Source organism: Pelophylax lessonae, assembly GCF_965119305.1.
Source record: "Pelophylax lessonae genome assembly, chromosome: 8".
Taxonomy (NCBI): domain Eukaryota; kingdom Metazoa; phylum Chordata; class Amphibia; order Anura; family Ranidae; genus Pelophylax; species Pelophylax lessonae.
The window spans coordinates 235114626-235186714 of NC_138775.1; the positions used below are offsets into that span (position 1 = coordinate 235114626).

Consider the following 72089-nt stretch of genomic DNA (forward strand, 5'->3'; position numbering starts at 1 on the left):
CGGGAAGGGAAAATGGCTAATTGGGCCCAATTTGGACATTTTTACTTAGGGGTGTACTGACTTTTGTTTCCAGCGGTTTAGAGATTAATGGCTGCGTGTTGAGTTATTTTGAGGGGACAGCAATTTTACACTGTTATACAAGCTGTTCATCCACTACTTTACATTGTAGCAAAGTGTAATTTGTGTTGTCACATGAAAAGATATAATAAAATATTTACAAAAATGTGAGGGGTGTACTCACTTTTGTGAGATACTGTATCTGAATGAAACATTTAAACGCCACCATGGAAGAGCCCTTAATTATGTATACTTCTTAACATGCATTAACTATGCATCCCCACTGTCAAACATGGTGGTGGCAGCATCATGGTTTGGGCCTGCTTTTCTTCAGCAGGGACAGGGAAGATGGTTAACTACCTCAATACTGGGCACTTAAACCCCCTTCCTTCCCAGACCAATTTTCAGCTTTTAGCGCTGTTGCAATTTGAATGACAATTGCGCGGTCATGCAACACTGTACCTAAACCAAATTTGTGTCATTTTTTTCCCCACAAATAGAGCTTTCTTTTGGTGGTATTTGATCACCGTCAGGTTTTTTCTTTTTTGGTGCACAAATAAAAAAAGACTGAAAAGTTTGAAAAAAAAAAAAAGTTTTTTTGTTTAGGTTATAAAATTTTGTAAATAGATATGTTTTTTCCTGCACTGATGAGCACTGATGATGCCGCACTGACAGGCACTGATGAGGAGACACTGATGGGGTGGCACTGATGGGGTGGTACTGATATGCAGCACTGATGGGCACTGATAGGTAGCACTGATATGCAGCACTGATGGGCACTGATATGTGGCACTGATAGATAGCACTGATATGCAGCATTGGTGGGCACTGATAGGCAGCGCTGATGGGCACTGATAGGCAGCACTGATGGGCACTGATTGGTGGCACTGATGGGCACTGATAGGTGGCACTGTTGGGCGGCAATGATCGGCATTGATCGGCACTGATCGTCACTGATGGGGGGCACTGATCGTCACTGATGGGGGGCACTGATGGGCAGTAATGGGCACTGGTGGGCGGCACTGATAGATGGCAATAACGGCACTGGTGGGCAGCACTGATAGATGGCATTGGTGGGCAACACTGATAGGGAGGGCACTGGGGGGCTCTCTGAGCCCTGCTTGCCATCCCTGGTGGCCATGGTGGGCATCCCTGGTGGTCATGGGTGGGCATCCCTGGTGGCTTAGTGGCACCCCTCCCCCCCCCAAGGCAGTACTGGTAATCAATCATCTGATTACCAGCACAGACCCCCCCTGTGATCAGTGAGTAATTAGAAATACTCACTGATCACCCCCGCAGCAGCACCGATCCTCTTCTCTTCTCCTCACTGACAGGATCTGTCAGGAGGAGAAGAGATCGAAGCCGTTACAACGGCTCTATTTACATTACATGACGGCTGTGATTGGACACAGCCGTCATGTGATCAGGAGGGCCAATCACAGGGCCCTCCTGCCGAATGATGTTGCTCTGTGTCCGAGGGACACAGGCACATCAAGATCGCGCCGCTGCGCGTGCCCGCGGCGGGGCGATCTCTCTCCTTCTGAAGGACGTTCCGGAACGTCCATTCAGAAGGACGAGACTCCCACCCGGCCGTATATTTACAATGGCCCGGGTGGGAGGTGGTTAAAATCGATGGGAAGATGGATGGAGCCAAATACAGAACCATTCTGGAAGAAAACCTGGTGGAGTCTGCAAAAGACCTGAGACTGGGACGGAGATTTGTCTTCCAACAAGACAATGATCCAAAACATAAAGCAAAATCCACAATGGAATGGTCCACAAATAAACATATCCAGGCGTTAGAATGGCCAAGTCAAAGTCCAGACCTGAATCCAATCGAGAATCTGTGGAAAGAACTGAAAACTGCTGTTCACAAACGCTCTCCATCCAACCTCACTGAGCTTGAGCTGTTTTGCAAGGAGGAATGGGCAAAAATTTCAGTCTCTCGATGTGCAAAACTGATAGAAACATACCCCAAGCGACTTACAGCTGTAATCGCAGCAAAAGGTGGCGCTACAAAGTATTAACTTAAGGGGGCTGAATAATTTTGCATGCCCAATTTTTCAGTTTTTTATTTGTTAAAAAAGGTTGAAATATCCAATAAATTTCGTTCCACTTCATGATTGTGTCCCACTTGTTGTTGATTCTTCACAAAAAATTACAGTTTTATATCTTTATGTTTGAAACCTGAAATGTGGCAAAAGGCCGAAAAGTTCAAGGGGGCCGAATACTTTTGCAATGCACTGTATACCTACAGGTAAACCTATAATAAGGCTTACCTGTAGGTACTGTGAAAATCTCCTAAACTTGCACTGTTTAGGGGACAGTCACTGGCGCATGCACTCTGTGAAGGTCTGGCATACAGTGCTGGACTTTCAGAGCCTGTGCCATACATGGTCGCTCCTGTATGCATGCGTGGGAGTGACGTCATTGCGCCCCCGGCCACTCATATAGCAGGAGGCCGCAAACCCGAAAGGAAGACTGGAGGAAGATGGAAGCCCTGTCAACAGTAACAGCGTGGCACTGGAGGTCTTCATTTTAAGGTAAGTCCCTCATAATGTGCTAGTATGCAATGCATACTACCACATTATGACATTGCCTTGCAGGGATTTTTTTATTTTTTTTTTACCAACTGCGGTTTACTACACTTTAAAAAAAAAAACAAAACATAATAAATACACACCCAACGCTATCACAAAATAAAAGAATGATTATTAATAATTTATTATTATTATTTATATTATTATTTTTTTTTTGTTCAGGTTTGGGTGTTTATTATTACTAATAATAATAATGTATAAACAAGTAAAGCTGCGCTAAGTGATAAATGTGGTAAACACATATAAAAGGAGGATATCCCTAAAGGTATCCAAATAAAAATAAATGATACAAGGTGATATCAAATACTTATGTGCTTTTACAAATAAATAAAGTGACATCCAATAGTGACAAAAACATGAATCGCAGTGTCCAATGAATTTTGTAAATAAAGTCCAAGGATGAGTGTAACAGTGCTCAAAAGCAAGCCTCCACCGTTCAAAAATGCTAACATCGTGCTGGAATTGAATCACGCTAATGTGCTTACCAGAACGCCATAAATATAGGCATATAGGCTGTTTGAGATCAGCCAACCCACCGAGGCTTTTTCAAGTTTACAAAAGACACCTGGTCATCCTTCCTTTATGACCATTGTTGGACCGTGGAATGTCTGGATTTTCAGGGTCTATTATTTGGCTGATCTGAGCGGAACCTCCTCACCGGTCTAAGTGGAGCTGTCTGGGTCCTTGGTTGAGCTGGTTGATTCACCCTCCGAGCTCTATATGCCTATATTTATGGCGTTCTGATAAGCGCATTAGCGTCATTCACTTCCAGCACGGTGTTAGCATTATTGAACGGTGGAGGCTTGCTTTTATGCACTGTTACACTCATCCTTGGACTTTATTTACAAAATTCATTGGACACTGCGATTCAAGTTTTTGTCACTATTGGATGTCACTTTATTTATTTGTAAAAGCACATAAGTGTTTGATATCACCTTGTATCATTTATATTTATTTTTATTTGGATACCTTTAGGGATATCCTCCTTTTATATGTGTTTACCACATTTATCACTTAGCGCAGCTTTACTTGTTTATATATTTTTGGTGTGTCCCACTGCAGCTGCAGCTTTGTTTTATTTAACTCTTCACAGATTGAATCTTTTTGTGTTTTAGCGCGGTTATTTACTTTATTACAATAATAATAATAATGTATTTAATATTTTTTTAAGGTTAGGGGGTTAATCATTATTTATTTTTTACATATTATTAATTCATTTATTATTTATGATGATTTTTAGTGGTTTGTGTATTTATTTTACATTTATTTATTATTATATATTTTTCTTTGTATTACACTTCTTTATTTGAGCAGAAAATCATCCAAAAATGCGCAAATCTGCCCAATTTGAGCTACCAAAAAAAAGCTCCAGAAACTTTAAGCTACACAACGCCGAGGTGTGAATGAGGCCTTAACCCCTTAGCGCCAGCTGTACGCAAATATACAGCTTGGTCCTTAGCGTTGAAGGGCCGCATATTTACGTGAATTGCTGCCAATCTACCTGTGCCGGGAGCGCTCACGTGACGCGCTCCCAGAGCAGTACTGTGGACTAACCGACAGTTTTCAGCCCACGTGACTGCCAATCACCGCCCCTCCAACACAAACCTCTTGAAGGGCCCATAGGTTAAAGTGGAGTTCCACCCTAATTTTATACTTACCTCTATCTTCTCGCTCCGGGTCACCTGAAAAACAAATGGATAATCGCAATTTTTTTTTTTTTTTTACTTACCTTGTAGAGAAAATATACTTACCTTACTTCCTTCTTCCTCCCCTCGGCGGCCGCGGACCGTCGTCACTTCCTGGCTTTTGCAATGATTCCTGGGAGCTGAACGTCATCGCTCCCAGGAATCATTGCGCCTGCACCGGCCCCGAAGTCAGTTCCGGCTCGCGCGCGTCATTCCCTTCTAAACAGCTTCTGGGCATGACGCGCGCGCACCGGAAGTGACGGCGGGGCCGATGCAGTGCATCGTGGGACCGAAGAAGAAGGAAGAGGACGCCGAAGAGGATTGCGCTGGCTTCAAGCTGCCCATACCTGAGATGGCAGCACTGGACAATACTTTTTCAAGGTAAGTATTTCTCCTAAAAGGTAAGTGCAACCCGGGACAGATCAGAGGCTAGCCATTGTGGAATGCACTAGCCCTGACTGTCCCGGGGGTATTTTTTAAAAAAATGTGCACTGGGTGGAACTCCGCTTTAAGTACAGTGGCAGTCATGGGGCGTGTGCAGAGGACAACGCGTTTCAGAGTGATTTTTTACGCGTTCCGCAGTGAACAAGCTCTGAGGGTCCCCCAATACCATACTAATACAGCACAGTACACTCAGGGAACAATGCCATTTATTACAGAACGCTCTCTGTACCAGAATGGCCAGCTGAAAATCCTCAGAAATCCAACAAGTATTTTATAATGCAGGAGACCCCACTACACCGACCGGCCTTCCCCACCCAAGATGGCTCCCAGCTCCGCCCCCCTCGCCCGACGCGTGCCAGGGAGGGGGGAGGATCACTTCCGGGTGACCGAGGCAGGAGAGTGAAGGTATTTTGACATAGCACTTCCGGAGCGCTGTGTTCCGGCGGTGGCCCCGTCCCGGCCCGTCCGCGCCCCCGGAGGTAGGTGCCATTCTCTGTGGGGGAGGAGGGGATAATAGGTGTGGGGTAGGGCGCGGCTTGGCGGCGCACAGCCTTGTTCTCCCGGCAGTGGGTGGGGCCAACCAGATATCAGCCCGCCCACTGCCACCTTCACTAGCCCGAAAACATTTCCCCCCCCCTCCCTCCTCCGGGGTCACCTGAGATCAGAGTATGCGGAGCCCCGGGGGACATGGAGGGCGCTGTGCCCGGAGGGGGGAGCTTGTGATGTGCAGGAGACATGTAATGGCTGCACTGTTCTTCATTTCACTGGTGATCCTGCCAGCCACACACTTCCTGTCCTGGGGTGACAACACTCACTGCACAGTATGCATTGAAGAGCAGTGTTGTCACCGCAGGGAGCTCTGCTGATTTGGACTACAAACCCCTCCCTCCCCTCTTCATTTATAGTACATTAGGGGAGGCGGTAGTAATCTGATGGTGACAGCGCCACTCCTCTATAGACACTGAAAGGGACATTCACCCCATCTCCGTACATCAATGTCTGCTAATTCACACCATAACACAGCGCTGTATACAAATGGGGACAGGATGGACACTATATTACCAAAAGTATTGGGACGTCTATCTTTACACACACATCAACTTTAACGGCATCCCAGTAGGGATCAATATTGAGTTAGTCCACCCTTTGCAGCTATAACCGCTTCAACTCTTCTGGGAAGGCTGTCTACAAGGTTTAGGAGTGTCTATGGGAATGTTTAACTATTCTTCCAGAAGAGCATTTGTGAGGTGAGGCACTGATGTTGGATGAGCAGTCTCTTCTCTAATTCATCACAAAGGTGTTCTATCAGGTTAAGGTGCAGGTCAGTCAAGTTCCTCCACCCCAAACTCACTCATCCGTGTCTTTATGAACCTTGCTTTGTGCACTGGTCCAAATCATTTGGTGGAGGGGGATTATGGTGTGGGGTTGTTTTTCAGTGGTTGGGCTTGGCCTCTTAGTTCCATTTAAAGAAAAAATCTTAAGGCGTCAGCATAGCAAGACAATTTCATGCTCCCAACTTTGTGGGAACAGTTTGGGGATGGCCCCTTCCAGTTCCAACATGACTGCGCACCAATGCACAAAGCAAGGTCCATAAAGACATGGATGAACGAGTTTGGGGTGGAGGAACTTGACTGGCCTGCACAGAGTCCTGACCTCAACCCAATAGAACACCTTTGATTGGAAAAAAAAAAACACCTTTGGGATGAATTAGAGCACAGACTGCTCGTCTAACATCAGTGCCTGACCTCGCAAATACGCTCCTAGATGAATGGTCAAACATTCCCATAGACACACTCCTAAACCTTGTGGGCAGCCTTCATTGAAGCTGTTATAGCTGCAAAGGGTGGGCCAACTCAATGTTGAACTCTACTAGGATGCCATTAAAGTTCATATGCGTGTAAAGGTAGACGTCCCAATACTTTTGGTAATATAGAGTACATCCCGTCCCCATTTGAACACCTTTGTGATGAATTGCAGCGGAGGCTGTGAGCCAGTCCTTCTCTACCAACATCAGTGCCTGACCTCACAAATGCGCTTCTGGAAGAATGGTCAAACATTCCCATAGACACTCCTAAACCTTGTGGACAGCCTTCCCAGAAGAGTGGAAGCTGTTATAGCTGCAAAGGGTGGGCCAACTCAATATTCAACCCAATGGAGTAAGACTGGGATGCATCCAATTCGCATGACAGGAGAGTGTGCCCAGCTCTCAATGTTCACACAGATCCAGCTGGCTGTGGAGGAGATTTCACAGGAGGTCCTGTATGTCTTTGGCTTCATTTCCGGTCTGAGTTCAGGCCTGTTTCATCCCTGAAATGGAGAACAGGGTCGCAGTGGACCCCTGCTGTGAGCTAGAGCCCTGCACAGGACTGTTTTATTAAACCCGCACCCACTGAATGTATGACCAGAACCGCCCGCAACCGCAAAGTTTGTGTCTGCTCCCGCCCCCACCCGCAAAGTTTGTGTCTGCTCCCACCCGCAATGTTTGTGTACGCTGCCGCCCGCACCCGCAATGTTTGTGTTCCACTCCCGCCCGTACCCGCAATGTTTGTTTCCGCTCCCACCCGCACCCGCAATGTTTGTGTCTGCTCCCGCCTGCACCCCCAATGTTTGTGTCCACTCCCGCCCCCACCCGCAATGTTTGTGTCCGCTCCCGCCCGTACCCGCAATGTTTGTGCCCGCTCCCGCCCGCACCCGCAATGATTGTGTCCGCTCCCGCCCGCACCCCCAATGTTTGTGTCCGCTCCCGCCCGCACCCCCAATGTTTGTGTTCCACTCCCGCCCGCACCCGCAATGATTGTGTCCGCTCCCGCCCGCACCCCCAATGTTTGTGTTCCACTCCCGCCCGCACCCGCAATGTTTGTGTCCACTCCCGCCCGCACCCGCAATGTTTGTGTCCACTCCCGCCCGCACCCGCAATGTTTGTGTCTGCTCCCGCCCGCACCCCCAATGTTTGTGTCCACTCCCGCCCGCACCCGCAATGTTTGTGTCATAACATCAGTGGAACCATCACGTCCCTATTAAATATTTTAGCCCGCTGGATGTACCCTAATATTTATTGTAGCTTCTGTTACACACAGAACTTCTCTATTAATAATAGTTTAGCCCGCTGGATGTGTATACAGTACGCTTCAGCTACTTACAGAACGTCCCTGTGCTGTAATACTCTATGTACCGTGCTGAGCCAATCAGGGCAAGCTGTGTATTCTATTATTGCATACAAAGCCTGTTCGGATTGGCAAAGGTTGTATAAACCCGCCTCTCTGAGTCAGCCAATCCGAGCGAGCTTTGTATGCATTAATAGAATACACCGCTTGCCGTGATTGGCTCAGCACGGTACATAGAGTATTACAGCACGGGGACGTTCTGTAAGTAGCCAGAGTTTACTGTATACACCACATCCAGCGGGCTAACATTTTTAATAGGGATGTTCTGTAACTAGCTGAAGCTACAGTACCTGGCGTATAAGACAACTCCGATTTTTGGGGTATATTTTTTATTATAAAAAAAGTCATCTTATACGCCGGAAAATACGTTACACCAAATTGCACTGTTCCCTGCGGGTCTCCACAAATTTCTTTGACCTCCCGCAGCAGAGGTAAAATCGCCCGCTCCCGCAAGATTTGCATTGGGTCCCGTAGGAGTCCAAACCCAATGCAGCCCTCTACTGTGAGCCACATCTGTATTAGGCGTGAATCCAACCTAAAGGCAGGCGTCCCAATACTTTTGACAATATAGTGTGTGTTAACCCATGAGCATCTGTATCTTTAGTGGGGGGGGTTTCACTATCCCCCAACCTTAACGCTTGCAGCAGTCCTTGCCCCCCTCTAGAAAGCAGTCCTTGCCTCCCTCTAGTAGAAGGTGGAGCACAGTGGATTGCTTTTCAGAGGGAGGGAGGTTGACAGATAGCTGGGAGGTGATTTGTTGCCTCTTCACTGCCTGTTTTAATGCTCTAGAGTCAACCACTTGCATTACATGCACTATGGACCCATTTACTTGTAGGGGTCACATCAGGTGGTTTAATTTTAGCATGTGTACAGCTCAGAGCAGCTGCATGTTCCTCTTTAGGTGGGCAGCCAGGGGGCAGTAAAACCGTGTCTCAACCCCGTTTTTACACAACTCCCCCAGCCACCTGTGTGAACAAGGCCCAAGGGAGTGTTGTCAACCTGAGAAAGGAAAACATGTTACTGTTACCAGAGGGGGAAAGCGAGGGGCCAGTGGTTTTTGCAGAGAGACCCCCACACCTGCATGTGTAATGGGAGGAGGTGCAGCATTTGAAAAAGGAGGAGCACTGGTCTGTTTTTTTCAGGGGATTTGGAAAGGGATAGGGGGATTTTTGGAAATGTTGCTGAAGATAAATTTACACTTTAATGGAAGTTCTTTCTATAGAAATAAACAGGAGTTTTTTCAGCGCATGTGCAGAACTGAGGGGCTGGACAGAGAGCTTGCAGCGTTGACTTTGTTGCTCTTTGAGGACCAAGCAGCAAGTGTCTGGCAGGGGAGGGGATGGGTGATTATAAGAGTTTGGGGGGGATAGAATGAGGTAACAAAGCAAATTTGTCTGGGGTAAAAGAACTCCAATAAATGTGCCCTGCAAAAGAAAAGCTCTTAAAATTTCTTTCCCAGGGGCCTGCGTGTCCTACCTTCCCTCCGTTCCAGCACTGCAGTCTCTGTCAGTTTCTTTGGCATTTGACCCTTCGGCGTGTGTTGGATACCTGCGTTTCCCCATAAGCACTATTTTTCCTTGCTCCGTGTGTCACTCTACGTGCACTATGGTTGCATTCTCCGACCCCTACATTACTCAACGCACACTGTGGTTTCATCCTCTGACCCCTACATTACTCAACGCACACTGGTTTCATCCTCTGACCCCTACATCACTCAACATACACTGTGGTTCTATCCTCTGACCCCTACGTTACTCAACACACACTGTGGTTCCATCCTCCGACCACTACGTCACTCAGTGCACACCATGATTTTATCCTCTAACCCCTACGTTACTCAACACACACACTATAATTTCATCCTCTGACTCCTACCCCACTCAATGTGCACTACGGTTCCATCCTCTGACCCCTAAGTCACTCAGCGTTGACTATGGTGCCATCCTCTGACCCCTATGTCACTCAACGCGCACTACGGTTCCATCCTCTGACCCCTAAGTCACTCAGCGTTGACTATGGTGCCATCCTCCAACCCCCTACATCTCTTAACACACTATGGTTTCATCCTCCGACCCCCTACGTCACTCAACGCGCACTATGGTTTCATCCTCTGATTCCTACGGCACTCAAAGTGCACTATGGTTTCAGCCTCTGACTCCTATGGCACTCAACGCGCACTATGGTTCAATCCTCTGACTCAGCATGCACTATGGTTTAATCCTCAGACTCCTAGGTCACTCAGTGTGCACTACTGTTCCATCCTCTGACTGCTATACCACTCAACGTGCACTACTGTTCCATCCTCTGACTGCTATACCACTCAACGTGCACTACTGTTCCATCCTCTGACTGCTATGCCACTCAACAAGGACTATGGTTCCATCCTCTGACTGCTATGCCACTCAACACACACTATGGTTTCATCCTCTGACTCCTATGGCACTCAACGTGCACTATAGTTCAATCCTCTGACTCAGCATGCACTATGGTTTAATCCTCAGACTCCTACGTCACTCAATGTGCACTACTGTTCCATCCTCTGACTGCTATGCCACTCAACGTGCACTACTGTTCCATCCTCTGACTGCTATGCCACTCAACGTGCACTATGGTTCCATCCTCTGACCCCTACGTCCCTCAAATTACACTATGGTTCCATCCTCTGACCCTCCTACGTCACTCGATGCGCACCATGGTTCCATTTTCCGACCCCTTTGTCACTCAACGCACACTGTGGTTTCATCCTCTGACCCCTTCGTCACTCAACGCACACTGTGGTTTCATCCTCTGACCCCTACATCACTCAACGCACACTGCTATTCTAACCTCCGACCCCCTACATCTTTAAATACGCATTATCGTTTCATCTTCCGACCCCTACATCACTCAACACGCACTACTGTTCCATCCTCTGACTGCAATGCCACTCAACGCGCACCATGGTTCCATCCTCCGTCTGCTATGCCACACAACGCGCACTTTGGTTCCATCCTCTGACTGCTTTGCCACTCAATGCACTCTATGGTTCCATGCTTTAATCGGTGTCACTGCTGTGTCCTGTAGTCATGTAGAAGTTAGAGGGTGGAATCGTGGGAGGGGACACAGGCATTCAAGACACTAACAGAGTGCTGGAACACAGGTAAGCTAGGTCAGTGTAATTCAAGGAAGCAAACTATGAAAAGATGACAGGCGTTTGGCATTCCCTAACTTCTACAACAAGTAGAAGAGGCACAACAAGTGGTTGTAGAGGCACAAGGTGTTTAGAATGCACAAAGGTAAGAAAACCTTTTGTGTGTCGCACTCGGTTGTGTGACGCTGTACCCAAATAAAATTTATGTCTTTTTTTCCCACAAATAGAGCTTTCTTTTGGTGGTATTTGATCACCTCTGCGGTTTTTGTGCAAAAAAAAAAAAAAAAACAAAGAGCGACAATTTTGAAAAAAAGATAATCTTTTTTTACTTTCTGCTATAAAACATATCCAATACAAAAATGTAAAAACAAATCTAATTTCTTCAGCAATTTTGGTCAATATCTATTTTGCTACATTTTTTTGGTAAAAAAAAATCCCAATAAGCGTATATAGATTGGTTATCGCATCTACAAACTATGGGATATTTTTATGGCATTTTTTAATTATTTTTTTTTTTTACTAGTAATGGTGGCGATCAGTGATTTTTTAGCGGGACTTTGACATTACAGCGAACAAGCTGGACACCTGACACTTTTTTGGGGACCAGTGACATTATTACAGTGATCAGTGCTAAAAGTTTTGCCTGTTACTGTACTAATGACACTGGCAGGGAAGGGGTTAACATCAGGGGCGATCAAAGGGTTTCCCTTGGGGGTGCTTGCTAACTGTGTGGGGGATGGTCTGACTGGATGAAAACAGAGACCGGTGTTCCTGTTTGACAGGAACACAAGATCTCTATCTTCTCCCCTGACAGAACGGCGATCTGCCTTGTTTACATAAGCAGACTGCTGTTCTGTCTGCTTTAGGGATGATCAGCGGGTCCCAACAGACATCGGGCCCGCTGATTGGCTCCGGCTGTGTCCAATCACCATGGAAGCAGGTTGCCAGCGCCGCACGCCCTAGACCAGGAAGAGGAAGCGACGCACAGGTACGTCGATTCACACAGCCGTCCGCCCTGCCGCAGTGAATGTGCGGTGGGTGGTCTGGAAGCGGTTAAAAAAAAAAACAAGACTTTAATATAGTTTAAAGCTGAACTCCAGGTTTTTAAAAATAATATCCTTGCAGTGAGCCCCCTCGGTAAGTAGGGGGTAGAGAAATAAGCTGAAATACTTATTCTTCAACCCAGCTGGCTTTTTTCACCCTGCGTGACTAGTTCCCTGAGGTCAGCAGTCTCACTCCATTGTTACGTAGTATAATACAGGACAGCGAGGGCCTGCAACCAAAGCAGAGCAAAGAGGAGAGTGCTGGAGTGAGAAAAGTTAAGTATTACAGCAGAGGAATGCAACCTTAACCACTTGCCTTCTGTGCACTTAAACCCCCTTCCCATCCAGACCAATTTTTAGCTTTCAGTGCTCTCACACTTTGAATGACAATTGTGCGGTCATGCTACACTGTACCCATATGAAATTTTTATCATTTTTTCACACAAATAGAGCTTTCTTTTGGTGGTATTTAATCATCTCTGGGTTTTTTATTTTTTTACAAAAAAAAAGAAAAAAGACAGAAAATGTTGAAAAAAAAAAAGTTCTTATTTTCTGCGAGTAAATTTTGAAAATAAATAAATTTTTCTCCTTCACTGATGTGCGCTGATGAGGCGGCACTGATGGACACTGATAGGCTGCACTGATGGGCACTGATGAGGTGGCACTTATGGGCACTGATGAGGTGGCACTGATGAGGAGGTACTAATATGCCGCACTGATGAGCACTGATAGGCGGCACTGCTGGGCACTGAGAGGTGGCACTGCTGGGCACTGAGAGGCGGCACTGACGGGCGGCACTGATGGGCACTGACAAGCAGCACTGACGGGCGGCACTGATGGGCACTGGCGGTCGGCACTGATTGACACTGACGGGTGGCACTGATGGGTGGCACTGATGAGCACTGATGGGCAGCACCATCAGTGCCCACACTCAGTGCCCATAGTGCTGCCAGTCAGTGCTCATCAGTGCCTAGATGAGCAGGCACTGATGGGCACTGACTGGCAGCACTATGGGCACTGATTGTGGGTACTGATGGGGGGCACTGATGGCGGGCACTGTGGGCATTGATGGTGGGCAGTTAGTGTGTTTAGTGTACCTTTGTTGTAATCAGGGGCACTGGTGATCAGTGCCCTGATTACATTTTTCTTTGTCCCCGACGGCTGATCGGCTCTCTCCTTCCTCACACTGCAGGCTCTGTGTGAGGAAGGAGCGCTGGCGATGAGAAATGATCTCATATGTTTACATATGAGATCATCTCTCATTGGACGGTCGGATCACGTGGTGAATGGCCGCTGTGATTGGCCATTCACCACGATCTGTGATCGGCTGTGTCTAAGTGACACGGCCGAAACAGATTTTCCCCGATGCGCGCTTGCGGGAGCGCGCGGGGAGCCTGTGTCTGGGAGGCCGTTTAAAGACGGCCTCCCGAAAATGTGAGTCCGCGCTGCAGCTGTACTTCGGCTACAGCGCGGATGGGAGGTAGTTAAAGAGGTGGAGATCTACCTGCACAACATGGGAGAAGTCAAAAATCACCGGGCACAGTGTCTCCTCCTCACACCTGATTTAAACTTCTAATTGCTGTACTGTCATGTCACAATCACATGCATTGCATGGCAATCATGGGTTTGAATCAGGTGTCAGCATATCACCTCCTCATCATTTGTCAAACACACTTGGATCTCTTTTTTAGAGGAGCAGCAGTGCTTGCTGCACTTGTGAATGATTCCTTAGTTGCATTCAGGAGCGGCACCCTTAGTACTCTTCACACGTAGAGTTGGGTGGTTGTTAAACCCTGCAGTTAAGTCATGTTTTACCACCCCCAATCCCTACCCCCTTTAGCTGCTGAGCCAGCATGCAAAGGTGTACACATGCGGCAGCAGGAATTAAGCCCCATGTTGCTTTGGTGTGTACTACCACCTGCCAATGGCAACCCATTCAAGTAAATGGGGCCACTCTGAAAGTGCCCCACAACTGCGTGCTTCTGTGGAGTCCAAGGGGTTAAAGAAGGTGATGAGAAGGCAACACAACGCTGCCTGCTTTACACCCTTGTTTGCTGTACTTCACAAGGTTGCAGGGCACTTGCAGAGTGGCCTCATTCACTTGTATGGGTCATGCTTGGCAGGTGCCACACCCACTAACCAAGACAGTGCATAGGAGTCCTGCTGTGGCTACGACATGCTTGCACCCCTGGCCACTGCAGCAATTAGAGGTGCGGTTGGGGCAGGGGTGATAAAAATATGTCTTAAAGAGGAAGTAAGCAACTTTTACCTATAGGTAAGCCTATAATAAGGCTTACCTATAGGTACTGTAAATATCTCCTAAACATGTACCGTTTAGGAGATATTTACCTTACATGCAGCCAGTGACATCACTGGCGCATGCGCTCTGAAGGAACGGCTGCTGGTGCCGTTTCTTCAGAGCCCCGTGCCGTGACCGTTGGCTCCCGCGCGCGTGCGTGGGAGTGATGTCACTGCGGCTCCGGCCAATCAGATGGCCGGATGCCGCGATCCCGGAAGACGGGCGACTGGACATGTCGCCTGTCATACAGGTAAGCGGGCGGCACGGCGGGGGCTCGTTCTAAGGTAAGTATTTCATAATGAGCTAGTATACTAGCTCATTATGTGTTTCTCTTTCAGGTTGCAAAAAAAAAATTGTATGGGTTTACAACCTCTTTACATTTGTAGAAGGGGGTAAAACTCCATAGTTAAATAATCCCTTACTGTTCTGAGCCCCCTATAAGGTTGCTTTCATACTGATGTGCTGCAGTTTACCTGCACCGCGGGTGAAGTGCAGTGCATCTGCCATTTTCCTGGGTTTGCTGGGCTTTGCCATAGACTTCTATTATATCCTGCAGGTGTGGTGCACTTTCTGAAAGCACATCAAAACTCCTGCCTTCAGAAAGTGCACCAAACCCGCAGGATATAATTGATTTCAATGGCTAAGTGCAGAATACCCGCAGGAAAGCTGCAGGTACACTGCTCTGTACCCGTGGTATGTGGGTAAACCACAGTGCATAAGTGTTATACTATTATGCCTAGTGTATTGCTTCACACTGACCTGAAAATCTTTTCTTTCCTGCTGCTGGCACTACTCTGGAGACCGCTAGCCGGGATAGGAAGTGGAGTGCAGTTGGTATCACTCCGCATGGGACAGGAGCCAGCACTGCAGAGGAGGCATCGGCTTATGCAACTCTTGCTACCTACTACAGCTCCAACATTACAAGTAGTCCCTCTGCATTGCAATCTGTTTAATGCTCTGGGAAGGTGGGTGGATCTACAGGTTGCTGACCCCCGTATTACAGTTTATTCCTCTACCCCTAGATTTAATGTGCCCTAACCACTGGGGGGCGCACTGCTTTGTTCACCGTTGCAAATATTTACATATAGCAAATTATAGAAATTCAGGTACTTTCCTGGAAGTTTATTTTAGCCACCGTGATAACTGGAAAGGGAGAACTTTCAAGAGAGGTAGAAAAACCCTTTCAGCGAGGTAACATCTAAGATTGTGAGTCATACAATCCTATTAGGGGAAAAGATTCAAACAAAGCTTTGCATGCGTGTAAGTATAGATAAGGTGGCGCTGCTTTCGTGGCTAACCTGTATATATTTTTCAGTGTTTCAAAGGGAGTTTCCAGTGTTTAAAATCTAGCCACTGATTCAGATGCCTCTTTACAGCCTTGTAAGAAACAGCAGGGGAAACAACACTGATCTCATTGTTTACTCCCATTTTGCTGTCTTGCCCTCCGGAGGATTTTACCCCCTTCATGACCAGGTCATTTTTTGCTATGCGGTGCCACGTTACTTTAACTGACATTTGTGCAGTCATGCAATGCTGTGCCCAAATTCAATTTAAATCCTTTTTTTTCTTTCACACAAACAGAACTTTATTTTGGTGGTATTTGATCACCTCTGGGTTTTTTATTTTTAATATATAAAAATAAAAGACCAACAATTTTGAAGAAAAAAAAAACCAATATTTTTTACTTTATGATAAAAAAAATCCCATAACAAAATAAAAAAAAAATAAAAAATTTATTTCTTAACAAATGTTGGCCAAAATGTATCCTGCTACATGTCTCTGGTAAAAAAAAAAATCCCAATAAGTGTATATTGACAGGTTTGTGTGGAAGTTATAACATCTACAAACTATGGTACATATACTGGAATTTTTAATTATCTATTTTATACTAGTAATGGCGGCAATCAGCAACTTATAACAGGACTGCGGCGGTCAATCTGGCACTAGCTGACACTTTGTGGGAACTAACTGCCACGGACGTTACCAGTGTCATTATTACAGTGATCAGTGCTAATAATTTTCACTGTGACTGTACTAATGACACTGGGCAGGAAGGGGTTAACAGCTAGGGCGATCAAGGAGTTAAACATGTGTCTAACGTGTCAGTGTGTGTAGTGTGTGTAGTGTGTGCTGCTTTTACTGTGGATGTAGTTGTGAAAAAACAACTAGATCCCCTGTCACTGACCGAGCTGTGTTCTAGGAGACTCCGAGCCGATCACCGGGTGCTGGCGATGATCGGCATGTGCTGTGTTCAATCACACCACAGCCAGGCGGGTGGGCGCACCCCCCTACCCAGAAATGCAGAATCACTTATATATCCGTGATTCTTCCCAGAACGGCTGTCCTGTAGCAGTAAAGCTACAGTGGGCCGGTTGCTAAGTGGTTAACCACTTAACCCCCGGAGGATTTGGCTGCTCAAAGACCAGGGGCTACTTTGCGATTCGGCACTGCGTGACTTTAACGGACATTTGCGCGGTCGTGCAAAGCTGTACCCAAATAAAAAGAAACGTCCTTTTTTTCCCACAAACAGAGCTTTCTTTTGGTGGTATTTGATCACCTCTGCGATTTTCTCTTTTTGCGCTATAAACAAAAAAAGAGCGACAATTTTGAAAAAATAACAATATTTTTCACATTTTTTTCTATGGAACCCCCCAAAAAATGTAAAAATCAAACTTTTTTAACATTTTAGGCCAATTTTTTTTCTGCTACATATGTTTGGTAAAAAAAAATCGCAATAAGCGTATTTTGATTGGTTTGCACAAAAGTTATTGCGTTTACTAACTAAGGGAAATATTTTTGTCATTTTTTTTTTTTTTTTTTAACTAGTAATGGCGGCGATCTGCAATTTTTTTTGCGGGACTGCGACATTGCGGCGGACAGATTGGACCCTTGACTGACATTTGACACTTTTGGGGGTACCAGTAACATTACTACAGTAATCAGTGCTATACATATGCACTGTTACTGTAAAATTACACTGGCAGGGAAGGGGTAACTTTATTGGAGATGCAGGGGTTAAATGTGTCCCTAGGGGCGTGCTTCTAACTGTAAAGGGGTGTGGCTTTTCATGTAACCACAGAGACATACGATCCTACATAGCAGGATCGTATGATCTCTGCAGTTACACCAGGGAGAATGACAGGCGGCTTTGTTTACATCAGCCGCCTGCCTTTCTCCCTCTGCAGCAGACGAGCCGCCAGTCACATGCACGGGGATGACAGTGAACGAGCGGCGCGCGCTGGCCCCCTATTGGCTCGTGGGCGAGTGACATGTGTGTATATATATATATATATATATATATATATATATATATATATATATATTGTATATATATACGTTACTTTGCCCAGGAGGGGCTGACCGCCGCAGTTTATGTACTTGCGGTGGTCGGCAAGTGGTTAAAGTGATTGTAAAGTTTTTGTTTTCTTTTTTTTTCATTAAAATAAAAAACATGTCATACCTACCTGCTCTGTGTAATGGTTTTGCATACAGCAGCCCAGATTCTCTTCTTAAGGGGTCCCCCACTGGTGCTCCTTGCTCCTCTTCTTTGACGAGTGTCCACCATAGTAAGCTGATTTCTATGGGAGTACCCGTGAGAGCTTGGTCCAGAGCCACACTGCCTGTGCCTATAGACATTGACAGTGTGGCTCCACCCTGCCTGCTGCTCCCTTGTCACAGAATTTGATTGACTGCAGTGGTGAGGAGGGAGAGAGCAGATGCTCTCGTGCACAATGCTGGATCAAGATAAGGCTCAGGTAAGTAGAAGAGGAGGGGGGGGAGGGCGATCCTCTGGCATAGAAGTTTTTTTTACCTTAATGCAAAGGATGCATTAGGGGTAAAAAACCTTAAGGTTGTAGAACCACTTTATAGCTGAAGGGCACTCTGATTCCTCCTGTATTTAATTGTATTGGAACTGTACAGTTTGCCCTCATGTTGTAAAGCACTGCGCGAACTGTTGGAAAACTGTATAAATCCTGTATAATAATAATATTAAGCTGCAAGCACACAGCTAATTACACAGTGCAACCATATATACCCATAGTAGGAGCTGAGCTACCAATTTTCATCAGTATGTGGTCTGTTTGAAAATAAAACGTTCACACCTAAAAGGCATTCCTCTCATGCAGAAAATAGGAGTTCATGTTCTTACACAAAAGTGGATGGAATTATTACTTTACAGTACACACGTATTTATATATATTATTTTTTACAAAAATGTAAAGTAAATGAACAGAAGAGAAATCTAATCAATATTTGGTGTGACCACCCTCTTTAACCACTTAAGCCCCGGAAGATTTTACCCCCTTCCTGACCAGGCCCTATTTTGCGATTCGGCACTGCGTGATTTTAACGGACAATTTCGCGGTCGTGCGACGCTGTACCTAAACTCATTTGATGTCCTTTTTTCCCCCACAAACAGAGCTTTCTTTTGGTGGTATTTGATCACCTGTGAGATTTTTTGATCATGCGCTTTAAACAAAAAAAGAGCGACAATTTTGCAAAAATAACAATATTTTTCACATTTGTTTATATGAAATTCCCAAAAAAAAATGTAAAAATCTAAATTTTTTAAAATTTTTGGCCAATTTGTTTTCTGCTACATATGTTTGGTAAAAAAAAAAAATCGCAATAAGCGTATTTTGATTTGTTCGCGCAAAAGTTATTGCGTTTACTAAGGGAAAGATTTTTGTCATTTTTGTTGTTTTTTTTTTTTAACAAGTAATGGCGGCGATCTGCGTTTTTTTTTTTTTTATCAGGACTGCGACATTGCGGCGGACAGATCGGACCCCTGACTGACATTTTTGACACTTTTGGGGGTACCAGTGACATTACTGCAGTAATCAGTGCTATACATATGCACTGTTACTGTAATAATGACACTGGCAGGGAAGGGGTTAACTTTATTGGGGAAGGAGGGGTTAAGTGTGTCCCTAGGGGCGTGCTTCTAACTGTGCAGGGATGTGGCTTTTTATGTAACAGCAGAGATATACGATCCTACATAGCAGGACCGTATGATCTCTGCTGTTACACAGGGAAGAATGACAGGTGGCTTTGTTTACATTAGCCGCCTGCCTTTCTCCCTCTGTAACAGACGATTGCGAGTGACTGGCGGACATCGGGTCCGCCGGTCACTCGCGCTGAGGTGTCCGTGAACAAGCGGGGGTGGGAGCCTATTGGCTCACAGGCTAGTGATGTACCCATACGTCACTTTGCCTGCACGGGGCTGACCGCCGCAGTATATGTACTTGCGGCGGTCGGCAAGCGGTTAAAACAGCATCAATTCTTCTAGGTACACTTGCATACAAATTTTGAAGGAACTTGGCAGGTTGTATTTTTGGGGTTCATGGTCCTGCTACAGAAAACATTTTGGGCTAATCACACACCTCCCTGATGGTATGACATTCAATATTGAGTTGGTCCAACCTTTGCAGCTATAACAGCTTCAACTCTTCTGGGAAGGCTGTCTACAAGGTTTAGGAGTGTGTCTATGGGAATGTTTGACCATTCTTCCAGAAGCGCATTTGTGAGGTCAGGCACTGATGTTGGACGACTCCAAAACAAATTTGCAATGCATAGCACCTCCTGCGCTCAGAACCAGAGCCCCCCGACCACTCCTTCCACGGAACTCTCACTTGGCATCCCCAATGGCTAAGGCCTTGCTGCCCTATAAGACCGGGGTAGTCCAAAAGTGCTGCAAACAAAAACAAAGAAAGGGCGCACCGGCCTAGTGCATTATCCTCAATAAGGCTTTATTAGTAAAAAGTAAAAGTGAGGGCTCAGCCGATATTTTATCAAGGACAGTGGACATTGACATAAATTGTTCCCAATGTTTGGATTTGATATGCTGGTTTACACCATTGTTTGTGAGTAGTCACTTTTACTTTTTACTAATAAAGCCTTATTGAGGATAATGCGCTAGGCCGGTGCGCCCTTTCTTGGTTTTTGTTTACTGATGTTGGACAAGAAGGCCTGGCTCGCAGTCTCCTCTCTAATTTATCCCAAAGGAGTTCTGTTGGGTTGAGGTCAGGACTTCATGTCTTTATGGACCTTGCTTTGTGCACTGATGCGCATTCATGTTGGAACAGGAAGGGGCCATCCCCAAACTGTTCCCCCAAACTTGGGAGCATTAAAATGTCTCGATATGCTGACGCCTTAAGAGTTCCCTAACTGGAACTAAGGGGCCAAGCCCAGCCCTTGAAAAAGAGACCCCACACTATAATCCCCCCTCCACCAAATGATTTGGACCAGTCCAAAAATCAAAGTCTATAAAGACATGTATGAGCGAGTTTGGGGCAGAGGAACTTGATTGGCCTGCACAGAGTCCTGACCTTAACCCAATATAACACCTTCGGGATGAATTAGAGCAGAGACTGCAAGCCAGGTCTTCTCATCCAACATCAGTGCCTGACCTCACAAATGCGCTTCTGGAAGAATGGTCAAACATTCCCATAGACACACTCCTAAACCTTGTGGACAGCCTTCCCAGGAGAATTGAAGCTGTTATAGCTGCAAAGGGTGGGCCAACTCAATATTGAGCCCTACGGACTAAGACTGGGTTGCCATTAAAGTTCATGTGTGTGTAAAGGCAGGCGTCCCAATACTTTTGGTAATATAGTGTGCGCGTGTGTATATGTATATATATATATATATATATATATATGTAATTTCCTTCTTTATTCAAAATGAACATATGGATTACAACAATATACAGATGGAATGCATAAATATCACATCAGTCATGTAGGTCACATGGCTCAGTGCAGCAAGGTTGCCAGATATTTGACCCCCATACATATTTAATAACAAACCGGGAACAATGTATCCAGTATTGCTGTGAGATCTATTAAGGGAAAAGAAACCATGATATGGATGTGAAAGTTGTTTGCTGAAGAAGGGACACACATTGCAGTGTATGGGTCAGGTGAGGGAGTAGGGATATAGGTATGCCAGTGTAACATTAAAAAACCCTACCTCGTGAAAATTCCCTACCCTCGTCACTTCCTGTTGACAAACGTCATGGAACAGCTGAGCAGCTTACCAGTGCACATGTTCACAGCTCCGGAGGGTTGGGAATTATCACGGGGTAGTGTTTTTTAACATTACACCGCATCAGCTGTTTCCGCGGGTACAGTAAAACATCTACGCTGCAACATGAAATCATCTCCGCTCCTACCCCCGTGACTTCCCTGATCTCGGCTACTAAATGTAAAAGTGGCGGGTGTATGAAAATATAAATCACGGAGATCTCGGCTCCGTGATTTATATTTTCATAGACCCACCGCCGCTTTTACATTTAGGAGCCGAGATCAGGGAAGTCACGGGGGTAGGAGCGGAGATGATTTCATGTTGCAGCGGAGATGTTTTAATGTACCCATGGCAACCGTGAAAATTCCCTACCCTCCAGAGCAGTGAGCATGCGCACTGGTAAGCTGCTCAGCTGTGTTCCATGACGTAGGTGCACCGGAAGTGACGAGGGTAGGGTTTTTTCACGGAACACCAATGTAATGTTTAAAAAACCCTACCCCGTGAAAATTCCTCACCCTCATCACTTCCGGTGGACGTACGTAATGCATCAGCTGAGCTGCTTCTCAGTGCGCATGCTCAGGCAGTAAATGATGGTCTCACACCGGGAGTGACGAGGGTAGGGAATTTTCACGGGGTAGAGTTTTTTTAATGTTACAACGGCTTCCCGTGAAAAAACCCTACCCTCATTCCCAGTGCTTAAAGCGTTGGGTTAGCAAATGATGTCGGCTTCCCGTGAAAATACCCTACCCTCGTTCCCCCGGCGGGTGGAGGAAAATGTAAAAGTTTCTCCTAATGGAGGAAAATTTAAAATATATAAATATATATTTTTTTATCATTCCATTTCGATGAAAATATATACATTTTCTTCATAAAGGCACTTTGTAATTTTTTTGGACCCGCCGGGGAACGAGGGTAGGGTATTTTCACGGGAAGCCAACGCTTTAAGGACTGGAAAGGAGGGTAGGGTTTTTTCACGGAAGCCGAGATCATTTACTGTGCGTGCATGCGCACTGGGAAGCGGCTCAGCTGATGCCTGACGTACCCTCACCGGAAGTGACGAGGGTAGGGAATTTTCACGGGTAGGGTTTTTTAACAGAACACCGAGTTAAGGAGGAGTGGGTAAGATTGGGTAGGGTTCCATAACAATGTAAGTACTGCTCATGTGCAGGAGCTGCATCATACATACTGCCTAATAGGTGAAGAGGAGTGACGTGAACCCAGGGCAAGATGGTGTCAGATGACGAGGGACAGAACTGGAGATACTCACAGACAAGCAAGTCTGCCATAATGTGTAAATATACAACTCCACTTTAAATGCTAAAATTAATTTGCAGCATGTTGGGAGATTTTCATTTAAAGGTTAACCTTAAATAAAAAATATAAATAAATGCAAATTTTCCCCGAAAAAAAAAAGTGAATTTAATGTTTTCTTCCACGGGAGCTTGCAAAGCAGTGTAGCTGTGATGAGTGGATCATGATTGCAATATCAGACTCCTGCAAACCCTTCCTTTAACCCGTACTGCTGTATGGCTTTCTGTTAGAGAGCTGCAGGAATATTCAGTTACAATACTCGTTTTCTATTCATTACTAGAATTCCACTTGCCACGGTGGAAGACAGGACTTGTAGTTCACTTATTCACAGATCTTTGTGAATGAATGACATCACTGGGTGGGCAAAAACATATTGCTAAGAGTGAAGTTAGTCTCTATTCTTTAAAGAGGAAGTAAACCCTCCTCTGTAACTTTAACCTATAGGCAAGCCTATGATAAGGCTTACCTATAGGTACTGTAAATATCTCCTAAACTTGTACTGTTTAGGAGATATTTACTTTACATGCAGCCAGTGACGTCACTGGCGCATGCGCTCTGAAGGAACGGCCGCTCGTGCCGTTCCTTCAGATCTCCGTCCCTTGACCGTCGGCTCCCGCGCGCGTGCGCGGGAGTGACGTCACCGTGGCTCCGGCCAATCAGATGGCCGGATGCCACGATCCTGGAAGTCGGGCGACTGGACATGTCGCCCGTCATGCAGGTAAGCGGATGGCACGGCGGGGGCTCGTTCTAAGGTAAGTATTTCATAATGAGCTAGTATGCAATGCATACTAGCTCATTATGCATTTCTCTTACAGGTTGCAAAAAAAATAAAAAATTTGGGGGGGGTTTACAACCTCTTTAACCATGACAATAGGGTTTTCTGTTTCTTTGAAATACTCTTTATTATTATTATTACAATATAATGACAGACTATACTACAAAGCTTAACCGGGAAATAAGTTAGTCACCTGTCCTAGTCATGCAGTATGGCAATGGTATGTGAATCTCAAGACTGGCTGAACAGGATTTACTGTATATTCTACAGCGATGTAGCTAGTAGTAATAAGGGGAGAATACCCACACGCTATCAAGCTCTATGATGATGAAAATAAATTTGTTTGAATTGCTGCATACACAAAAATGGCAAATTCCTATGCCAGGTAAAATAGGGATATATAAAACAAAGGTGTTGCACTTTTCTTCAATAATAAAAAAATTAAATATGAATTGTTAGACCGACTTACGCAGTTATTCATACTACACCGAACATACCTCACCCCCCTGAGACTGTCTAGGTACCGGCCTGAAGTATCCCCTGACTGCCCAATGTGTCACGCGACGGTAGGCACCTTTTTCCACTTGCTCTGGAGCTGCCCCATTGTCCAGGGTTACTGGAAACAGGTGGTAGCCTTCCTGCATGATAAAATGGGCTCCCCGGTGCAACTAGACCCTAAACAGTGTCTTCTGGGAGTTTACCCAGACGAAGACATACCCAAAGCCCTTCTCTCCTTTCTGCACACCACACTCTTCTTGGCTAGAAAACTGATTGCCAGGAAATGGATGCGAAAGCGCTCCCAGGAGCTGAGTGAGTGGGTGGCAGAGGTGAATGGCATCTTGCCTTATCATAGACTTATGTATAAGCACAGGGGCAACCCCGCCAAATTTAATAAAATATGGGATTGTTGGACACAAAGATCCGACACTTGTAGGTGATCCCCGCCTTGGGCCACTTGAAATTCTTCTGTTTGCTTCTTCGCACTATCTGCCTTACCTGAATGTCTTGATAAGTTAATACCACTGCCTATGTGAGCTGTTTTCATGCCATACATGTATTGTACATGCACAGTTCTTACAAATGTTGTAAAATGTTGAAAAATAAAAATAAAAAATGGTGGATCAAGCAAGGTGATTATAAAATCATAAGATGCTGAGTGATATACAAGGTTCTTAAATGGGTTTTATTGATATACAAGGTTCCTAAATGGGTTTTATTGATATACAAGGTTCCTAAATGGTTCACCTTGCTTGATCCACCATTTTTTATTTATATTTTTATTTTTCAACATTTAAAAATAGCGCAACACCTTTGTTATATTTATCATCTTTGGTTCATCCACCATTGTTTTAACAGTATTGTCTTATCACATTTTTATTGCTTGGTAATTTACCACCTCGTTATCACTGAGTTTTAACAATTCATATTTAATTTATTTATTATTGAAGAATAGCGCATCACCTTTGTTTTATATATCACTCGATGTAGCTAGTAGTTTGCAAGTATTTCTGCTTAAGGCTGGGTTCACACTGATGCAGTGCGTGACACCGTATGTAATTCACACAGGAATCGCAGCACATTCCTGTGCGAATTACAGGCAGTGTCTGTGGGGTGCGATTGGAGCCATTGATTTGTATGGCTCAAATCGCACCGCATTTGCACCAAACTTGTGCAGGACCCTATTTTTGTACGCACCAGAATCTGATCCCACTGCATTCTGCAAACCGATTGCGGGGTGTCATTAATTTAACATACACTCCGCAATCAGTTTGCATGAACAGGTTGTGATTTTGATGCAGAGACAATTTGCAGCGAATTCACTGTTAATTCGCACCGCATCTAGTGTGAACCGAGGCTTAAGGGCAGATGTATACTTTTGCAAACCTTTGTGGTGAAATGTGTGTTGGGTTAAAGTAGCCCATTCATTACATATAACGTGATTGTAAAGTCTTGATTTGTTTTGTTTTTTTTTTAACCACTTGCCTATTGGGCACTTTAACACCCTTCCTGCCCAGGCCAATTTTCAGCTTTTAGCGCTGTCGCATTTTGAATGACAATTGCGTGGTCATGCAACTCTGTCCTCAAACAACATTTTTGTCATTTTATTTCACACAAATAAAGCTTTCTTTTGGTGGTATTTAATCACCACTGCGTCTTTTTAGTTTTTGCTAAATAAACGAAAAAATACAGAAAACTTTAATTTATAAAACCTTTTCATAGTTTGTTATAATTTTGCAAACAAGTAATTTTTCTCCTTCACTGATGTGCGCTGATGAGGCTGCACTGATTGACACTGATGAGGCAGCACTGATGGGACTGCACTGATAATCAGGACACTGATAATCAGTGCTTTGATTATCAGTGTACATGACCCTTTTACAGAAGCCAGTTATTGGCTCTCTTCTCCCTTCCTCACGCTCACAGAGATAACTGGCTTCTGTTTACATCGTGATCAGCTGTTATTGGACACAGCTGATCATGTGGTAAAGAGCTGCTGATTGGCTCTTTACCTTCATCAGCAGTGTCTGGAGGATGCTGCAGCAGTCGTGATCACAGAACTGGCAGTCCGCGCTGTAGCTGTCATTTGGCTATATAGCGGTCGGCAGTTGGCCCTGGCTCACAGCTTGGGGATACCAACTGTCAATCAGGCAACCAGGTGGATCCCGACAATATTGTGATACTTCCATAGTCTGAAGAGGCTTTGCCCCATCAGCTAATAGCAGGCATTAGCCTGCCATCAGCTGATTCTGGGTTACAAGGGACAAAAGTAAGTGTATTCCTTTAACCCACAAGAGAAGTATGTCCAAAAAAGCTTTGGCCATTAATTTCTTTTAATTCTGAGTGAGCTCCAAAGTAGTAGTGTGCTATAGTACGCTCTTTGAGAAAACAGGTTAGTGGCACAGAAATTGCCATTTTCTGCTTGTCCTAGTTTTATCAATTGTCCCTTTATGTATTCTATCTATCTCATGTCACATCGTACATGGCCGTCTGCACTTCTGTACTGCATATTATATTGAATCAAGCTTAGATTTATCTATATGATTTTTACAGACAGAAACAGTTGAACATTTCCATTAATTTGCAGATTTGCTGTAAAGGCATAAAACCATATGATAGAAAACACTGTGCTATGCAAATACTGAACATCTTTCTGTAAATTGCTCTCAGCTACAGTACACAATATTAAAGGCGTAAAGCACAGTTGCACTTTGGGAAATCCTATTTATATGCATTACTGTCTTTGATAGCAATTTGCATGAGCAGACGTTATGGCTGACTTGACATCTTTTGCAATGGAAGTGTTCAGAGCTGGTTCATCGTCTTTTTTTTCTGTGACTTTAATTTCTAACTGCTGATCCTATTTGATTTAGTACTTTTACACATGCAATTATCTCAACATTTAGGAGATCAATAATTGGAGTTTCTCACAGGTAAAGTGGTTCTAAAGAAAGAAGGTTTTGTATCTGAATGCATTTTATGCATTCAGATAAAAAAACTTCTGTGTGCAGCAGCCCCCCTAATACTCACCTGAGCCCTCAGGGGTTCAGGGTAGAGGTCCTATGCCTTCGGGAGGGCGAACTAAAGCACACGCTTAAGTGCACTTTTTACCTACAGGTAAGCCTAAACTAGAGGTACTGTAAATATTTCATAAACGTAAACCATTTAGAAGATATTTACTGTACATGCAGCCGGTGACATCACCGGCGCATGCGCTCTGAAGGAAGAGCCACGCAGGCCCCTCCTTCAGAGTCCTGTGCCGTAAACAGTGGGAGTGACATAATTGCGGCTCCGACCACTCATACAGCCGGAGTCTGCGAACCTGGAAGGAAGACGGGTGAAGATGGAAGTCTTGTCAGCGGTGACAGTTCGCTGCTGGAAGGGTTTCGTTCTAAGGTAAGTTTCACACAATGTGCTAGTATGCAAAGCATACTAGCACATCATAAATTTGCTTTGCAGGTTAAAAAAATAATATCCCCGGCGGTTTACTACTGAAATAGTTTTACACAGTATGACAGTAACATTAGCAGTCTTCTTCAGTACAAAAATGTAGAAGGTAATAATTTGGCAAAGAGGGTAACATGTTATACCAACCTATACAATTTCACTTTACTGCAGACCTGTCATGTAGGAGTTTTCTGATTGGTTGTTATATGCCCTTGAGTTTTGCACTGTATGGCTGCCATTTTTTAGGTGGGAAATGTGGTGGTTCTTAAGTCAAAAGGTATTTTACCTTAATGTATTTTCTGCATTAAGGTAAAAAAATGCCCTGCCACATGTTCTACCCTCTTTATTTTATCACCGATATGTGATGGTTTACATTTTTTAGGGCTGTATTCGATATGTGCAAAGAGAAATCACACAAATACTTAGAAGTATTACAATAAATTAAGTAATGACAGATAACAAATGTAATAATATAAATAATAATAATAATAGAAAATATAACAAGAATACTTAATTAAAGATGCTGTTTCTGCCATGGGTCCCTCTATTATATGGCATGGTGCAGATGATCAGAATAAGATGTATGCATGATGGCAGCTCTGATAAGAGAAAATTGTTCCAAGTTTTTAATGTAGTATATGTAGGACTCGAATGTAAAGAAATGGTCAAACCCACCCCTATTGGAGCAAAATGACCTTCTATAGAAGATAAGGAGAAAAGTGGGCTGGCTTGTCCATATAGTCAGTTTACAATTACATTTCTATAGCATGAAGTCATCTAAGGTAACTAGACTTTGGAGGATTGCTTTCTTAGATATTGTGAGACACTGTGCAATTTCCCCATCACCATTCCTAAATACTTACCTTCTCTACTGCAGCAGTGCTCCCCTCACTTCTTGTTTTCAAGAAAGCACTGTTAAGAGAAGTTACAGCACTCTGAACTTTCAGTTTTTGCTCCAGCCTAGGAAATCCTACCTTGCTTTAAAATCCAACTATGGGCTAATTTCTTTCTTTTAAATGTCCCCCAAGCAGGAATAAAAATAAAAAACAAACCCCAGCTCCGGCTTAAAGTAGAACTAAAGATAATCTTGCTTACCATTTGTTACAATAGTCCAGTGCCCGCAAGGTCCCTCGCAGACATTTTCTCCCTGGCTTTTTTCGGGTGCCAGTCTTCAGCTGTTTTGATTGGCTGGCACAGGATGATGTCACTTCCACTCATGCAGTGGTGTCGGTCATCTCGGCACACTGGCAGTGTGGTGGAATGTAAAGTACATCCCGCCAAGGTTTGAGACTAGAAAAGGTGTACTTTATTGCGTAAGGGACATTGCATGTCTCTTCTACAATAAAAAGCCTGCCTGTTCGCAATTTTTAACTTTTTAGGCTTGGTTCTGCTTTAAGGTGAAACTAAACTGATTGATTTAACTGTTCCTCGACTACCTGATGACCGGCATGTTAAACCTCCTTTCTGTCCAGGCAATTTTGCAACACTGTCATTCATTGAACAACACTTACTCAGTCATGCAACACTGTACCCATTTACATTCAAAGCATGCCATGAATGGTAACTATAACAGTTGTTTGTGCTCTCAATTGAACTGTCAAGCCAGCAAATGCCTGGTGTCAAAGCTGATCACATGTGCAGCACTATAGCAGCCTTCTTGGCTGTAAAAGATAGGAAGGTTTAGTTCTGCTTTAAGTCTGGGGAACTATCCCCACAGTACCTTTTCTTCACCATGAGATGTCCTAAGTCTTTTAAAGCAGCTCTTCAGTCATTTTTTTCATCTTTCCACCTATTAAATCCTCTGCCCTTGTTGTTATAACTTTGAATAGTAAAACATTTTTTTCTGCCTGCAAATACCTTATACAGCCCACTTCCTCTTTCTTTTCTGGTAATTAGCCTAGGCTAATGACATCATGCACAGCTCATTATGCCTTTGTCTTGCAGGTGTTTTTTTTTTTGTTTTTTTTTTTGTTTTTTTGCGTTTTTGGGTTTACAACCGCTTTAAAATAGCTGCAGCCAGACTTACTGGGGGGAGATTTCTGCAGCATATTTGGCAAGTACAGAATCACAGTATATATAAAATAAAATGCAAAGTGGTTGGAGGGAAGCTTCAGAATGGCAAATATGTTTTTATTACAAATTATGTGAGCAGACTTCAGTTCCTCTTGAAGTTCATTGAAAGACACTGTTACTCAACCCAAGAGACTGAGGGTGACAGAGAACCATGTCTGCAGGGCACTGTCGCACTCCCTGAGCATGGCACTCTGCATTCTCAGTGTACTGATGCAGAGAGCAGCACTGATGTTCTCACCTAAACATGTTATACCTAAATATATATTTGCACTAAGATTAGAGGTGTACCGAATTAAAATTTAGGTGCCGAAACCGAAAATGCAGGATGCACTTGACCGAAAACCAAAAACGCAAATGACAGTTTTTTAAAAAAATATATATTTTTATATATAATTGTATTATTTTCGAATTTTTAATGAATATCAAGAATTTAAATAATATTATATTTAAATATAAATTTATTGTCGGCCAATGTTGGCACCTTTTACCGCAAGAAAAGCTCAAGAAAGATATATCCCTTTAACTTCTATGTATGTCTTCACATTGGTCCACTGTGGTGTTAATCCTGCTTGCTGCATTTATGGTCAGTTAAAAAACAAACGCACCAAAAACGCACCTCCTCATTGAAATGCATTGAAAATGCAACAAGAACACATAGATAACGCATGCATGTTATGTTTTTGATGCGGTTTTTGAGTCACATGACCTATGGAAAAAAAAGCCATAAGCACAGTAAAATGGCAGTAAAATCGCATGCTTTTCCAGCTCCATTTTCCCCGCCTTTTTCTGTTATCAGCAAAGTGCTGATACCACCATTTTTGGCCACTGAAATCTCTGTGCATCTCTAACTAGGGTCGCTGTAAAACATGCAGTCAAAGATATCAGAAATTAAATATGTGAAGAAGTGAAAATGGCACAACATAATTTAGAATGTGGCTAATGATGTTTTATTAAAGAACTGTTTTGATTCTCTTTGCAGGGTTGAGTGTCTACGCAAGGGGCAGCCATGGACAAAGGAGGTAACATTCAGCTGGAGATCCCAGAGTTCAGCAACTCTGTCTTAAGTCACCTCAACCAGCTGCGGATGCAAGGCCGCCTGTGTGACATTGTGGTCAATGTGCAGGGCCAGTCCTTTCGGGCACACAAAGTGGTGCTAGCTGCAAGTTCACCTTATTTTCGAGATCACATGTCCTTGAACGAAATGAGTGCAGTGTCTTTATCAGTTATCAAAAATCCAGGGGTCTTTGAGCAGCTTCTCTCCTTCTGCTATACAGGGCGTATTTGCCTGCAGCTTGCTGACATCATAAGCTATCTGACAGCCGCCAGCTTCTTGCAAATGCAGCATATTATCGATAAGTGCACACAGATCCTTGAAGGCATCCACTTAAAGATCAGTTCACCTGAATCAGAGGAAGAACTAAGTCAGACCAGGCCTAAACATCAAGAGAGGGTGCAAGATTCACACCGTGTCAGCCAGAGTTTGACTCGATCTTTAAGTCCACGGCACAGCACTCCAAGGTCCTCAGGGAACCGGAGGGGCCAGGTAAGCACTGTACTAGACATTAGAGAGCTGAGCCCAGCTGAGGAGTCCACAAGTCCTCAGATGGTGGAACAAGGATCAGATGTGGAGAGCAGGGAGCCCATTCTTCGAATTAACAGAGCAGGACAATGGTATGTGGAAACAGGGTCAGCAGACCGAGGAGAACGGAGCGATGATGATGTCAGGGTGATGGGGGCCCTACGCATCAAGACGGAGAACTTGGATGAGTGGTTGGGTCCAGAGAACCAGCCATCGGGCGAGGATGGAAGCAGTGCAGAGGAAGTGACTGCAATGGTCATCGATACGACAGGGCACAGCACTGCTGGACAGGAGAGCTTCAGTTTGGCGTCCTCTGGTTCCAAAGTATCCAGGCCAACCAGCAGTGAAATAGACAGGTAAGTGGTGATCACTTCACTGCAAAGCACTATAGATTATGTAGGTGAATATCCACTGTGTTTGTATAGCTAGCAGTGGTTACAGAACACGTTGAAATGAATGTGACTACTGTTGAGAATGTTTCACAGCTTATTCAAGCCACTTCATCAGTTCTAATGACCGTGTCAGGAAGATACCCCAGCATTTATATCCATACAACCATCAGAGTCGCCTTAAAACAGTATTAAACCCAAAAATAACTTTATATATGGCAGCTTATCATGGTGGCTGCATTTCTTTTCTTTTTTTAGGCTTTATTTACCTTTATTTTCACTGGTGATCCAGTCAGTAACACACTTCCTGACGCTCACAAAACATCTTCAACATTACAGAAGAAGTCCACTTGAGGGCTCTCAGAGCTCTTCTCACTGTGCTCAGCAGAGAGTAACTTCAACTTTCTGCCCCCTTTTTTCCTGAACTCTCAGAAAAGCTTACAAATTCAGCACTTTGAATGGATGTAGAGAAGGGCTGCAGATTGACAGGTATAACTTATGTAGGAGGATTTGTTTTATCTCTGTGTATCACCTGAGGACAGTCACTTCACTGGGTATTATGTGAGGGTTTACAACCACTTTAAGGGCTCTTTCACACGGTCCGCCTCCGTAGGCGGATCCGTGCTGCTCAGCGGGGATCGACCCGCTGAGCCGGCCGATGACAGCTCCGTCTCCGCTTGCAGTGCGGAGAGGGAGGTGTCACAGCCCCCGCTGCTCTCTGTGGGGAATCGGATGAGAGCGGACCGCCTGTCCGCTCTCATCCGATCCCCAGGACGGATGGAAAATAGGGTTTCCATCCGTCCGGATTTCACGGACAGGATCGGATGCGGATGGCAGCGGGTGTCAGCGGACATGTCACCGCTGACATCCGCTGCTCCATAGGGCTGAATGGGGCATCCGATCAGATCCGCCTAAAAAACTGACAGGCGGATCTGATCGGACCGCCCGTGTGAAAGATCCCTAACTGCTGCTAACTACACAATGACCTGGATGAGTGAGAGCATTCACAGGCACTATGTATGTCGCCACTTTTTATTTTGATCAAATGTTGTTTAAACTTTTAATTGTAGATAAATGTAAATGATAGCATTTATAAAGACATGTGCAAGGTTTGCCAGGTGATAATACAGTTCTGTCCGTGATCCTTTTTTATTTGCTCCAACAGTATTTTTTCAGGACAAGCTTTTGGTGGTCACCCCTGTTCGTCACAGTCCAAGCAGTAAAGATACACAAAGGTTTAGCAAAAAGTTAAGAAATATTCTGCCAAGACAACAATCTCTATTGCAGATTTATTTATTTATTTCTTTATTATTTTATAAAGCCTTTGTGTGTAAGTACTCCAAGATCCCAGATATACTCACACATCGCCCCCACATTTTTCTATTACCTTGCACAATTCAGATCCTCCTTCACAGGGCTTAAATAATAGCAGAAAGCAATCACTAGCACAAATTGTCCGCTCCGACAATATTGTATTGAAAACTCATCCTGTCCAAACAGTAACAATGACTTACGTGTTTCACCCTAAGCAACCTTAAAGGGTAACTCCACTTTCATGGGGGAAAAAAAACAGCAAATAAAGAAAAAACAATATAACCTATACAATTGCGACACAAGTCATATTGTAATTGAATGTTATAAAAAAAATGACCTTTCCTTTTCAATCTGCAGCTTTTGTTATTTTCTGAAAATGCAATTCAATATGGCTACCTGGAGCTGTTCTGTACACAGAATGTGTGCTGACCACACCCCAGAAACATAATTTCCTGTTTGTGGGATTGGCTCACCAATTTTCCCAGAAGTCTGCCTAAGATAACAAGTCAGATTTCTGGCATCCCCTGCAACAAAAATGTCATTTTTGGTGAGATACTACCAATAGGAACACATCTAAAGGGATGCTGACCCAGCAGCTTTCCTCATTACAGCCCTGCAGCTGCCACAGCTGATAGATAATTATGAAACCACTCCCATTTGACCCACTCAGCACAGAGGAACAAACAATTATTTCTTCAGAATAACAAAAGGTAGGAATCTGCAACAAAGTTTGTTAAAATCCCTGCAATGTACAGAGATCACCCAGAGGGGAATGTGTTTTTTTTTTTTTTTTCAAAAGTGGAGTTACGCTTTAAATTATTGCTTAGTTGCTCCATACTGAACAGCATTAAATGACCCCTTCATTCCTACGCCTGAAGCTGAGGATACGCGTCATACTGGTGATTGCTTTATGCTTTGTGTATCAATGCTGCTTAGACCGAGAAGAATGGGGGTAGACCCTCAAAAGGCTTCTGAAAAATTATTTGAATTTAAACATTTTTGCAAATTTAAAAAATAATTATATAATAATAATTATAATGGACAGCATTTAACTACAGCTACAATCTCACCTTAACCAGTTCCTAATTCGAATGTTCTGCTTAAAGGATAAGCTAACTTTTTGCGGAAAAATAATAAATGCACATTTTTTTTGCTGATAAAAAAATGTGCATTAGGCTCCTTTCACACGGCCGCTCCGTGTGAAAGGTCCGCTGCGGGACTTTTTTTTTTTTTTTTTCCATGGAGCGGATGACATTTCTGTCATCCGCTCCGTGTGCCCGCATATCATCCCATCCGTTTGCGGATGATATGCGGACATAATGTAAGTATATGGCACTGCGGATGTCAGCCGATGACTCCGCTGACATCCGATTTTCCTTCCTTTCCGTTTTTTACACGGAAGGAAAAATGGGGTTCTGTTCCATTCGTAAAAACGGAACAGAACTGACAGGAGGAAAATCGGGTGTCAGCGGATGGTATTCCGCTGACACCCGCAGTGCCATTCACTTACATTATGTCCGCAAATCATCCGCAAACGGATGGGATGATTTGCGGACACACGGAGCGGCCGTGTGAAAGGAGCCTTAAGGGGATTACACAGAGCCATGGTATTTCACTGAAACCTACAAGCTGACAGCTGCAAAGGCTGCCGGACCTTGTAGTTTTCCATGCACAGAGCCCTGTCAATCAGTAACCAGGGCGGGTGGAGCCCCACTCGGCCACATTTTTTAAAAGTCTGACAGCTAGCAGGGAGGGAAAAGAACCCCTCTATCAGTTACGGGGGGGATCGGGGAGGTGCGAGTGGGCTGGTCCCTCACAGATATACTGCAGCAGAGCGGCCCTCCTATGTGAATTGACATACTTGTATGTCGGCTCGTGGTCTGGGGCGCGCACTGTAATTGGACACCGCAGTAGCAAAGCAGCAGGTCCGGCGGACGCGATGTCCACCGGACCCCCCGATTGTTCGCAGGAGAGGCAGAGCCACGGTCTGCCTATGAAAACAAGGCAGACTGCCGCTCTGACAGAGGAGAATGGAGATCTTGTGTTTCTGCTAAGCCGAAAAAACAGATCTCTGTCTTCCCCCAATTAGGCCACCCCCACACATTTAGAAAGCACTCCCCAGGACCACATTTAAACCCCTGAATCTCCCCTGATGTTAACTCCTTCCCTGCTAGAGTAATTAGTACAATGACCGTGCATTTTTCTCTTTTGTTCATTGATGGACAAAGCTCCTGGTATTCATAACCATTGGGTTATACTGCCCCCTACAGGAGTAGGACAGTAGGCAGAAAAAAATTCTGACTACACCTATGGGCAGTCCCATGGGGAACACTCCCTCTCTCTGTGCTAGCCAGTCAGTTTTTTTTCTGCCTACTCAGGAGTAAGGACCTAGTTCCTTGCTGGGATCTTTCATCCTGGCAATTTTTTAGTTTTTAGATAGAAATTTTTTTCTCCTGTGAGATCTACAATAAACTGCCGGACTGGGCAAAGGGCTGGATAATCTGGATCCAGTGGTCACCCAAGTCTGGACAGTGAACGCGATAGGTTGGCCGCGACATAGCCCCACTGGACGGGGGCTGGCCTGTGAGTTAAACGCCTTGCGAGGTCGCATACGACCAGGTCTCAGGCTGAATCGCAGCGTTCCTCCTGGCTGACAGCCCCCATCTCGATGGAGAGGGGTTCTGTCTGGAGCAGTGCCCGCCTGGTTTCTGGTATAGCTGTCCCCCCTCTCCCGCTGGAGGGTTTTGGGATGGATGTGGGCCCCTGTCAGGGCGCTGACTAGTGAAGGGGGCCGGGGGGGCAGGGAGGGGTTGGTCCGTCGGTGACGGGACAATCGACTGTGCGGGGGGATGGGGTTTATACCTGGTGGGGGCTCCTGCCAGGGCCCCCTGTCCTGCCTGGATCTGTCCATGAGGCCTGGACTCCAAATCCTGGGTCCCTGTATGCCGTATGTTGTAGCCTATGTGTTCTAAACACGGTGGCCATGTTTGTGTAGTCCAGGGGCCTATTTGTTGTGGTTTGCCATTGAAAATAGTAGCAGCCATGACAGTGGAGCCCTGTGGGCAGCGATTTTGGCGGTGGGAGCCCCTCCTCATCCCCTGGTGCTGACTCCTCTATCATTTGACTTCCTGATCGCCGCACGTGTAGTGCAATTTCTCCTGGGGGCTGTGGGTGGTGGGGTCCTCCTCTTCTCTCCTGAGGATCTCTTGGTGCTTTGTGCCTGGCGACAGGGTGGTGCTGCCAGTGTGGTGGGGGTTTTCCCTTTGCAGTGATTTACACTTTTTTGTGGGATCCCCCTGGTGACTCATGGAGTCTTTGGGGCACATTTCCCCACCTAATCCCCTCTCTGAGACTGCGGGGCCCTCCGGGTCCCAACCATCTATCTGTGCACTGACGGCAGTTGAGTCCCTTGTGTCCCGGGTGGATGTGGCTTGTGGGCGACGGGCTAGCAAAAAGCGCCCCCCGCCTTCCCCTGTCTCATCAGATCCTTAATCTGATTCGGCCATGGCGGACTTGGGTCACCCTGCTGGGTCTGCAACCACAGGCCTGGAATCCTCTGATAGTAAGGATGATTTCTCCATGTCTGTGACCGCGCACGAAAAGGCGCTGGTGGATGCACCAATTGTATTTGTGCGGGAGACTCTGAAGATGGAGGACGCAGCTAAAGCTGTGACGGAGGCGCAGGTTCCCTTGGACACTCACAAGCCATCCAGAGCAGCACAGGTGTTTCCTTTCCCTGCCTATTTTGACAGAATTTTTGCTAAAGAGTGGGAGCGACCAAAGCATCCCTGTGGGGTCCCTAAGCGCTTTACTAGGTGTTATCCCTATGAGGATTCCCTTCTTAAGAAATGGACTGTGCCACTGGTGGTGGACCCTGCGGTTTCCAGATTAAACAAGGCAACCATGATTCTGGTTGAAGAGTCCCCGGCCTTTAACGACCCAAATGACCGGAAGGCATAGACTATGGCCCACCATATGTACACTCTGGCTGGTTCGGCAATGAGGCCGGTATTTACCATTGCCCTGGTGTCGCAAACTCTGACCGAGTGGGCTGAGCTCTTATGCCATGACCTGGAGCGGGAACAGCTCCCCCTGCATTTGCCGAGCTGGCTGACCAGCTTGTCCAGGGGCTGCAGTTTATCTGTGATGTATCTTTGGATGCGGCTCCCCTGATGGCTTGCCTCTCTGTTTTGGCAGTGATCATTCGGCGATTCTTTTGGCTCAAGTGCTGGTCTAGGGATCAGACTTCGAAAAAGGCCTTGACTGATCTTCCTCTTCCTTTCCAAAGAGATCGCCTGTTTAAAGCTACTCTGGATGACATCATTAAAGCTCTCGCTGGGGGGGAGAGTACTTTTCTTCTCAAGGTTACTAAAGACAAGGAACCTCGTCGTAGACGTGGACCTTCCTTCTCAACTCATAAAACGTTTTTTCGTCCTTCAGGGTTGACTGACAAGGGCTTGAAGCCTTTCAGGGCCTCTTCAGGAGGATCCAAATGAACCTGGTCTGGCAAGCCAAGATCGGGCACATCCAGACCTGGGGACAAGACTCCTTCGGCAGGAAGGTGCACCCTCACCCATATCGGGTGTGGGGGGGATGTCTTCGCTGGTTTCCAAACCCGTGGACTTTCCCGGTGCAAGACAAGTCGATTCACAAAGTCATCCAGTCCGGCTACAAGATCGAGTTTCGCTTTGTCCCCTGGCAAGGTTTTTTTCCTTCCAACATGCACCTGCCCCAGACCGCTTACAAGGCCTGTTTGGGGCGGTACAAGACCTGTTTCTTCAAGGGGTTTTAGTCACGGTTCCGACCTCTAAACGGTTTCAGGGTTTTTACTCAAACCTGTTCACAGTCCCCAGGAAGGAAGGCAAAGTGCGCCCAATCCTGGACCTCAAGGCGCTAAACTGCTTTGTGTGGATACAGAAGTTCAGAATGGAGTCCATTCGAATGGTGGTGGCATCCCTGCGTCAGGGGGATCCCCGCCTCTATCGATATCAAGGATGCCTACCTTCATATTCCAATATGTGCCTGTCCCCAGCATTTTCTCCGCTTTGCTGTGGGAGAGGAGCATTATCAGTTTGAAGCATTACCCTTTGGTCTAACCTCTGCTCCTCGGGTCTTCACAAAAGTGTTAGCGGAGTCTCCCTCTGCTCTGGTGGAAAATCTGGACTCTGCGGCAGTTCAGCTGGATTCTGAATTTTCAGAAGTCTGCCCTGATACCATCCACAAAGCTGGACTAGCTTGGCCTGACTCTGGACTCGGCCTTAGCCAGAGTGCTCCTTCCTCTGGACAAACTATAGAAATTGCAGGCTGCAATTTGTCTCCTGATGTCCAACAGATGGTCGTCCCTCCGGACTTGCATGTGGGTGCTGGGCCTGATGGTGTCTATCTTTGAGGCGGTTTGGTTTGCGCAGTTCCATACGAGGTCCCTGCAAAGGGAGATTCTAACCAAATGGGACAAGACTCCCCAGTCTCTGGAATATCAGATCCGGCTGAGTCAGGGAACGAGAGAGTCCTTGATATGGTGGCTTCGTTCCCTGGCGCTTCGTTCCCAGTTACTGGGAAAATCCTTCCTCCCCTTGTATTGGACAGTGGTCACCAAGGATGCCAGCCTGTCCAGCTTGGGAGGCGTCCTCAGCAAGCATTCTGCTCAGGGTATCTGGACGCTGGAAGAGTCCAGACTACCCATCGATGTCTTTGGAACTGCAAGCGATCAGACTTTGTCTGGATCATTGGACGGATCGTCTTCAGGGTTGTCCAGTGCGCATTCCATCGGACAATGCCACGGCCGTGGCTTATGTCAATCATCAAAGTGTTCATGCGGCTCTGGAGGTAGCAGGCATTCTATGGTGGGCAAGACAGTTCGTTCCAGCCCTCTTCACTGTACACATTCCCGGGGTGGAAAATTGGCAGGCACATTATCTCAGTTGGCAGGCGTTGGACCACCGGCAGTGGTCCCTTCATCCGGAGGTGTTTTATCAGCTGTGTCTCTGGTGGGGCACTCCCGAGGTGGATCTGTTGGCATCGCGGCTCAACAGAAAGGTGCAGAGGTAGGTTTGTGGCTCGGTCAAGGGATCCTCTGTCGGATACCACAGATGCGCTGGTGGTCCTGTGGGGTCAGTATCGACTGATTTATGCTTGATTTATCTCAAGCTTCTGCCCAGACTTTTACGCAGGATCAAGGCAGAAGGGATTCCGGTCATCTTAGTGGCTTCGGACTTGCCTTGCCGGGCTTGGTACGCCAATCTGGTGCGGCTGGTCGCTGACTTTCCTTGGAAACTTCCTCTCAGGGAGGACCTGCGGTCCCAAGGACTGATCTTCCATCCTGCTTTACCGTTGCTGGCTTTGACGGATTGGCTGCTGAATGCCAGGTGCTGAAGGATAGGGGTTTATCTGAGTCTGCGATTCCTACGCTGTTGAAAACTAGGAAATCTACCTCTAGGAAGATCTACCATCGTACGTGGGAGACGGTCGTTGCCTGGTGTGAGTCTCTTAGGGTTCCTCCTCGCTCCTTCTCGGTGGCTCAGATCTTAACCTTCCTTCAACGGGGGGTTGAACAGAAAATTGGCCTTGAGTACCATCAAGGCCCAGGTGTCGGCTTTGGTCACCTTCTTCCAACAACCTTTGGCCACACACTCCCTGGTGCGTACCTTTCTGTCTAGTGCGTACCTTTCCTCAGGGTGTCCAACGTTTGGTTCAACGGGCTCCGTTGCCGCCTTGGGATCTTAATTTGGTGCTTTCAGCTCTGCAGAAGCCTCCTTTTGAAAATTCCCCTGCTTACTTTGTCTCAGAAGGTGGCCTTTTTAGTGGCTATCACTTCTGCGTGCAGGGTGTCAGAACTGGCGGCGTTATGCTGTCGTTCACCTTACCTGGTGATTCACAGGGATAAGATGTTCTTCGCCCCGTCCGTCATTCCTTCCAAAGGTTGTCTCTGATTTTCATTTGAATAAAGACATTGTGTTGCCTTCCCTGTGTCCCAGGCCTAAACATCCGAAGGAAATTGCCTTGGATGTGGTCCGGGCAGTTAGGGTGTACCTGGCAGCTACGGAGTGTTTCAGGAAGTTAGACTCTCTCTTTGTGCTCACAGATGGACCTTGAAAAGGGTTGTCCGCTTCCTCTGTGACCATTTCCAGATGGATCAGACAGACTGTGATTCAGGCCTATTCCATCAGGGGTCAGGTTCCTCCTTTCCCTGTCGAGGCACATTGTACTAGGGCGCTTAGTGCTTCCTGGGCTTTCCATCATCAGGAGTCAGTGACGCAGATTTAAAAGGCGGCCACCTGGTCCTCAGTGCACACTTTCACAAAGTTTTATAAAGTGGATGTGTTGGCATCTGCAGATTCCTTTGGCTGCAAGGTTTTGCAGGCTATTTAAGAGGACCTGATCCTCTTTGAGGGTGTATTGTTTTTTTCAGGTGGGCTTTGGTTGTTTGGTTGAGCCCCTGTTGCCTGGTTGGCTGATGTTTAGCCTTGGGAATATTTTGGTTGTTCCCCACCCCTCATGTTTAACACTGCTTTGGGATGTCCCAATGGTTATGAATACCAGGAGATGTGTCTGTCAATAAACGTCAGAGAAATGGATTTTACAGTAAGTAAAAAATCAAATTTTTTAGCACTGATCACTGTATTGGTGTCACTGGTCCCCAAAAAGTGTCACTTAATGTCAGATTTGTCTGCCACAATGTTGCAGTCCCGTTAAAAATTGCTGATCTCCGTCATTACTATTAAAAAAAAAAAAATTCATAAATCTATTCCATAGTTTGTAGACGCTATCACTTTTGCGCAAACCAATCAAAATGTACTTATTGGGATTTTTTTTTACCAAAAATATGTAACAGAATACATATTGCCCTAAATTGATGAATACATTTAATTTTTTACATTTTTTTTATTGGATAAGTTTTATAATAAAGTTTTAAATATATATTGGTTTCTTTTTTAAAACTGTTGCTGTTGTTTTTGTTTATAGCGCAAAAAAAAAAAGCAGACGTGATCAAATACCACCAAAAAAAGCTCTATTTGTGGGGGAAATACATTTTGTTTGGGTACAGCGTCGCACGTCCGTGCAATTGTCAGTTGAAGTAATGCAGTGCCGTATTGCAAAAAATGGCCTGGTCATTAAGGGAGTAAAACCTTCCAGGGCTGAAGTGGTTAATATACTTAATAATCTGGGGTCATTATAATGTTTGTGGGGGTTTCTTTCAGTACAGTCCTATATTGGTAGTTGAATGTTTTCTCCCGTGTATCTTTCCATATCATTAAGCAGTGTAGGGCATGTGTGTTTATATTTGTAAGGAGCTGTTTTAGGTATGTTCAAGTGAAATGTTCCCACATGGCCTATCTAACACTGTTGATTCCCCCAAGATTCAGCCCATCTGGCAGTGTGGGTGCCATGCCAGAGAGGCACAGAGCAAAGAGTGAATCTCCTCGGCGGTTGGAGGAACCAAAGCAGCACAGCTCCCAGGTCAGTGATTGGCTAAAAATCAGATGCTAAAATCATTTAATTTTCTTTTGTTTCATATTTCCATCTTACCCTTCCAGCATTCCTCCCAGGATCTGTCATGCATAAAGGGTTATATAAAGCCATATAGACTGACTGTATGCTAGTCCCATGTCTTTCCTAAACCTTCAGAAGCTGAAATAGATTATGGTAGAGACAGAAGCAAAGCAGTGACACCTCTCTGATCATTTATCTGAATTTCTGGCAAGAGTTATACATAGGATACTGGAAAAGAAGAAAAGCGCCACTCTAAGTGCAGTAGACTCGGTAATTTATTTAACATCTACCATACTAGGTACTCACAAGATAAAAAGAATAAAAACATGGTGAATATTAAGTAGAAGTAGAAGTAGGCTACATCATCACGCCCCACGTTCTACGCCCAACCCGGAAGTCCGCCGCCGGAGGCGCTGCAGGTGTCCCCTGGGTCCGGATATCGCTGACACTCGTAGTCAAACACGGATTCGTTTGGAGCACATCAGTCTCTCCTCGCCCAGGCATTGGAACAACCTATCCTTTGAGCAATATTCACCATGTTTTTATTCTTTTTATCTTGTGAGTACCTAGTATGGTAGATGTTAAATAAATTACTGAGTCTACTGCACTTAGAGTGGCGCTTTTCTTCTTTTCCAGTATCTTGCAAGTTTTCTTCTCCACTTGAGATTAAGCTGCCTTCAGGAGTGCACAGACCGGTTCCACTTATGGACTTTTCAGAACACCATTCAGGTCCGTTTATCTTCCCATATGATTTATAGGAGGCCATTGAGGTTCACCTTTGAGTCCTGTTGCGCCAGTCTATTTATGTTTGTTTAAGAGTTATACATAAACATTTGTACTAAGGTTCTCAAAAAGCTGTCAAATTTATCCACCAATAGCAGGCACTTTGACCCCCGTTCTGCCCAGGCCAATTTTTAGCTTTCAGTGCTGTTGAATGACAATTGTGCGGTCATACAACAATGTAAAATATCTAAAAAAAATTTCCCTCAATTTTTATCATTTTGTTCACACAACTAGAGCTTCCTTTTGGTGGTATTTAATCACCACTGGGTTTTTTATTTTTTGCTAAATAAACTAAAAAGGACTGAAAAAAAAATGTTTTTCTATGTTTCTTTTTATAAAATTTTCAAATAATTGCTCTTCATACATTTTTGCCAAAATGTATTCTGCTACTTTTTTTGGTGAAAATAACCCAAATCACTGTATATTATTTATTCTGTAGGAAAATTATACAGTCCACAAACTATGCTATATATCTAAAAATGTATCAATCCTGACGTAGTGATGGCCTATCTCATTTCTTGAGGCCCAAAAATGTCAGGATAGAACAAATACCCCCCAAATGTCCCTTTTTTGGAAAAAAGACAGTCCAAGATATTTAGTAAGAGACATGGCGAGTTTTTTGAAGTTGTAATTTTTTATCATAAATTTTTGGAAAATGAAGAACAGCAAAACAGCATCATCATATAACTGGTGTGGCAGATTTCAGGGACACTGACTAGGGACAGTACAAAAAAAAATTTAATTTTTCTCTTTCGTTCATGGACGGACACAGCTCCTGCTAATCATAACCATTGAGTTATACTACCCCCTACAGAAGTAGGACACTAGGCAGAAAATAATTAGTCAGGAGTAAGGACGTAGTTCCTTGCTGGGATCTTTGGTCCTGGCAAAAATTTTTTAAATATAATTTTTTTTTTCTCCTGGATTTTTTCCTACAATCAACTGCTGGATTATCTAGAGACAGTGGTCACCCCAGGCTGGCCAGCGAGCACGCGCAGACCTCAGCTACACGCTAGGTCGGCTGCGACATAGCCACACTGGACAGTAGCTGTCCTGCGAGTTAAATGCCTCGCGAGGTCGCATACTACTGGGTCTCGGCCCGAGTCGCAGCATTCCTCCTGAAAGACAGCCCCCCATCTCGATGGAGAGGGGTTCTGTCTGGAGCTGTACCTGCCTAGTTCCTGGTATGGTGAGTAGCTGTCCCACCTCACCCCCCTTGAGGGTTTTAGGGTGGACGTGGGCACCTCCTTGGGATGGTCAGGCCCCCAGGTTCTCCTCCTTTCTGCAGGCACCCCCCTTACCAAGTCCCTCATCCTGCCCCCCCCCCTTCCATGCTGGGGCTATTTGGGTGGTCTGGCCACTTTCCAGGGATGGGGCAGGGCGCTAAACTGGCAGTGGGTGCCTGGGGGGTGGTCCGCCTTCAGCGACTGGACGATCGATTGTGCGGAGGGGGGGTTGTACTTGGTGAGGGGTCCTGCCAGGGCCCCCTGTCCTGCCTGGATCTGTCCTTGAGATCTGGTCTCCCTCCTGGGTCCCTGTAAGCCTCGTGGTGCCACGCTGGGCCGCCATTTTGTTGTAGCCTGTGTGTTTCTATACACAGTGATCATGTTTGTGTAGTCCAGCGGCCATTTTATTGTGGTTTGGCAATGGAAATAGTGGCAGCCATGACAGTGGAGCCCTGTGGGCAGCGATTTCGGTGGTGAGAGCCCCTCATCTCATCTCTTGGTGCTGACTCCTGGATCATTTTACTTCCCGATCGCCGCACATGTAGTGCAGATTCTCCTGGTGGCTGCATTTTCCTGTTTCTGTGGATGGTGAGTCTGGTGGGGTCCTCTCCCTTTCTGCTGAGGATCGCTTGGTGCTTTGTGCCTAGCGACCGGTTGATGCTGCCAGCGTGGTGGGGGTTGTCCCTTAGCAGTGTTTTAGACTTTTTGTGGAGTCCCCCTGGTGACCCGGAGTCTTTGGAGCACATTTCCTCACCTGGTCCCCTCTCTGAGGCTGCCGGGCCCTCAAGGTCCCAACCATCCATCCATGCACTGATAGCGGTCCTTGAGTCCCAATGTCCCAGGTGGCTTGTGGGTGAAAGGCTAGCAAAAAGCGCCCCCCTGCCTCATTTGTCTCATCAGATCCTGAATCTGATTCGGCCACAGCGGACGTGGGTCACCCTACTGGGTCTGCAACCACGCGCCCGGAATCCTCTGATAGTGAGGATGATTCCCCCACGTCTGCCACCGCGCACAAAAAAGCACTGGTGGATGCACTGATTGTATCGTGCATTGTGCAGGCCTACCTTCAGATTCCAATGTGTGCCAGTCACCAGCGTTTTCTCCACTTTGCTGTGGGAGAGGAGCTTTATCCGTTTTTGGCATTACCCTTTGGTCTCGCCTCTGCTCCTTGGGTCTTCACAAAACGGTTAGCCCCGGTGCTAGCTTTGCTACGCCAATGGGGGATTGTAGTACTGGGCTACTTGGATGATCTCCTTCTGCGAACGGAGTCTCCCTCTGCTCTGGTGGAGAACCTGGAGATTACAATATGAACTCTGCGTGAGTTTGGCTGGATTCTGAATTTTCCGAAGTCTGCTCTGGTTCCGTCCACAAAGCTGGACTAACTGGGCCTGACTCTGGACTCGGCCTTAGCCAGAGAGCTCCTTCCTCTGGACAAACTCCAGAAATTGCAGGTTCCAATTCACCTCCTGCTGTCCAACAAATGGTCATCCCTCAGGACTTGCGTGCTGGTGCTGGGCCTGATGATGTCTCCCTTCGAGGAGGTTCTGTTTGCACAGTTCCATACGAGGTCCCTGCAAAGGGAAATTCTGACCAAATGGGACAAGACTCCGCAGTGTCTGGAAATCAGATCCAGCTAAAGCGGGGGCACAAAAAAGTCCCTGATATGGTGGCTTCATTCTCCGGCTGGGAAATTCCTTCCTCCCTGTGTATTGGACAGTGGTCACCACGGATGCCAGCCTGTCTGGTTAGGGAGGCGTCCTCTGCAAGCATTCTGCTCAGGGGATCCAGACACTGAAAGAGTCCAGACTCCCGATCAATGTCTTTAGAGGTAGCCGGCATTCTAAGGTGGGCAGAACAGTGCGTTCCAGCCCTTGCTGCCGTACACAAATCCCAGGGGGGAAAATTGGCAGGCGGATTACCTCAGTCAGCAGGCGTTGGATCACAGGGAATGGTCCCTTCATCCGGAGTTATTTCATCAGCTGTGTCTCCGGTGGGGCACCCCTGAGGTGGATCTGTTGGTCTGGGTTCAACAGAAAGGTGCAGAGATTTGTGGCTCTGTCAAGGGATCCTCTGGCAGATGCCACAGACGTGCTGGTGGCCCCATGGAGTCAGTATCGACTGATTTACACCTTCCCTCCTCTCAAACTTCTGCCAAGATATCTACGCAGGATCAAGGCAGAAGAGATTCCGGCCACCTTAGTGGCTCCGGACTGGCCTCGCTGGGCTTGGTACGCTGATCTGGTGTGGCTGGTCGCCGACTTTTCTTGGCAGCTTCCTCTCAAGGAGGATCTGCTGTCCCAAGAACTGATCTTCCATCCTGCTTTACAGTTGCTGGTTTTGACGGCTTGGCTGTTGAATGCCAGGTGCTGAAGGATAGGGGTTTATCTGAATTGGTGATTCCTACACTGTTGGAAACTAGAAAATCTAACATTGCGTGATGTGAGTGTCTTGGGATTCTTCCTCGCTCCTTCTCTGTGGCTCGGATCTTAACCTTCCTTCAACAGGGGGGTTGAACAGAAATTGGCTTTCAGTACCATCAAGGCTCAGGTGTCGGCTTTGGCCGCATTCTTCCAACAACCTTTGGCCAAACACTCCCTTGTGCGTACCTTTCTTCAGGGTGTCCAACATTTTGTTCCTCCAGTGTGGGCTCCGTTGCCGCCTTGGGATCTTAATTTGGTGCTTTCAGCTCTGCAGAAGCCTTCCTTTGAAAATATTCGGGAGATTCCCCTGCTTACGCTGTCCCAGAAGGTGGCCTTTTTAGTGGCTATCACCTCTGCGCACAAGGTGACGGAACTGGCAGCATTATCCTGTCATTCACCTTACCTGGTGATTCACAGGGATAAGGTGGTTCTTCGCCTCTCTCAGTCATTCCTTCCAAAGGTTGCCTCTGATTTTCATTTGAATGAAGACATTGTGTTGCCTTCCCTGTGTCCCAGGCCTAAACATCCAAAGGAAATTGCCTTGCTTGCCTTGGATGTGGTCCGGGCAATTAGGGTGTACCTGTCAGCTACGGAGTCTTTCAAAAAGTCAGACTCTCTTTGTGCTCACGGATGGACCTCGAAAAGGGTTGTCCGCTTCCTCTGCAACCATTTCCAGATGGATCAGACAGACCGTGGTTCAGGCCTATTCCATCAGGGGGTCAGGTTGCTTCTTTCCCTGTCAAGGCACATTGTACTAGGGCACTTAGTGCCTCCTGGGCTTTCCGTCACCAGGAGTTAGTGATGCAGGTTTGAAAGGCGGCCACCTGGTCGTCGGTGCACACTTTTACAAAGTTTTATAAAATGGATATGTTGGCATCTGCGGATGCTTTTATTTGGCCGTAAGATTTTGCAGGCTGCTGTTTAAGAGAACCTAATCCTCTGTGAGGGTGTGTTGTTTTTTTCAGATGGGCTCCAGTTGTTTGGTTGAGCTCCTGTTGCCTGGTTGGGTAATGTTTAGCCATGGGAATTTTTTTGTTGTTCCCACCCCTTATGTTTTAACAGTGCTTTGAGACCTTCCAATGGTTATGAATATCAGGAGCTGTGTCTGTCAATGAACGAAAGAGAAAATGGGATTTTTGACTTACCGTAAAATCCATTTCTCTGATGTTTATTGACGGACACATCACCCACTCCTCTGTGGAGTTATAATTCCCTTTAAACTGCTTGTAACAAAACTGAGTGACTATAGCAGAGAGAGGGAGTATACCCCCTGGGACTGCCCATGGGTATAGCCAGAATTATTTTCTGCCTAGTGTCCTACTCCTGTAGGGGGCAGTATAACCCAATGGTTATGAATATCAGGAGCCGTGTCCCTTAATGAACACAAGAGAAATGGATTTTACATTAATTCAAAAATCCCTTTTTTTTTATTATATATTTTTTCTTTTTTTTTACAATTTTTTTTTTTAACACACTTTGATCAGAGCAATATAATTGTTACCATAGTAACATTGTACTACTCTTGGAAAGTAAGCAGTATTTTTTATTTTTACACATTGTTTGCTTTTAGCAATGCATTTCATTGCTGTAAGTTTTTTTGAAAAGTTGATGGCTGCGCTGGACTGACCTACTTGATAGGGGGTCTGTGGGTGGATGGTAGGTGAGAGAGGGCCACTTGGGGGAATTAACTCCCAATCAATCTGGCCCGATTGGATGAAAAAAGGCAGTGGACCCTTGTTAAGGGGTCTGGGCTGCTACCTTAAGTTACGGCCTCGTGGTCGTTTCTAATGGTAGTCGGTTTAAGGAGCGCACAAAATCAGCAATAGGAATCCCTCAAAAGATCGTCATTTTATTGGTAGCAGAACACGTTCTTCAGGACGTAAATGTTGCAGTTCGGATCTTCAACTGACAGCATAACAGGGTTACCCCTGAAACGCGTTGGCTTTAACATGTTCTGCTACCAATAAAACGACGATCTTTTGATCTAAGTGGGATTCTTATTGCTGATTTTGGGCGATTCTTTAACTGACTACCATTTTATTGCTATAAGGAAGCTTTGTACTGAATGAATTCAATTCATTCAGTTTGTTTTGTTGTGATAACTGTGATTGGCCACAGCTGATCACATGGCACAGATGGGCTATGATTGGCCCAGTTTGTACCATGTGATCACTGTGACCAATCACAGCTAGCAAAACAATTGTACAAAATGGATGGCTTGAAAGGAAGCAACCTATTGATTAAAATGTCATGTGACCTGCTATGATTGGTTACAGCAGTCACATGGTACCGGCAGAGGGCTGGTACACAGCTGGTAACCGATCGTGCTGCAGCGCGCGTTAGGAGGTTTTGTGACGTCCACCTGGATCAACGAGAGTCCCACCCAGCCATCATTTTGCTATAGGCTGGGCAGGAAGTGGTAAGCGTACTTATGCTACTAGGGTAGTAATCCTCTATAGAGAGAGCAGCTGCCTTTACAGAACAGAAACCAATGTTCACTTCAGTATTGTACTCCTCTAGATTAAATAAATGAATGTTTTACTAAGCTAGTTTAGGTGCCCAAGCTTTTTATTAGCTTCCTGTAGTCCCCTGCGTATCTGACCTCGGACTTGTAGTCCGACCTAGAGGGTAGCGCTGCAAATAAGTCACACCCTAGTCTTGACTTTTTTGATGCACCTGAAATGTATTTAGCTGATTCAAACTAACATTCTGTTGGGCTTTAATACTACAGTGTAGAGAGCAGATATTTAAAAGGATAAGTTCACCTTTAACAAAAAAAATTATAAATGCAATTTACACCAAAGGCATGAGTTGACTCACTAGGCGTATGCCAAACTGAGTCCACTCACTCCAGTAAGCCTTCTTATTTAAATTGGTGGTGGATTGTGTCACAGCAAATTTTCCTTTATTCACTTTTGGAGCACATCTTTGAAGAACATTGGCTTTATGCTTATTTCAACTTAAAAAGACTTTCTGTTTATATATCTTATTATTTTTGTATTCTACGTTAAGATTATGTATTTATATATAAATGCATTTTCTACATTTTTATGACATTTTTTGTGAGATTTTTCACTGACTATCATATGTTAGTTATTTATTAGTGCTGCACTATCATAGGTTAGTTATTTATTAGTGCGGCAGGTGGTGCTGTGCTGCGGTGAAAAAAGTGCGGGATCAGAGGCAGCTGAGCGAGCAGCAGCTGAGCGTGTGTGTGTGTGTGGAGTGGAGCACGTGTGTGAGGGAGGGAGTGAGTGAGTGAGAGCCGAGTGACTTAGCCGAGAAAACAGTGAGTAAATAGTGTGAGTGTGCGGTAGTACGGTCCCCCCTCCCAGAAGAGCGAACAGCAAAAAAACAGAACCCCCCCACCGAGTCAGAGGAAGAGCGCTCCCCCCCCCCCCCACACACACACACACACACACACACACACACACACACACACACACACAGAAAGAGAGACAGTGGGAACCGGGAGTGGAGGAGAGACCACATCATACCCCACTAGCTGGCTGGCTGGCTGACAAGACCAGGAAGTGACAGGGGAGGGAGAAGGGAGCAGAAGACTGACTGACTGAGCGAGGAGAGAGGGAGGAATCCCTGACAAGGACTGCAAGTGTCGGCTTACAGGAGCACAGGGATACACACTTGGTAAGTAAAGACTGTGACGTGACTGTGACTGATGGTGAGGTATAGTACTTGAGTGTCAGTGACTGCGTGAGCATCAGTGAGTGCCTGTGAGTGTCAGTGACTGCGTGAGTGTCAGTGAGTGCCTGAGTGGTAGTGACCGCGTGAGCATCAGTGAGTGCGTGAGTGTCAGTGAGTGCGTGAGTGTCAGTGAGTGCGTGAGCGTCAGTGAGTGTCAGGGACTGCGTAAGCGTCGGTGAGTGTCAGTGACTGCGTGAGCGTCAGTGACTGCGTGAGCATCAGTGAGTGTCAGTGACTGTGTGAGCGTCAGTGAGTGCCTGAGTGTCAGTGACTGCATGAGTGTCAGTAAGTGTCAGTGACTGCGTGAGTGTCAGCGAGTGTCAGTGACTGCGTGAGTGTCAGCGACTGCGTGAGTGTCAGCCACTGCCTGTAAGTGTCATGGAGTACGAGAGGGTGAGAAAGTAGAGTTAGGAAGCTAGAAAACAGCCACACAGGACAGACGTAAATTACTGAATCCCCATCAGATTAGATTAGTGGGTACAATGCCCGGCGGGTGTGAAGATGCGATTCGGTGTACATCTTGTGGCATGTATACGTTCCTCGATCAGACGATCGAGGACGAATACATCTGCACAAAACTTAAGCACATTGCTTCCCTGTAAGCTCAGGTCCTGAATCTAGGGAAGCAACTGGCATCACTGAGCAGAATCTCCATACTGAAGAAGAGCTGGGAGCGTACCCGCCAGGTGCAGGCAGGGGCCTGCACAGAGGAGGGCGGAGATACAAGGGTGCAGGCATCTGATCAGAGTAGATGGGTGACAGGAGGCGTAGAACGGAACAAGGCAGGGAGGCCAGTCCTGGGCTGGAGCACCCCATATATGCCCTGTTGCGTGATGTGGGGGAAACCAGTCAGGGACCAGCATTGCTGGAGCAGAGCGACGACCCTAGCTGCCAGGGGAAAAACTCTTCCAGTGAGGGTGAGAGAAAGGGAAAGGAAAGACAGGTTCTGGTGGTAGGGGACTCAATTATTAGAAGGACTGACAGGGCAATCTGTCACAAAGACCGTAAGTGCCAAACTGTCTGTTGTTTACTGGGCGCTCGGGTTCAGATCGGGTGGACAGATTACTAGGTGGGGCTGGGGAAGACCCAGCTGTCATGGTACACATAGGTACCAATGACATAGGCAGAGGGAGATGGAGAGTCCTAAGAAACAATTTCAGGGACTTAGGAGCTAAGTTGAGGAGTAGGACCTCCAGGGTAGTATTTTCAGAAATACTACCTGTACCTCGAGCCACACCAGAGAGGCAGTGGGAGATTAGAGAAGTTAACAAGTGGCTGAGGAGCTGGTGTAGTAAGGAGGGTTTCGGGTTCCTGAAAAACTGGGCCGACTTCTCAGTCAGCTAACGGCTCTTTAGTAGGGACGGATTGCACCTAAATAGGGAATGTGCAACCATACTGGGTGAGAAGATGGCCAACAAGTTAGAGGGGCTTTTAAACTAGGTGATGGGGGGGAGGGAACAGTTGTAGAATTAGCCAGCGGGGAGCAAGATTCAGCGGACACAAATGGGGATATTAGCGGTAGGGTGTTCAGAGTTCCTAAATCCAAGGTGGGTACGGGGAAAAATCACAAGAGCAGCCTAAAAACAACATCAAACAAGGATATAGTATGTAACCGGACAAAATTCATGAGGTTTGTATACCAATGCTAGAAGCCTGACCAACAAGATGGGAGAGCTGGAGCTGCTGATGTATGAGGAGGACTTAGATTTTGTGGGTATTACAGAGACTTGGTTTGACAGCTCTCATGATTGGCTGGTGACCATTCAGGGGTATTCCGTTTATCGCAGAGATAGAGAAGGTAAACAAGGGGGAGGGGTAGGTCTGTATATTAAGAACAGTGTACAGGTAAATATAAGGGATGATATGGAGCTATGGACGAGGTAGAATCCCTATGGGTAGAACTTCAAAGGGAAGGCACTATGGGGAAGGTAATATTGGGCGTATGCTATAGGCCCCCCAACCAGAGGGAGGAGGGGGAGGCAGAGGCGGACCTCCTTTCACAGATTGGATTGGCAGCAAGGATGGGAAATGTCATTATAATGGGGGACTTTAATTATCCAGATATAGACTGGGCAGAAGGAAACGCGCATTCATCCAAGGCTCGGCAGTTCCTAAATGTTTTGCAGGACAATTTTTTGGGTCAGATGGTGAAAGCACGACAAGAAACAATACGGTACTTGACCTTCTGATTACCAACAATACAGACCTGCTCACGGATATAGAAATACGGGGCAACTTAGGAAACAGTGACCATATGTCAATTAGTTTCAGTATTAATCATAGTAATAGGAAACACAAGGGTAATATAAGGACACTGAATTTCAAAAGAGCCAACTTCCCAAAACTGCGCTCTTTGCTAGAAAATATCAAATGGGATAAAACCCTGGGAACAAAGAACAAAAGGAAAAATGGGAGTGCTTCAAGAGCATACTAAACAAAGGGATTGGCCAGTGCATTCCAAAGGGAAATACATTTAAAAGAGCAAAAACCCTGGGTGGCTAAACTCCAACATAAAAATGCATATTAATATTAAAGAAAGGCCTTCAAAAAATACAAGACTGAGGGGTCATTGGCAGCATTCAAGCATTACAAAGAGTGTAATAAGAAATGTAAAGGCGAAATCAAGGCAGCTAAAATAGAACACAAGAGACCTATAGCGGAGATGAGTAAAAAAAACCCCAAGAAATTCTTTAAGTATATAAATAGTAAGAAAGCGAGGCCAGAACACATTGGCCCCATAAAAGACGACGAATGAAATCTGGCCACGGAGGACAGAGAGAAGGCGAAAGTGTTAAATAATTTCTTCTCTTCAGTCTTCACAAAAGAATCGAGGGGCTACACTAACCCAGCTTGTAATGCTAAATTAAATAATACACCTCAGGAAGTACCCCCATGGCTAACAGAAGATAGACTTAGAACTAAACTAGAGAAACTTAACAGAAATAAATAAATCACCGGGACCGGATGGCTTGCACCCGAGGGTTCTTAAAGTGGAAGTAAACCCCCCTATCGTTTTCAGCCAAGGAAGCTGCCATCTTAGCCTCTGTTTAATTTGCAACTGCCTTGATGCTGCACATGTGATAAGTTATGCCACCAGCCATTGGATGGTCTGACAGTTTGGTTGAGAGCACAACCAATGTGACAGCTAGCATTTCCGGCATGCCGGGAATATTAACTCTTTTTTGAAACTATCAAATCGGTGGGTTTACTTCCGCTTTAAGGAGCTCAGCCAGGTGATAGCCAGACCATTATTCTTGATCTTTAAGGATAGCCTACAGACGGGAATGGTGCCAGCTGATTAGAAAAAACCAACGTGGTACCAATATTTAAAAAAGGGCTGAGATATATCCCGGGTAACTATAGGCCGGTCAGCCTAACATCAGTAGTCTGCAAGATTTTGGAGGGGATGTTAAGAGACTATATACAAGACTTTAGTAATGAAAACTGTATTATTAGTTGTAATCAGCATGGATTCATGAAAAATCATTCTTGCCAGACCAATCTATTAACCTTCTACGATGAAACGAGTTGCCATCTAGATAACGGAAGGCCTGTGGATGTGGTGTATCTGGACTTTGCAAAGGCATTTGACACAGTTCCCCACAAACGCTTACTGTACAAACTAAGGTACATAGGTATGGACCATAGGGTGAGTACCTGGATAGAGAACTGGCTCCAGGGGAGAGTCCAGAGGGTGGTGGTAAATGGGGAGTACTCAGATTGGGCGGGTGTGGAAAGTGGGGTCCCCCAAGGTTCTGTCCTGGGTCCAATCCTGTTTAATTTATTCATAAACGACCTAGAGAAGGGGATATCTAGCACAATCTCAGTATTTGCGGATGATACTAAACTAAGCAGGCCAATATCTTCCATGCGGGATGTGGAAACCTTACAAGCGGACCTGAACAATATAATGGGGTGGGCAACTACATGGCAGATGAGGTTTAATGTTGAAAAATTTAAAGTAATGCACTTGGGCGTCAGAAACACAAAACCAAGCTACATGCTAGGGGGGGGGGACCTCTGGGTGTATCTAAGATGGAAAAGGACCTGGGGGTACTAGTGGACAACAGGCTTGGCAGTGGCATGCAATGCCAAGCCGCTGCAAGCAAAGCCAACAAAATACTGGCATGTATAAAAAAGGGTATTCACTCCAGAAATAAAGAGATTATTCTCCCACTCTACAAGACCCTGGTCCGGCCACACCTGGAGTATGCCGTCCAGTTCTGGGCACCGGTCCTCAGAAAGGATGGGCTGGAACTGAAAAAAAATCCAGAGAAGGGCAACAAAAATAATTAGGGGAATGGAGGACATCAGCTATGAGAAAAGACTACAAGCATTGAACTTATTCTCTCTGGAGAAGAGACGCTTGAGGGGGGATATGATATCAATGTGCAAATACTGTACTGGTGATGACCCTAGCTTAAGGAACAAACTTTTCAGAGAAAGGGAATACAATAAGACACGTGGCCGCTCACTAAAACTAGAGGAAAAATGGTTTAACCTTAAAATACGTAAGGGGTTTTTTACTGTCAGAGCAGTAAGGATGTGGAATTCTCTTCCACAAGGAGTGGTATCAGCGGGGGAGCATTGATAGTTTAAAAAAACTATTAGATGGGCACCTTAAAGACCACGACATAAAAGGGGTACACAATGTACGGTTAACAGCAAACACACACACACGCATCATAGGTTGAACTGATGTCTTTTTTCAACCTCACAAACTATGAAACTATATATGTAACACATTTTGTCTATATCCATATATTGTTTGCACTGGTTCAAGTGTTGTTCTGGCTGCTGTTTTTTTTGGACATTAGCGCAGTAATATCTTTATTCATTAGAGATAGTGTGTGCACACACAAGACACCGCAGGTATGCCTGAAGCCAGCTCAAGGAGACAGCAACTCATGCAGCCTATGAAGTGCAGAAAAACTTTTACCATAAATCAAATTTCCCGAAGAACTCAATCTCATAGACCAACTAGAATATGGTAAACAGTTTTAAAGGGTTTGTAAAGGTTCTGATTTGTTTTTTAATAACAAACATGTCCTACTTACCTGCTCTTTGCAGGTGTTTTACAGAGCAGCCCCAGTCCTCTTCTCGGGTCCACCACCGGTGCTCCTGGCCCCTCCTCCTCGCTTAGTGCCCCCATAGCAGGCTGCTTGCTCTGGGGGCACTCGTGTGTGCTCGTCTATGGGACATGCAAAACGCGACAGGCCCCACCCCCTGTTCCTTTCTCAGTGGAGTGAGAGCTGATGGCTCTGGCAGCTATGTCTCAGCCAATGAGGAAGGAGAGACCCAGGAGAGTTTCTGCCCTCGAGCACATCACTGGGTCAGGATTGGGCTCAGGTAAGTATAAAAGGGGGCTGAGGGGGAGCTGCATACTGAAGAATGCATGAAGGTAAAAACCTTCAGCCTTTAGAATCACTTTAAACTGACTAGCAGAAAGGCAAGAGAATGATGATCATAGTATTCCACCAAACAGAACAGGAATTTCCAAATACATATATGTAGTTCTCATCTTAAGGCCAAATTTATATTGCCCATGTTGGAATCAATTTAAATGACCTAATTTTAAGCAAATCTATAAAGGATCATTTGAGCATGTAACTTCAAACGTCATTGCAATTTGAAGCCACCCACAGTCATGTTCTTCAATATAAAGACCGAAAGGTATATGCCATATAACTAGGGATCTTTTCCAAATATGTAGCTTAAAGGATGTTCTGCCCATTAATTAAATGTAATACTCACAGATGCTGACTCCTAGGGGTGGCCATTTTGTACTCAAAACTTAGCCATAGATTATACAATTTTCCATCCTACAACAATGGGTTTCAGGAAAGAAAATTGCAAAAATTCCCCATTAACGCAGTTAGTGTTTATGGGGGAATCCCTCCCACGGAGCTATTGTGTTCTCCCGGTGGGGGGACGCGAAGAGAGCCATCCCTGCTGGGAGAACACACAGTGACTATTCCTAGCGGCTAGATCTGCTGGCAGTAATCACATGAAAAATCCAACAGGTTGTTGTTGTAACCACTTGATTGATCCATACATGGTTCGAATCTCGGCCAGTCCCTACTGATTCAAACCGTCTATGGCTGGCTTTAGATTTCTATGTGCAACACTGATCTTTGAAATGTGTTATCTAATAAGCTCAAATGTATTCACAGGGGCATGCTTGTAAGTAGTGTTTTGAACTTATCTTCTTTTTTTTTTTATTAAGGGGGAAGAAACAGGAGTTATTGGAGTGAGTGGTTACGTAGAATATCTCCGTGAACAGGAGGTGTCAGAGCGATGGTTCCGCTATAACCCACGACTAACCTGCATCTACTGCGCTAAATCTTTCAATCAAAAGGGCAGCCTAGATCGGCACATGCGGCTCCACATGGGAATTACTCCATTCGTGTGTCGGATGTGTGGGAAGAAGTATACCCGCAAGGATCAGCTGGAGTACCATATCCGCAAACATACAGGCAACAAGCCCTTCCACTGCCACGTGTGTGGGAAAAGTTTCCCTTTCCAGGCCATCCTCAATCAGCACTTTCGGAAGAACCATCCTGGCTGTATTCCTCTCGAGGGTCCTCACAGTATTTCTCCTGAGACCACCACTGTTGTCACTTCGCGAGGCCCAGCTGGTGAGGAATCGCCCCCTCACGATGAAGCCGGTGGAGTAGGGCCCTCAGCAACATCTGACATGACGTACGGTGGGGAAACAGCTCATGGTTCAGTGTCCACCACCGGGCCAGACTAAAACACAAGAAAATATATATTACAGGAGGACACAAAGAGACTAATATCCTCCCCTTTTACCTCAACAGATTTTAACAATGTTTTCCTTCCCATCTGCTCCTCTTCAAGTCAAGGTTGGGCTCTTAGAATGCCGAATCAGAGCAAATGGAATGATGGGAAGTTTGAGAATTTTATTGCCAAAATCCAGAAAAGTAACCACGTGTTAGCTTCCTATGTTCATCTTTTCTCTTGACTTCAAAAAGCAACAGCAACTGTATGAAGAAAAAGAGCTACTGTTTTTTTTTTTTTGTTTTTTTTTTAACGTGAATATATCCTTTTAATCTTTTTCAAGTGAACCTCTGAGCATATACAGTAAAACAGAAATCTGTGCATTTGTTACAATGCAAGGGGGTTCTCCAGGAGCTGCCATAGGTGTTGCAGAATCTTTGAAACTTTCTTTTGAAATGTTTTTGGCAGACAGTGTATTTTTGATCTCGGCCTGCATAGAAGTTTGATGGTGCTGTCATAGGTGTGTTAATAGGGTGCTCAAAGATACTTCTGTAGCAGAGTCAGGGTTTCTTCCATACCTGTATGAAAGGTATATTTTAAATTTTTTTATTTGATTGAATGGGGCGGCACTGCAATAAGTAACCTTTTAGACATCACAGTTGTTCCTGTCATTGGTCAAGCAGTGAAATAGGGGCATCTCTGAGGCTTAAAAAAACAACTCCTTGTGTGATTTATTAGAGATTTAGGTGGACTTGGCAGGCTTTGATCACCTTACTTTGTTCTTTTTACAAAGGTCTTCTTTTATTATGGCGAAGCTTCTCCGATAAAGCAAGTCAAGTCATCACAGAAAATCTTCCAGTCCATTCTTGCTTTTTAAAGATACACTCCATTCAAACCTAAAAACAGACATGGGACATAAGTTTTTCTCCAGATTGTAAGGAATATTCAACCTGGAATCTTTTGCTGCTTGTGGCCCTTCTAGCTAGATTCTCATGGTGGACAATATCCTTATTTTCCTAATGGCCTTGAATCTGAGCCTAAGAGAGGGCTTAACAAATTTTCTTTAAATCTAGGAGCCAGCTAAAAAAGTTAAGAGCCAGTTTTTCCTTTGTATATATAATATGGGGTGATGGGCTGTCAGTGATAATATATATATATATATATATATATATATATATATATATATATATATACAGTGGGTACGGAAAGTATTCAGACCCCCTTAAATTTTTCACTCTTTGTTATATTGCAGCCATTTGCTAAAATCATTTAAAGCGGAGTTCCACCCTGGATTTTTTTTTTTTTTTTTTAATACCCCCGGGACAGTCAGGGCTAGTGCATTCCACAATGGCTAGCCTCTGATCTGTCCCGGGTTGCACTTACCTGCAAGATGAAATACTTACCTTGCAAACGTCTTGTCCAGCGCTGCCATCTCAGATGTGGGCAGCTTGAAGCCAGCGCGTCCTCTTCGGCGTCTTCTTCCGCCTTCTGTGGTCCCACGATGCTCTGCGCCGGCCCCGACGTCACTTCCGGGTCGCGCGCGTCACCCCTCCACAGCTTCTGGGCATGCCCAGAAGCTGTTTAGAAGGGGATGACGCGCGCGACCCGGAACTGACGTCGGGGCCGGTGCAGGCGCAATGATTCCTGGGAGCTATGACGTCCAGCTCCCAGGAATCATTGCAGAGCCAGGAAGTGATGACGGGCCGCGGCCGAGGAAGGAGGAAGAAGGAAGTAAGGTAAGTATATTTTCTTCGCTACGAGGTAAGTAAAAAAAAAAAAAATATGCGATTATCCATTTCTTTTTCAGGTGACCCGGAGCGAGAAGATGGAGGTAAGTATAAAAATAGGGTGGAACTCCACTTTAAGTTCATTCTTCTTCCTCATGAATGTACACATAGCACCCCATACTGACAGAAAAACACAGAATTGTTGACATTGTTGCAGATTTATTGAAAAAGAAAAACTCAAATATCACATGGTCCTAAGTATTCAGACCCTTTGCTGTGACACTCATATATTTAACTCAGGTGCTTTCCATTTCTTCTGATCATCCTTGAGATGGTTCTACACCTTCATTTGAGTCCAGCTGTGTTTGATTATACTGATTGGACTTGATTAGGAAAGCCACACACCTGTCTATATAAGACCTTCCAGATCACAATGCATGTCAGAGCAAATGAGAATCATTAGGTCAAAGGAACTGCCTGAAGAGCTCAGAGACAGAATTGTGGCAAGGCACAGATCTGGCCAAGGTTACAAAAAGATTTCTGCTGCACTTAAGGTTCCTAAGAGCACAGTGGCCTCCATAATCCTCAAATGGAAGACGTTTGGGACGACCAGAACCCTTCCTAGAGCTGGCCGTCCGGCCAAACTGAGCTATCGGGGGAAAAGAGCCTTGGTGAGAGAGGTAAAGAAGAACCCAAAGATCACTGTGGCTGAGCTCCAGAGATGCAGTCAGGAGATGGGAGAAAGTTGTAGAAAGTCAACCATCACTGCAGCCCTCCACCAGTCGGGGCTTTATGGCAGAGTGGCCCGACGGAAGCCTCTCCTCAGTGTAAGACACATGAAAGCCCGCATGGAGTTTGCTAAAAAAACACCTGAAGGACTCCAAGATGGTGAGAAATAAGATTCTCTGGTCTGATGAGACCAAAATAGAACTTTTTGGCCTTAATTCTAAGCGGTATGTGTGGAGAAAACCAGCCACTGCTCATCACCTGTCCAATACAGTCCCAACAGTGAAGCATGGTGGTGGCAGCATCATGCTGTGGGGGTGTTTTTCAGCTGCAGGGACAGGACGACTGGTTGCAATCGAGGGAAAGATGAATGCGGCCAAGTACAGGGATATCCTGGACAAAAACCTTCTCCAGGTTGCTCTGGACCTCAGACTGGGCCGAAGGTTTACCTTCCAACAAGACAATGACCCTAAGCACACAGCTAAAATAACGAAGGAGTGGCTTCACAACAACTCCGTGACTGTTCTTGAATGGCCCAGCCAGAGCCCTGACTTAAACCCAATTGAGCATCTCTGGAGAGACCTAAAAATGGCTGTCCACCAACGATTACCATCCAACCTGACAGAACTGGAGAGGACCTGCAAGGAGGAATGGCAGAGGATCCCCAAATCCAGGTGTGAAAGACTTGTTGCATCTTTCCCAAAAAGACTCCCGGCTGTATTAGATCAAAAGGGGGCTTCTACTAAATACTGAGCAAAGGGTCTGAATACTTAGGACCATGTGATATTTCAGTTTTTCTTTTTTAATAAATCTGCAACAATGTCAACAATTCTGTGTTTTTCTGTCAGTATGGGGTGCTATGTGTACATTCATGAGGAAGAAGAATGAACTTAAATGATTTTAGCAAATGGCTGTAATATAGCAAAGAGTGAAAAATTTAAGGGGGTCTGAATACTTTCCGTACCCACTGTATATATATATATATATATATATAATATATATATATATATATATATATATATATATAATATATATATATATATATATAATATATATATATATATATATATATATATATAATCATCTCAGGATGTATTTCAGCCTCTGCCCGTGTGATATTTGGTAACACACCATATATACATACATATCTCTCTCTCTCTATATTATATATATATATATATATCCCCCAGGGATTATGTGGTGTTGTGCGCAGTGTCTCTTACTCTGGGTGTCAGTGAGAAAAATCATGTTGGCGGCTGTCCGGGCGGTGGTGGACATTCGCTCAGTCACTGGGTAAAATGGCGGCCACGTCTTCCGTAAAACACGCAGCGCAGCTCCTCGAGCCAATCAAAGCGCGACTCGTTCCCTAGCCATTCAATGCGCAGCCCGCCGTCTCTACAGCCAATGAAAGAGCAAAGCTGTGCTGGCTTAGCGACCAATCTGGATGTGGCGCGCAGATGACCCAAAGAGAATACAAAGCTGTGCATCCCATGTGTGCACATACAGTAGCTAAAGCGTCATTGGTTGCTAGGACATCGGCAGTCCTAGCAACCAATAACAGCAAGTGCAAGAGAGTATTTTGAGGAGCAAGCAGGTGCGGGAAAGCTGGCTGGAGGCTCCCAGTTGGGGAGAAGGCAAAGAGAGTATACAGTGTAGCTGCCGACGGGAATGGGTTGACAAAAGCTCAGGCGCCAGGACACAATTTCTAGTCACCATGGCAACCTAGTGCCTGGGATTTGTCAAGCCCTTGCCTAAGAAAATGTAGGCAAGTTTGTTTTTTGTGGTTCCAGCACCACTTTGAATTTGAACCCACATATTGGAGCATGAGAATGAGGATGCACAAACTCATGTGACTAGAGACTGTGGTCCCAAGTAAATGCAGTGTGAAAATCATGTTTAATCTGGCCGCAAGCAACCCAGATTGATGATGAATTAAAATGGTTTTCTTAGGTTTTTTTCACTTTTAGCATTAGCAATTGACAAATATTTATGTTTGCATGGAGTTGCTTACAGCTCTTAGGGACACCAACTCCTGAGCCTCTAGGACCCTATTGCCATGTTTGTCACATTCCTGGGTTTTTCTTCTTCCCAGGGTCCCCCAGGCATTTTAACACATCAGTGGGATGATAAAACTTGCAAGAGTCCACCTAAAATTAAATAATTGATTTTATGCAGATTTTTCCTTGAAGATGCCCCTGTACATACAGTATGTGCGTATTTCTTACATAAGAAAGGGTTTTTTTTTTTTTACTTGGTGTTGTTTGCCAGCTGCCTGCTTTGTGAAATTCTAAAGAGAGTTGCTTTCTATAGGTTAGGATGCACTAAGCTAGCTCTCATACATACATCAGAGGCTTTCCCAGGAACACGAGATGGATCCCTGTATTATTCTCGTGTTTTAAGTAGCCTGATCTTTTTTTATTGTTATTTATAAGAGACTACAGCTAAAATTCTCCCCTTTGCTTCTTCGGCACCTTTTGTTTCATGAACAAGGGAGATCTACTTCACTTTATCTACCTTATTGCAACACAAGTTTGCAAACTGACTAGTCAATATGCTTTAACACACCTGAAGTTCAGTATACATTATTTTCCGTGAGCTTCTTATATGCCAGGGGCACATGCAGGAGGTTTCCTGGCATATGAGGGCCATACAACAGTATTTCATATATTTATTTATTATTATTCTTTTTTTTTTTTTTTACCAGCAACATGTAGTTTTCCATATGTTAGAGCGCCGTTTTATTTTATTACTATTGTTTGTTTTTCAGAGGAATGAAAATGGGAGTTGGTTTTGTATTTTAAAGGGCTTTTACTATTTACTTTATACAGTATATGAAAAACGTGTTGGCCCTTTGACAGAACTTTAAAGGGCTGTCCACTACGTCTGTAATGATGGTGCTGGGAAAGTTGGGTGTGATATGTAAATGACACTTTCATGCCATTATCATCAATTTGATGTTTGAAAGACCTGAAAAACTTCTGGGACCTCCACCTCAAACTAACTAGGTTCAGTTGGTTGCTCCATAGGTTTCCAATGTGCCAGCACCTAGTCAAAGGAGATGCAGGGACTGTCAAACCCTATTACGACGATATGGAGGTAGGTGGAATTTACACTCTACGCTTACACCCACTCCACAGATACAATCTTTAAGCAGTTATTTTAAATAATAAAACAGGGATGCTCAGCCCATTGCCTGCTGAGCCCTCTGATGTGGCCCACAACCTCATGCTCTGGGATAGCGGGTCAGCAAGCCCGGATCATAATCAATTGGTTGCCGACCCAGCATCAGAGTGCATGGAGTCTAGCCGCCACAGAGGGAGCAGGAGCCACATAAGCTGATGCTTCCTCTGTAGCAATGGCTCCTGTCCCAGGTGGGGTGATACCAAGTGCACTTTGCCTGGGACCTTTCTAGCAGCCCTGAAAAGGATGCAAGCAGAATCTGAAAGAGGAAAAGGTCAGTGTATTGAATATCACATACACTACACTTTTGCAATGGGCATATTAGCACTTTTATTAAAAAAAAAGGGTGATTAGGCTGCTTTCGCACTGATCCACAGATGCAATCGCAGTATACTGAGCCATAGACTTCTATTACATCCTGTGGGTTTTGTGTGCTTTCTGAAAGCGCACCAAAACTCCTGAATGCATGAATTTTGACCCGCAAGATGTAATAGAAGTCTATGGCAAATCGCAGCTAACCCCCAAGAAAGTCGCAGCTGCACTGCGCTGTACCCATGGATAAACTGCAGCGCATCAGTGTGAAAGCAGCCTTATAGAGGGCCAAAGACGGTAAGGGCTTGTTTACATTTGTGGTTTGGGGGTGGTAAAACCCCATACTTCATTGTGGCTCGCGACTGGTTACCAAATCACTTAAGTGGCCCTCCCTCTTCAAATAGTTGAGCACTCCTGTACCATATTGAAGGACCTAAGCTTTTATTGTCATTAAAATGGTTTCCTTGGGGGTTAACTGTTTACACTTATCAAAAGAAAATTGTGTTAGCTTAAAGTGTTACTAAACCCACAACAGTAAATTCAGTCTCTTTATGTAGTAAAGCATGCTTGTTATACTCACTGTGGAACCTAAGGGGTTAATCTTAGTGTAACAAGGCTGTTTGATTCTGTCTTCTCTGATTCTCCCCTTCTTCCACAGTCCTCAATCCATCTCCTGATAGAACAGAGCCTTGGGGGCACTCTGCACATGCTCAGTTTGGGTGTGTATTGTGCATGTGATCAGCACAGGGCCAATCAGCACTGTCCAGACAGAGGAACAGGAGTAATGCAGCCTCATTGGACAGTCAGAGGAGAAAGAAAACTCATCCTATAAGCTTTAACCAGACACTGATAGAATTCATGAGACTGCTATATACTGCTAATGAGAAAAGGTATTTAGCAGTTTATATTTACTAAAATAATTGAATTTCCATGTTCTATGTACTGTGGGAGACCAGATATAGTGAATGCAGGATCTTGGGTTTAGTAGCACTTTAAATATTCATTATGCAGTTTCTGCATATATTTAATTGTTAAACAGATTTCTGTTGCTCGGTTAAAGGGTTCTGTCCTTCATATCTAGGTTAGTTTTGTCACCTTAAAGCAGCCCTGTGACCAGATTTAAGAATATGCAGCAGAAGGATATGAAATTCCAAATGTGTTGGATAGTGTCCCCCTTTTGGGTGCTGTGGCTCTTCCTGTTGACTGCCTATGTCACTACGGGCCACTGTAGTTACTTGGGAGTTGGCAGGAGAAACCACAGCAGGGAACAGACTATACAACACATGCCAGAAGTGTTTGGTGGAAGACCCCCCCCCCCCCCCCCCAAGCTCTTTAAAATAATGGTAGAGAAATAAATACATATAAATCCTCCTTTACAGGGGCCGCTGCTGTATATTCTTACAACTGACAACAGGGTTGCTTTGAAGCCCATCTATAGCACAAGATAGAAATATAACTTTGCAATACTATTTATTTTGTGCCTGGAGTTGGGCTTTAATACACACCAATGCCTGCTCTTTTAGGTTTAGTGAAGTCTTCAGTATTCAAGGGAGATTGATCAGAGCTGCCCCCCCCCCCCCATAGCTTCACTGCCCCCATCCAGCATTACAGGATGGCAGTGGTCACCCTATGGCAAAGGAAACTGAGTGCAATATTATCATGAACATGGTTGGAGACAGGACTTTGCCTTATTTCAAGAGACAGGAAGCAAGACATCTGCAGATGGAGTAGAAATACTTTAAAACAAGCTGTGCTATCATGGCTGTCTCTGTTGGGTTTAGGTAGCAGACACTTTGAGTTCTGTACAATATTTATCCCTTAAAGTAGAAGTCCAGTCAAATTCTATCTAAGTTTAAACCTGCTCCCACCACTATTCTAACTACCCTGTAAAGGAAAGATGTTTATATTTACCTATTCTGAAGGTGCCCTGGTCTGGTAACATGATCTCCCCAGCGGCTGGCTTCAGCGAAGAGGAGAGATTGCCGACAATGGCTGCCTATGCAGTGACGTCACCCATAGGCCTACGTTACGTTTCGGTTGTGCCTCCGGTGCTGGGATCTGATTATGTGACCAGACTGGAGCTCCCTCAGAATTGGTAAGTACGGACATCTTTCCTTTGCATGGTAGTTGGAAAAGGGCTTAGAGTGGGTGTGGGAGTGGGTTGAAGTTTAGTATTTGACTGGACTCCTGTTTTAAGCAACATTTCTCTTTTAAACGGAAACTTACCATCAAGCTCTTGTTTTTTATCCACATTAAGGCATGCCATCTCGTTTTTATGCTTGAAAAATGCAAAAAGTAAAGTGTGGATAATATTGTTATAATTGGTATGTGGAGAGCTTGTATTGACAAGTCAAAAAAAAAAAAAAGTTTTACTACAACATAGGGTTAAAGTAGAATTTCAGCCTAACACTAACTATGCTTAAAAATGTTCTCTCCCCTCTCCTTGCTACCCATTCTGCCCAACCTGTGTACTTCAGGCCCTGTCAAGGGATTCTGCAGCTCTAGTGTCAGGAGCGCTGGCTGCATGGGAGAGGAATATAGGAAGCTATGAGTTCCCAGCCATTTTCTCCCCTGCAGTCGGCGGTCACTGACACAGGGCATCACATGACTGGACTAAATAAGGTAAGTATATTGATCTTTTTTTGACAGGATAGGTCACAGGTGCGGGAGGAAACATTTTTAAGCATAATTGACGTTCGGATGGAATTCCACTTTAATGATTAATGACCTACCTAGGTTTTGTTTTTGTGGAATGAGCAACTTGTAAAAGCAGTGCTTGGGGGGGTGCTTGTGTCTTTTAGTTTCTTCACAGAAGAAGCTCATCTACCCATTTCAGGGCCTTAGAGCATGAAGGTATGTTTAGATTGCAGGGGGTTATTTACGGCTTTGTCAGTCGATGATGGCATTTGTTGAGAATACTTCTGATAGTGTAATTTTGGAGAAGTGTACAAGTATGCTTCTTGTAGATCTTAAGGCTCACACATCTTAAAGATCACAGCCTGAGGGAAAGAAAATCAATTAAGGCCCCTTTCACACTAGTGCAACTTGTCCCGCGATTATGGACCGCAAAATCACATGACAAGTCGTTTTCCATTATTTTCAATCAGCCCCATTCATATCAGTGCGTTTTGAAGTTGCATCGACTTCAAAGTAGTTCCTGCACTACTTTGCCACGATTTGATTGCGTTTTGAGCCAAAGCCATTGCTTTCAAAATCGTGTCAAAATCGCATGGCATAAGTGTGAAAGGGGCCTGATGGAAAAATTTCCACTGCTGGCTATTGTATTCAGCAGCCTAAATACCCAAATAGTGGCTGCATCTGATAGGACGCAGCCATTGTACAGCCCACAATTTTCCATCTGGCTCAGTCGATTTCTAAATGGATTTCTGTCAATTCAGGTGGTGCTTGCAGGGAAACCCACTGCTCAAAATGTGAGCCTTTTATGGCCAGCTTTAGTCTTCTTTGCACCAAGTTCCATTTATGATTTGCAATGCTCTTAGGAGATCCGGTAGAATGGGCACTAGTGCTACAAGCTGAACCCAAACAAGCAGACAAAAGCAACTCTACTTTATAAAGGGGAAAGCCTTTTCATGACTAGACACCAGCCAAACATTTGCTGAACAGAAGATCTGAAGTAGTAAAGCACACTGAGCTGTTTGGTGTTTTTCATTGGAATAAACTTTCAGCGTGGGAACCTATTAAAATTTAGTTTCATTTACTTCTGAGCTGCTGTGAGCCAACTTATTGGTGATAGGTGGAGGGCAAGGCTTACCCCTGTGCATAATTAGAGGGATTTTTATCTTTCATGCAGAGTATGGAAAGCACAGGACTTTTCCACCTTAGCCATTTTGAAAATTCCTTTTTTTTAATGTATATCTTACAACCACGTAAAACAGAAATAACCAATTTTTTTTATTTAGAAGCACTTTAAAAACAAGCTGGTCTTCTTAAAGGGAATGCATAGTCTTTTATTATTTTTCTTTTTACATATATGTGTAAAAGAGACCGGTTTTGTGTAAATAATGCGACCAGTGTGTTTTAACGAAAAAAAAAAAGAAATGGTTTCTATGTACAGTTTTTAAATATATATGTACACAGAGGCAGGCATATTTGCTCCTTATATACACAGATCCTGCTTTATAACACTACATAATGGCTATGCTTTACTGATCCTTCTAACATGGCAAGGCTGACTGGTCGAAAACAATGCACTCCCCATGTAGCGGATAGTTTTTTTCAGTGCTTATTTATGAGAAAGGTTGAATGAGGCCGCGTCAAATACAGAGCTCCCTCTACTTAAATCTCTATATTTAAAGCACCATTCTCGCTAAAAACAATTTTTTTATGCTAGTCTTTCCTCCTACCTCCCTTTAACCCATGCTGATAGCCTTCTTTCCCCTCTTACCTTGGGAAGCCAGATATACTAACCTAATTCCCCTATCTAGGTCCCTCACCATTGCTGTTTCTGGGTGGGGGACCATTGATCCAGCCCTGCCATGTTCCCCCATGAGATTGCTGGTCCCCCGATGCCTCCTCTAATGTTGTTTTTTACTTCTGAATTCTGAGAGAACCCTGCTGCAGCCCATCCGATTAGTAGTCTCCATGTCAGGCAGGCAATGATGTGGACACCCAAAAAAGACCCAAAACCAGGAAATAAAGAGAAGTGGAGAAGACTTGGGGCCAGATCCTAGTGCAGTGATTAGTTCAGTTTATTAGATTAAGTTTGATCCCAGAGGGGGGCTTTAAGGCAATAACAAACATATGGAAGAGCAAGAATTTAAAACGAAGTGGTTGTAAACCCTCGCAAATCCCCAGTGAAGTGAACAGCCTCAGATGATAGACAGAGAGAAGACAAATCTTACTTGTTTATTATTCAAAAGTGCAAAATTGTGATAAAATCCTTCTTCACCTGTCAGTATCACAGAGGAGGGGGCATAGAGCTGCAGATAGAGCTCTCGTACAATGTGTGCGAGCTGATTGGAGGAAAGGAACACACCCACCTTCACACAGGAACAAAGGAACATGCAAAGCTGTGTTCTGAATAGATAAGCTGTGTGCTGAGATCTCCTCTTCTGTCACAAATGTATCTCATGTATCAGAAAAACTTCTTAGAAGTGACTCATGCTGATAAAGGAAGAAGCACCAGAGAGAAACAACACCTAGAGCTTTGGAGATAGACAAGTAAACACTACAGAATTATGTGCTTTGTTCAGATTCCATGACTGAGGTTTACAACCACTGTAAATATTGCATTAAAAAGACTATCAGGTAAACAGTGCAAGAATAGTAATCAAAATATTTGCTTGCTATAATTACTCTATACTTTCCCTTTAAGATCAGGTACTCTGCACAGGTGCAGGAAAGCTGAAGAGATGTAACATTACCACTGCAGTGATTTAAACTTTTTGGAGTTTATAATTGCTGTAGTGGTCCAGTGGCATCTAAACCCCCAAAAATAATAAGCTAAATTCCAGAGATGGATTTTATTGCAGTTACATTGGTCCAGTACCTGTGAGACACCTTTCAAAGCAGAGAATCACTTTAGTGGTCGCCACTGCTACACCTAATTGTCTTTATAGAATGCCTTGTATTTTTTTTTTTCAATAAATTCAAGGCATTCTCAGATTTGACTGGGTGGAGCTTGTGGCATAATGGCCTCTTCTCTCCGCCTTATCCAATTAGAGAAAGCTTTGTATTACTGAGAAAAATGCAGGGCATTCTGTGAATGGTGCCTGGGCTGAGCTGGTGACCCCTCCCCCTTCCCCATGGTGCAGCACCTAAAGAACAGCAGCGAATAGTAGAGAGATTCTCTGCTTCCACAGTGGTCCCTTGGGAATGTAGCCTGATAGGCTCAGGCTGTACGTAAAAAATCTAACAAATTCCTCCATACATAGTTTAAAATGCAGATGGATGAATCTGCAGTGCCAGGGATGTTTTTCTGACAGCTGGCAGCTATCATAATATACAAACAGTGGCTGTATCTGATTGGATGTAGGCACTGTTTAGCTGACAATTTGTACACCAAGGTCCAATTGGCTTCATTGGACCACCAATGAAGCCAATTTTGGAAGATCTATCAGGAACTAGTTTACATTTGCCCAGTGTATAGCCAGCTTAGATACCTTTGTGACCTTTGGTCATGCTGCAATCAGACCCTACAATGTGACCCCCCTCCATCTGGTACAAAATACTCTTTTCTACCTATGCATATTTTTGATAAGCGTGTTTGATTTTTTATATCAAAACATGGAACTAAAATTACCTTTATACTGGGTTCACAATATGCGGCCGTGGGTTCGTGCCTGGGGTTCGAGATGTGTCTGTTGGACCTAAAGACGCACAGGACCCTTCTGAAATCCGGATTGCAGCTGCCCCAGACCTGTGTGAACTGGCTCCATTGAGAAGCAGTCACACCCACCTGTCATGCGAATTGGATGTAGGAAAAACCCACATCCAATTCACATATATATGAACCCAGCTTTAGGTCTATTTTATGCTTGCTTGATTTATATTGCATTACATTTTTACATGTTGTTCACATCCAATTTACATAAATTCTCTCTCTAAAAACACTCAAATCCCTGCAAACACGTTCTTAGATACAGGTTGAGCCACTATCTATTGTGTTCTTTAGTCTGAGCAAATTTATACACTTGCACTGTGCTTCAGAACAGGCAGAAGCAGGAAACACAGCATGCATTATTTAAGTACATGTACAGTATTTATAATTATGAACTGTACATACAAGTCATTTACATTATTTTTTTTCTTTAATACTTGCCTTTTTCCAAAGTCTTCAAGCCAGTCAGGCAATATGCTGTTTTAATCTTCTCCTGCTGGTCCTTTATGACGTAGAGTGTGGTTCTAATGTCAACACTGCGACAACCAAATGCCCTGGATTCACAATATGTCCTCAGTCTTCAAGATTGAGGAAATCTTGTGGCAGGGAAGAGGTATTGCAGGGGCAGCCTCGGAGAGGCTCACATTTCCATGCATATTTATAGATAAAACAGTATACTGCATACATTTTACTGAGCTTTATCAGTGAACTCGAGAAAGTTTTGCGTGATTTATTCAGAAAGGTTAAGAGAAGTTTAGTTCAGTTTTGGACTGAATTAGGATAAGGAATTGGGTTACTACAGAACTGGAAATCACCTATCACTGATACTAGGGGCCAATGCACACTGACTTGCACTGAAATGTATGGAAAATGCATGTACGTTTCCATTCATTTTAGTCACTTGTGCTAATGGCCATTGACATATTTTGATGTCCGTTGATGTGCATGCACAGGGTTATGGTATGAATAGGACACACTGCAAATTGTTTTTCAGATGTCCTTCTGTTGATCTGCATTTTACAGCTGGGCTAAAACACAGATGAACGCACAGTTGTGAATTGGCCCTTAAAAATGTAGGACCTGTGACAAAGTAGCTCATAGGTGATCAATCACATTATTTCATTGTAACCTTTAATATAAATTTTAGAAAAAAACGATTCAGTCGCAAGGAGTGCAAGAGAACACAAGGCTATTTAATGCGATTAGAGGGGAGGCGATTTAACCTCAGGCTACGCAAAGGTTTTGTTTTACAGTAAGGGCTACAAGATGGTGGAACTCTCTTCCACAAACGGTAGTAACTGCGGGGAGTATGGCTTCTTTTAAAAGACTCTTGTACATACATCTCCAAGATCAAAACATTCAGGGGTATGGGAAATGATTACAGCCACACACATCTACACAGGTTGAACTGGATGGACTATTGTCTTTATTCAACCTCAACTACTATGTAACTATGTAAGGGCAAGGGTCATTGGGTGAAAATCATACAAGCAGCCGTTCCTTTAAAGGTAATCTAACCTGGGGGAAATACAGAAGCTGCTATTGCTAATAATCTGGGAAAGCTAGTTGCCTGTTTTCTTTTTTTTCCCCCTCTGTTGGTTGAACTGGATGGACTTGTGTCTTTTTTTCAACCAGATTATGTGAGATGTAGCCACATTAGTGTCACTGGTTTGGAAGAGGGTGGTCTTAAAGGCTAAGCCCAGGTCTTAGACCATATTTCATGGTTTATCCATATTTAGGGAATAAAGTGAAGCATGGTTGGATACATGATCCCGCCCCCTTATTCCTGCATTGCATTAATTTCTATAAAGCATTTTTTTTTTTTAATTCAGGCAGTGCCACGCACTGCCACATCATCCATTCACTGGTATTGCTCCCAGTGAATTACTATATGTCCCATCTGCCACCACAGCAGAATGTCTATGCCAGTGATTCCCTCATCCCTGTGTAGTCCAACCGAATTTCCTCCAGCCCAGGTCTGTACCCCTATGGGTGGTGAGGGTGGGGCTGGGGGGAAAACATTACAAGAGCCTGTGCATTCTGCCATGGATAGTGGGTGCAATGCTCCACAGGCTTCCTTGCAAAGAGTTAGTAAATACACATTGACCATTAGATCAATGTTGCTGGATTTACAAGTTTTTTTTCTTACAAAAAGTGGCCTACCAGTTTAAGTCAGTCTGTTTAGAAGGATGGATGTGGAACGTACAAAGACTTTCAGCAGTGCACATTGTAGTCAAAGTGTAAGCAAGTGTTGAAAAAAAAAATGGTTTGCAGGTTTAGATTAAGACGTGCGTAGATGGAGGAATCTATACTGCTGGCTTTTGTTTTCAGACAGCCTTAAGCACCCACGGCTGCCTGAATACCCAAACAATGACTGCAATCTGATTGGACTGACCGTTTTACACCTGGCTATTTTGAGTTTTATGCCCCGTATACACGTGCAGATTATCTGAAGACTTTTGTCTTCAGATTTACCTTTTCTATGTAGTGCAAGGGCCTGCCGGATTGCATACAAATTGAAAGTGTTTAGGTTTGACCTCATATTATATGGTTTTGGTAAGTCTGCAGACAAAAGTCTTCAGATAATCTGCACGTGTGTACGGGGCATTAGTCAAGGTTTGCCAAGCTGGGTGGTGCTGACAGGGCCAACCACAGTTTGAATTTTGGTGGACTCAGCAAGAACCAGATAGAATTTGTGCCAGGTGTTGCCAACTTTATTCAGCCATTCAGAAGGCAGTGAGGGTGTACAAGGGAAAGCATCCCTGAAATCCAATTAGAAAATTCCTGTGTGAAAGTTGGTTGCTGTACTGCAACTATCCTCATTGTTCTTTGCACAAAAAAGGAATATGCATATATAGCTCTTTATCAGATTTAAGGGGAACTTGCCAGACATATTAAACCATTTCTTGAAACTTTAGTCAGAAAACTAGATCCTGTTAGATCACTTCAGGCTGGCACCTTTTGCAGGTATAGCTATGTAAAACATAAGTGCCTATACTGTTTAAAATCCAGTAGTACACAGTCTCACACTGCTCTGCACATGCTCAGTTGCTCTCTATTTTTTGGCACTGTGCGGAATTTGTAGAGGCCGATCTGCCTAAAGATTTACCGCTGTTCAGGGATTCGGCAAAATGGTGGCCTCCAGCAAGAAGCAATAGGAGCAATGCCGGAGGCATTTTACAGCATACACTAATGTTGGTAACATTATTTTAACCCTTTTGGTGCTGGTACCTCTCAGCCATTTAAGGGGTTAAGGATGCCAGGAGGCGGGGTTTATTATCGTGTGAGCGCCGTTATTGGCTGTCACGGCGGTCACATGATCGGCAGCTTTCCATTAGCCTCCAGTCACTGTGCTGAGAGCGCGCAGGGCATGCGCTCTCGGCACAGCTGCATTAACACAAATTCACGCAAATATGCGGCCACTTTGCACCAAGGCCCACCCCGCCAAGAGACCGCATCTTTGTGTGAGGTCGGTGCTAAGGGGTTAATGTGGAATATATGTTCCTTACTAAAGAACAATATCAAGTTTCACTTTAAGCCCAAAAAAAAAAATGTAATTTCTCCTTCTCCAGTGAGAGAACCCCTGTGGTCCTCTTATTGGACAG

General features: G+C 44.8%; 1 protein-coding gene across 1 annotated transcript; it reads left to right on the forward strand.

The window, feature by feature from the left end:
- Positions 1–5190: 5190 nt before the first annotated feature.
- Positions 5191–56537, forward strand: ZBTB37 (zinc finger and BTB domain containing 37). Its single transcript, XM_082265123.1, has 4 exons — positions 5191–5265; positions 30532–31487; positions 41192–41291; positions 55685–56537. The coding sequence occupies exons 2-4, from the start codon at positions 30559–30561 to the stop codon at positions 56210–56212; spliced, it is 1557 nt and encodes a 518-aa protein (XP_082121249.1). The 5' UTR covers positions 5191–5265; positions 30532–30558; the 3' UTR covers positions 56213–56537.
- The last annotated feature ends 15552 nt before the right edge of the window (positions 56538–72089 follow it).

Bases quoted from the DNA above. Each gene is read 5' to 3' on its own strand.
- ZBTB37 (XM_082265123.1), top strand. From the start codon at position 30,559: ATGGACAAAGGAGGTAACATTCAGCTGGAGATCCCAGAGTTCAGCAAC. The intron at 31,488-41,191 runs GTAAGTGGTGAT...GATTCCCCCAAG, and splicing joins ACCAGCAGTGAAATAGACAG to ATTCAGCCCATCTGGCAGTG. The intron at 41,292-55,684 runs GTCAGTGATTGG...TTTTTTATTAAG, and splicing joins CAAAGCAGCACAGCTCCCAG to GGGGAAGAAACAGGAGTTAT.